The sequence below is a fragment of the Eleutherodactylus coqui genome, chromosome 10 (genome assembly GCF_035609145.1).
Source record: "Eleutherodactylus coqui strain aEleCoq1 chromosome 10, aEleCoq1.hap1, whole genome shotgun sequence".
Lineage (NCBI taxonomy): Eukaryota > Metazoa > Chordata > Amphibia > Anura > Eleutherodactylidae > Eleutherodactylus > Eleutherodactylus coqui.
Genome location: NC_089846.1, coordinates 28,644,952 through 28,705,899, shown reverse-complemented (window position 1 = coordinate 28,705,899; position 60,948 = coordinate 28,644,952). Strand labels below are relative to the sequence as shown.

Genomic DNA, 60,948 nt, shown 5'->3' with positions numbered 1-60,948 from the left:
CCTCTACCCACATTAAAATGCCACATTAAACAGATTACAATCTCCAAGGAGAAATTAAAATAACTGGAGATCGGCATGTGTGATAAGACATAGTAGTGTTTAACCGTCCAGCTTACTTAGCAGGATTCCTAGGAGTTTATTAATAGGTATGTCCTTCATTACTGTCACCTGCTGTACGAGCGGCAAGAACTCAGCCCCGCCTCCTTGGTAAAAGACGAATGACAGAGGAATATATTCCTCAAACAGGAAGGCTTAGGTAGACTTACTTGATGACTTACAGGCTGGAGCCGCCATGGAAGAGAGCTCAGATTCTGCCTTGATTTTTCAGGTATTATATATGCTGAAGGATTAACGAACAAAATCTAGATATGAAGAGAAGGATGCTTAAATCTTTGCTGATTGTATACATAAGCAAAAATCGTGTTTACCGAAGACTTGAGAAAATGAAATTCAGCTTTGGAATGGAAAGTCAAAATAATGCTATTCTTAGTGGCTTCTTAAACTATCGTTTTAGAGAGATTCTACTTAAAATGAGGTGGGCATTTCTAATGTCAGTTGTGGTATGTATTATGTTTTGTGCTAGAGGACCTCTTTTTCTAGAAGGGAAGTTGTTTGCCATTTGCATGTATAATTAATTTGCGGGGGGTGGGGTGGGGGGCAAGATGAAAGAACGCGCTGATTCTGCCATTGTTTTTTGTTATTGTTTTCTAAAGGCGTTCACCATTCGGTATAAAAGACGTGATAAGCTTATTCTGTAGGTTCTTATGTTTACGACAATACCAGTGTATTTACAATATTGCAATTACATGCATTTTTTTAGGTGTTTCTACTTCTAAACTTTAAAAAAAAAAGACCTGCGTTTGGCACTTTTCTGTTCAAAGAGCCATAACTTTTTTTATTCTTCTATCAACAGAGCTGTGGTAGGCATTGTTTGCTGCAGGATGAGCTGCAGTTCTTATTGGTACCATTTTGGGGTATATACAACTTTTTTTTCACTGATGTTGCATTTGTAGGTGAAATGAGCAAAATGCAGGGAAAATGTGGGGAAAATGTGTTCATTTTATTGTATGGATTGTTACAGATGCGGCAATGTCAATTATGTAATTTTACATTTTTTTGCTTACAAAACTAAGGGAAGGGAGCAAGAAAAAGGTTGGATTTTTTTTGCTGCAACTTTTTTTCTACTTTTTTTTATGTCTTGATTGCTGATTTAATACACAGCAATACTTCTGTATTGCTGTGTATTATTTAACTTTTATCTTACATTTGAAAAGTACAGGACAGCCTGCAGGATACTGCGCCCCCTCCCTACCCCACAATTGCATTGTTGCATCACTTTGCAGGAATTACCTTCCACAGCAGAGTAATAGTTCGATGCAGGAAGTAAAGGGGGGTTAATGACTCAACGCAGTCTATTTAAAAAAATTGACTTAAGCCAGTTTCATATCTGCGTTAGAACTTCTGGTTGGAGGTCTGCCACAGATCCAGCTCAAAATACCAGAAGAAAAAGCGCTGCATGCAGCATTTATTCTTCTGTCCAAAAGCTGGGCAGCTGGTAGGGAAAATGTGGTCATGTTATTGTATGGGTTGTTACAGATGCAGTGATGTCAATTATTTATTTTTACATTTTTTGTTTCTAAAACTAAGGGACGGGAGCAAGAAAAAAGTTGGAATATTTCTGCTTTAGCTTTTTTACGTCTTGAAAATGCAATGCTCTGATTGCTGATATAGTACACAGAAATACTTCTGTATTGCAGTGTATTATTTAACTTTTATCTTACATTTCAATTAGTACAGGACAGCCTGGAGGATATACCTCAAAATACTGGAAGAAAAAGCGCTGCATGCAGAATTATTTCTTCCATCCAAAGGCCGAGCAGCTCGGTGGATGGTTCCCATTATAATCACTCCATCTGGCACTGTTCGGCTCTTGACAGAGACACAACTGTTCGGCGCAAGAATTCCCCTTTCCTGCTCTCCAAATGGAGCAGGAAAACGGAACCCCGGACACAGGTGTGAAATCAGCCTTACTTTAATATTTTGACTATTGTAACCTCTAAGGCCGGGCTCACACCTATGCATAAAATGCTGCGTGCGTCCACCTGCTGTAATGCACAGTCCACCTTTTTAAAGGGTTTTTAAAAATATTTCCCACACCGTTGCGTATGGGCGGCGTTGATTACTCGCCCATAGAGAATAAAGGGCTCTATCATCCATAATACACTGCAAAATAGAACATGCTGTATTACGCAATTCCTACACGCAAATGTGAGCAGAACTACGTAAAGCAATGTATTTTATCTCCTTCAAATGACCGTATATCACATGAGCATACAGCGCTCACTTACTACGCGGCAATAATACACTCATGTGAGCCCAGCCTTGGCCGTATTCAGGCCCAAGTGTAAGTTAAGCCTGAGACCCTGAGACTTGCATTAGACCGCACACAGACACCCCATTCGTGTGATGTCCTATGTACGGGGCAGTGGACATTGTATGTCCTACTCTATAAACTCAGACAGAACTGAGAAAAAAAACGCTCCCTTGTGAATAAGTAATAAATGACCGTTTTTGTACTGAAGAGTTTGTCCTACTATTATGTGTAATGAATAATTAATAGGCTAGGTGACAAGGATAACAGGAATGTGACTGCTGGCATCTCTGCCATCCCAAGAATGATTTGGTTCAAGTCCCCTTAACGGAAAGAGAGGAATGCTAAGTATATACAGTCTCTCCCTATCGGTGTTTAAATGATCCTGGCAATAGATCGCTGCATGCTCTATTTCTCTGCATACCACACAGCGTGGGCCCTATACTTTTATATGGGTGCGTATTCAAATGCTGTCCATACACAATACATTGGCCGAGAACATCATGTGAGATTTTTGGGAATGCAAGATACACAAATCTCACACGAATATGAATCCCATTTCTCCGTGAGCAGAAAATCGTAATTGATTTCCACTCATATGCAGGAAAAATTGCTTTTCCATAGCATGCTATGGGTGGTATTTGCTGCGCAATCCGGAGGCGGACGCCCACTTCAGATTCCGCAGTGCGAATCCGCCCGTGTGCAGGCGGCCTTACTCGTACATTTTAAAGTACTGAAAAGTACATTTGAAGTCCACATGACAGGTTTACAGAACGTCACCTGGCTTTTTTGGCCGGCTGACATCCCCTGTCAGATGCTGTGGCACCAGACCGCCAAAACGGCAATCTGGCAACATGGTGAGTATACTTATTTTATATAGTTTTGGCACGGGGACCCAAAACTATATAAAATAAATAACTCGTAAAACATCTTTAATATAGATTGCAACAAGGAAGATTGAAAAAAAACTATTCTTAAAAAATATGTTAAACATAAAAACTAATTTTCTAATGACACCACTTGAGAGTGGACTAGTGTCTGCCTCCAGAAGTAATGGGAGCCATTGTGGCTGAATGGGGTGGCTAAAACAAAAATGGCACCTAAAACCAAAAAAATATGAATGGAAGTACTATGCATTCCACTCGGGGGGGAGGTGGAACACACACACATGCTGACGTGTTCAGGTGACAGGACTGACTCGGTCAGGTGATGATCACGTTTAGGCGTGATGACGTCACAATGACGCACGCGCAGAGCCGTCCCCCCACCATCAGGACAAGCAGAGGACGCCGTGACAAAGGAAAAAAGGTAAGTGACTATATGTACACATATGTTTTATACTACTGTATGGCTTGAAAAAGGGGCATGTAGCATCAAAACGCGTCGTCTTACATTTATGATTGCCGAATAAAGAAAAGGACGTTTATACATCATCCGGGAAAATCGCTTTAGGTGTCTGAAACAGGAGGGGGTTCTGTGGACATTATATCCCACTCCTCTGAAGTAAGTTTCACTCGTTTCACAGAAATACCTATGGAAAAAATCTACTATAAATTGGTGAATCCTATCAGCGAAAGTTTTTTTTAACTAAGTCTATTCTTTTTTATTTTATATATGGGAGGAACCCTCTCTGTGAGGACTCCTGCAACCCCTGCAGCTCTCCCCTGATCCAGTGGATGCCATTGGGCAAAGGAATAGCACACTGGGAATATCCCCATACCAAAGGTGAGGCAGCTCGAACCTTGGGGTACCGAGCTGTCCACACTAGGTGAGACTAAAAAAGAACTTTTTAAAATTTTTTCATTTTTCATTTATCTCTGGCGCTTTTCATTTTTTTTAAAACAGCGCAAAAGAAAGGCTTTCTCACCAATCTGCTGTGCATTATACAGGAAACCACTAAGTTCACACTTTTATATCCAGCAATATTGAAAGTATTCCATACAGATGGCACCAGCCTCACTTTTCACGATCCAGAGAGGGCAGAGAGAGAGCTTCGTTTGACAACTCCCAGAACCTCACCGGACCAACGAGGAAAAACTACCTCCCACACAACACGAGACGGCAGGTGCTGGCAGGACAACATCCTGGGGCCTTGGTGATTTCAGATCATGCCCCCAGTGGCGTTGTCATTATGTGGCAGGACCCCTAGGCATTTTGTTGCCCTCACTGCCCGAAGAACAATGCACACTTTAAAATTCCCCCATATCACAGATAGAAATAAAGGAAACTATCTCAAATTTGAAAAACAATAAGGCCCCGGGTCCAAAGATGGTGGAATTGCGTTTTTTCCATTGCAAGCCGCTTAGAATTTTTAAAAAGTTTCTAGTAGATTATATTGTACATTAAATGCTACCATTGAAAAAATACAACTCTTCTTGCAAAAAATGAGCCCCCTTGTAACTATGGAAATGGAAAAATTAAAAACGCAACGATTTTTTGAAAGTGAGGAGGAAAAACAGAAAATGAAAAAAGGTCATGTCCTTAAGGAGTTAAAGGGGTGAAATTTGGTGCAGATCCAAATCAGAATCCATTGTGGTTGCTTATTTAATGTTGTACCAGAGAATATTCTGCCTGGATTGTGGAGGTGGCAAGGGGTTATGTATTTGAGGGAATTCCCAGGTCTATGGTCCCCTAATCCGCCACTGGGTGGCGCACAAATTGACTCCACATCTCTAGACATAATTAAACATGCAACAAATTTACCAGCATTGTGCAACATTTGATAAATTTGTTGAATCTTTAGGCCTTAGTCAGACGGGCGTTTTTTTGCGCGATTTGCGCATGGGCATGCGTCCGGCGATTTTATAAAACCATTGCTTTGCAATGGTATCGGACACATGAGCGCTTTTTATGCGCTCGTCCGATAAATTATAGAACAGAAATCGCAGATCGCACCTATCTGCGATCTGCGATTCCTGTTCTCTTCTCTATATGCGCTCAATGGGGCCGGCGGCAGCAGCGCCGACCCCATTGAGAACATATAGAAGACAAATCCTTCTTCTCTGCCACAGCTGTAACAGCTGTGGCAGAGAAGAACGATGTTTGCCCATTGAATTCAATGGAGCCGGCAATACAGCCGACTCCATTGAAAGCAATGGGCTGCCGGTGTGCACGGGATGATTTGTCAGGAAGGGCTTAACTATATAAGCCCTTCCCTGCAATTCATCCAGAAAAGTGTTAAAATAAAAAATATATATATACTCACCTGCTCCCGGCAGCCGGAGTTCCATGCGGCCGGCCTGCAGTGGGTGTGAAGGGGGTGTGAGTCAGACCTGCCCCCTGATTGGCTCAGCGCTGAATTGCCGGCTCCATTGAATGCAATGCGCTGGACAGCTCCGGCCTGTTTCTAATGAAACGCGGCTAGGAGCAGATTTTCGGGCGATTTTCGGGCACCGGTCACGCGATTTGCGGATGCGCATCCGTCATGCGATCCGCAAATCGCGCGAAAAAACGCCCGTCTGACTAAGGCCTTAAACTGAAGAAGGCATGAAAAGCTGCCAGAAAACTTTTGTCAAAAATTCCCCCAACAATAAATTCTCCCCATTTTTAAAATTTTTATAATAAATGTGTTTTTTTAGAGAAAAGAAAAGCTATGGTTGTACTCCAGATTCAGTGTATTTGCGAAAAAGGGCACCTCACAGCAAACTGGAAAACAATATAAGCATAGAAACCAAATAATCAGAAATTTTTATTGAAACCAATTACAGAAAATCTTCATTTCCAAAGATATATTGATTTAAAAAAAAAAAAAAAAAAAAGAGTGTGGAGGTGTACATAGCCATTAAAAAAAATTGTTGCATCTGTGAAAGTCCAAATTATTAAAATCTCACATTATTATTCCTGCACAGTGAACGTCATCAGAAATAAGAAATACGCAATGCCAGAAATGAGCTTTTTTTGGTCATCCCGTTTCCAAGAAAAAAATTGAATAAAAAAGGATCAAAAAGTTGTATGTACCCCAAATGGTCTAAATAAAAACTAAAGGTCACACCACAAAAATGAGTCCTCACACTGCTGCAGCAAAAAGGAAAAATGAAAGTTCTGTGGTCAAAAGATGACGACAGAAAGCACATTTTTTAAAAGGCATTTTGTTTTAAGCAGTACTACATTACTAAACAAGTCCCCTGGTGTAAGCACCGAGTCAGGACTGAATCCTAGGGTGACGTCACATCGTGACATTGCAGGGTGGTTTGCCTTTGCCTTCCCCAGTTATATTTTACCACTCTCAGCAAGCCTGGTACTCATTTTACTTGGATAGAACCTGCAACCTTCAGGTCATGAGCGAGAGCTTAGGACTGCATTTCTCCTGCCATACAAGGCTCTCCCTGGGTGGTTCAGGTAGCCGGCTCAAGGTTGACTCAGCCTTCTATCCTTCTGAGGTTGGTAAAGTGAGTACCCAGCTTGCTGGGGGATAAAAGATGACTGGGGAAGGCAATGGCAAACCACCCCGCAAAAACAGTCTGCCAAGAAAACATCACGATGTGATGTCACCCTAGGAGCCGGTCATGACTCGGTGCTTGCTCCAGGGGACTTTACATTACATTAAAAAAACTATATACATTTGGTATTTCTGTAATTGTACTGTCCCGCAGAATGAAGATAACATGTGATTTTTACTGCACCGTAAATGCTGTTAAAACAAAACCACCCACGTTTTTCAGTACGTTATATTGGATGTTAAATTATACCATTGAAAAATACAACTCATCCTGCAAAAAAAAAAAACAAGCCCTTGTGGCTATGGTGACAAAAAATAGAAAAAAGTTATGAATTTTTGAAAGTGGGGAGTAAATAATGCAATTGGGGAAAAAAAGTGGGTCAGCTGGGAGGGGTATAAGCATTTCACACATTGCTTGCTTAGTGTCACTTGATTTGCTGCCCTGTAAGTGTGTGCCCATTATCTATATACTGTTTATCAATTCTATGTCAATGCTAATGGTCCTCTTACAATGGATGAGCAGTTGGGGCAAAGGAAGTCCAACAGCTCGTCCCAGTGATGCTTCCTCCTGTGCTGTTATACAGGAGGAGTATCGTTGGCATCGCTCACAGTGCTACTGGCGTGGAGGTGGAGGGGGCCAGGGAATGTTCTTCCCCCTGCCCGCCTCCATTGACAATAAGCAGACAGTCATTCAAAAGTGAACGACTGCATGCAGAAACTGAATGACTCCCGCTCAGTTGTTTAGTCGCTGCATGCGTTTACATGGAACTATTGCTGTTCGTCTTCCCGGGCGAGCAAGTCTGAACGATTAAGAAAGATAATCGTCACGTGTAGAGATGAGCGAGTATACTCGCTAAGGCTAACTACTTGAGCGAGTAGTGCCTTAGCCGAGTATCCTCCCGCTCATCTGTAAAGATTCGGCTGGCGGCGCGGGTGACAGGTGAGTTGCGTCGGTGAGCAGGGGGGAGCAGGGAGAGAGAGATCTCCCCTCCGTTCCTCCCAGCTCTCCCCCGCCGCTCCCCGCCCGCTGCCAGCACCCGAATCTTTAGACACGAGCGGGAGGATACTCGGCTAAGGCACTACTCGCTCGAGTAGTTAGCCTGAGCGAGTATACTCGCTTATCTCTAGTCACGTGTAAAAGGACCATAAGGGAATAATTCAATCAGTACCGGCAAGGGACAAAAAATCCAGTGAGCATTATGTTTAACTTGTTATCGTGGGCTGTATAAATGCAATATGACACAATTTTAAAAGGTTCACATAAGAAATTTATTAAGGAGATAAATAAAACACTACATTGGGATAGGGGAGGGCAAAGTTGAAGACTGAGACATTCCCATTTTGAGACTTCCTCAATCTTCAGTCATTCGCACTCTTTACTCATCGGTTTCCTTCTACAGTTAAACAATAAAAAAATTATTAAAATAAAATACAGTAGCTTTGGAAAATACACATATATCACAGAAAGCAAGAGATGATGAAATGTTACCTTTCCACCAATGTCACGGCTCTTGGCCCTCATCTTGTTCACTTGGGACTCAGCAATGTCGGCTCTCTCTTCAGCCTCTTCAAGCTCGTGCTGAACCTTCCTGAAGCGGCTCAGGTGGGCATTGGATTGTTCCTCCTGAAAAAGGCGGCGCACAATAATCAGACATAAAATAGTTTTTGTTTTTCTAATCTTAATTTCTACAACTAGATCTTACTTACAGATTCCTCAACCTGTCTCTTGTAGGCCTTGACCTTCAGTTGCAGTTTATCAACCAGATCCTGCAGTCTCAGGATGTTCTTCCTGTCTTCCTCAGTCTGAAAGAAGAACACTAATTATTACAATGTTATTATGATTCAGATGTATAAAGTAAAATCATTGGTCATACCAGAGGCATAACTTAAAGCTTCTGGGCCCCAATGCAAAACCTGTAACAGGGCCCCCAACTATAATGCTTTATTCATAGTACTGGGCTCCCTATATAGAGAAGAGAGGCCTTATGGGCCCCCTAAAGCTCCTGGGCCCAGGTGCAACCGCATCCCCTGCACCCTCTATAGTTACGCCCCTGGGTCATACACATTATACATGATGTACAGGTTTCTTCATATTTTTGTGGGTTTTTTACCTGGTAGGTCAGTTCCTTCACTCTTCTCTCATATTTACGAACACCTTTCTCTGCTTCGACTCCACGCTTCTGCTCATTTTCCAGCTCAGTTTCCAGTTCACGCACCTGTAAAACCGTGAATATAAAGTATAACCTTTTCTTTGCATAATTGTATTAACATCATTCTTTATACTGAAGAACGATGCATACCCTAGCTTCCAGCTTCTGGAGCTGCTTCTTGCCACCCTTCAGTGCTAGCTGTTCAGCTTCATCCAGACGGTTCTGCAGATCCTTCACGGTTTGTTCAAAGTTCTTCTTCATTCTTTCCAAGTGAGCGCTAGTGTCCTGCTCCTTCTTCAGCTCTTCCGCCATCAGAGCAGCCTTAAGAACAATGGAGCAGCAACGAGTTTAGGATAATTTAAAACTAACATACACTAGTAGTATTAAGGAGCAGACTTACATCAGTGATGGCCTTCTTGGCTTTCTCTTCAGCATTTCTTGCTTCCTGAACAGCTTCTTCAACTTCGTTCTGGAGCTGGGAAGTTTCACTTTCAAGTTTCTTCTTGCTGTTGATCAGGCTGGTGTTCTAATAGAGAAAATATTATTTTAATATTGCACATGGTCTATATGATTTCTTTTTATGTTCTTGCACCTTAGGAGAAGACCTTACCTGAGAGTGCAGGAGCTGAAGACGTTCACTAGAATCTAGAAGTTCCTGTTCTGCAATCTTGCGAGATCTATCAGTCTGTTCCAGAGCAGCCCTGAACTCCTCAATTTCGGACTGTTGTAAAAAGTTTCTGCGTTCAACGACAGCAATCTGTTCCTTGAGATCCTCCTGTCCTCTCACGGCATCATCTAGTTGCAATTGAGCATCCTGTTTAAAAAGTACCAATGTTATTGACTTGCGTAACTACTAGAGAGGAGCGAACATGCTCGTCCGAGCTTGATGCTCGTTCGAGTATTAGCATACTCGATGGTGCTCATTACTCGAGCGAGTACCACGCCGAGTTCGAAAACAATTTATGGCCCCTCCTCGCTTTACTACTTCCTGCTGTGACGTGCAAAGCGTGCGCACGTCTACAGCAGTGTCTGGCTGGGGGAAGAGAGGGAGAGCGAGAAGGAGATTGAGAGAGAGAGAGAGAGAGAACAGAGCTCTCAAACATTACAAAAAGCTCGGGTCGAATAATGAGCACCCAAGCATTTTGGTACTCGCTCATCTCTAGTAATTACTCTTTCACTTGTACGGAGTGTGTGGAGACACATAAATTAGTAGTCTAATTTTTTTCAATTGTTAATGCGGGTACTTATACTTGAACTTGGCATTATAGATAACCTATAATTAAGTAGAGATAGGTGTTGGCAACTGTGGTTTGCGAACCTTCAGTTGTATTTGCACATTTCTGAGTTGTTTTTGTGCCTCTGCAGCCTGACGGTTGGAATGGCTGAGTTGGATCTCCATTTCATTCAAGTCTCCTTCCATCTTCTTCTTCACTCTCAGAGCATCGTTTCTGCTTCTGATTTCAGAGTCCAATGTGCTTTGCATAGTGTCAATAGCCCTCTGGCTGTTTTTCTTTAGCTGCTCAATTTCCTCATCCTTCTCTGCAATCTTCTTGTCTACTTCTGATTTAATCTGGTTAAGTTCAAGCTGGACACGCACGACCTTTGATTCCTCATGTTCCAATGACCCCTTTAAAAAATAAATGTAAAAAAATTAAATGTAGTTAAATACGAATTATATATTATGTGTCATTAGTATATCTTTAGATTAAGACTAGAGATGAGCGAGTATACTCCCTAAGGCTTACTACTTGAGCGAGTAGTGCCTTAGCTGAGTATCCTCCCGCTCGTCTGTAAAGATTCGGCTGTCGCCGTGGGTGACAGGTGAGTTGCGGCGGTGAGCAGGGGGGAGCAGATGGGGGAGAGGGAGAGAGAGATCTCCCCTCCGTTCCTCCCCGCTCTCCCCCGCCGTTCCCCGCCGCCGGCCCCCGAATCTTTAGAGACGAGCGGGAGGATACTCGGCTAAGGCACTACTCGCTCGAGTAGTTAGCCTTAGCGAGTATACTCGATCATCTCTAATTAAGACCCATTGTGAGGTGCAGAAATAGTAGAAATGTATACAGTACCTCAGCTTCTTCCAGAGCAGCCTGCAGATCACTCTTGTCCTGCTCAATCTGTTTCTTGGCCTTTTCTAATTCATTAGAAGTTTTTGTAATGTCACCAATCTGTTCAGACAGATCGGAGATTTCCTCTAAAATAGAGAAGCAAAAGTAAATGTGAGCATTACAAAATATGAATGCGCAGGGTTGAATATAAAAGTTCGAACTTTGATAAAACATCGCTACGTCTTTGTGTCAAACAATGTAATATCTGATTTTAGGTCAACTCTTCAGAAACGAAACGAGGAAACGGATAAAGAAAAATTAAACATACGTTGTAGGTTCTTATTTTCACGTTTCAAGGTCTCAACTTGGTCCAGTGCCTCTTCATAGGCATTCTTCATCTTGAAGATTTCGGTGCTCAAATTGCGGGCTTCTTTCTGAGCAGCCTCAAGTTCAGCCTGACCCTCTTCATACTTCTGTTTCCATTCAATCAGGATCTTAAAAACAAACATGCCATAAAATACAATTAATCTGCCCAGTGATCAGCTGAGTTGCAATATTTTCATAGTGGCGAGCTAAGAAATGTACCTTATCAAAGTTCCTCTGCTTCTTGTCAAGAGCAGCTGCTGCATTGTTTGCTCTTTCTACATCAATCATAAGGTCCTCCACCTCAGACTGCAGCCTCTGCTTGGTCTTTTCCAAGGAGGCGCACTTGGAGTTCACAGCCTCAACCTGCTCTTCAGCATCCTGCAGGCGTAGAGCTAGCTTCTTCCTGTTAAGTACATTGAATATATAGTAGAAGTTACAGTTTTTATTTTAAATATGTCTTTTAATTGTATTTAGTGGTCAGTTTTATGGTCTTTGAACTTACTTGGCCTCTTCCAGCTCCTCTGTGCGCTGAATGGCATCAGTTTCATATTTGGTCCTCCACTGGGCAACTTCACTATTAGCTTTGGACAAAGCACGCTGGAGTTCAGCCTTGGCTTCTTGTTCCTCTTCATATTGCTCACGGAGCAAGTCGTTGTCATGACGTGACGAATGAAGACCATGGGCAAGGGCATTCTTTGCCTAAAATATACACAGAGATTTTGCTTGTTAAAACTTTGAAAGAATCATCCCAAACTTTACCTTGGTATACCTTGTCTGAATAGGTTATCTGAATACCTTTGTTTCCTCCTCAAGTTGTCTCTTAAGCTCTTCCACCTGCTGGGTGAATCCCTGCTTTCCTCTGGAGAACTGAGTAATCAGAGCTTCCTTCTCCTCAAGTTGACGAGACAACTCACCTAGTATTAAGAAAAGAGCAGTTTAAGAATATTTTGTTTCAAAGCACAGTGATCTATTTATTAAGCTGATGTGTGGCATTTTATGCCATGAAGTTGTTATTCATTTACCATTCTCAGTCAGGAAACGAGCTTTTTGAGTTGTGAGGTCATTAATCACCCGCTGATGCTCATCATCTTGTGTCTTCACTTCACTGAGTTGGTCCTCAATTACACGATTGATCTTTTCAAGGTTGGCCTACAAAAACAAATATCAATAAAAGTCTTCACAATTTAAAGCATACCTAAAATATAACATTTTCTCCTTACCCGCTCATTTTCTGCTGTTTGCACCCTGTTTTATGTCTATAAGTTCTGATTTTCAGGTGATCTTCCCTAATTTTCTGTTGCACTGCTGTTTGCAATCCACTTCATGCAGGGGGCACTTATGAAGCCTAGCATTCTGCCAATAGTTCACTGTCCTGCATTTCCTTGCCCTGACTTCCCATGCTGCATTGCAGTCTATGGTCCAAACAGCAGTGGGGTAGTATCTGAATGCCTACCTCTCTGCTGCCCAAGGATGATTCAGGCATTCTGGCTAAATAGTGAGTAAACCCAGTCTAATGTGTGTACATTATATACACCCCCCTAGGGGGACAAAGATTGTAGAGATTGTTATCACAATGTCTGCAGATCTGTCAGCCCGCAGCCTCTGAATGTACGGGAGCGCCCCTTTGAAGATAGCAATGGAGGGAGGAGCTTAGGAAACATCTCATGTCCTTGTTACTACAGAAGCTCTGTACCGAATGACAGACAGTGGATTGCAGAGAAGCTGAAAGGGAGACCCCTAGGGACAGTCACTTCAAACACGATTTACAGGGGTAAATCAAAAAATCTTTTAATGCAAGTATATTAAATGATGAGACTAACACAAGTTAGTAAATGAGCATAAATGGTCTGAAAAGTAAGTGCCCCTTTAAGGAGAGCCACAGAAAGAATCTAGGACATGACATTACCTTAGCTTTAGAAACACTTTCTAGGTTGGAGGCAAGATCATCAACTTCCATCTTCAGTTCACTCTTTTCTTTCTCCAGTTTTTGCTTCACACGCTGCAAATTATCAATTTGTTCACCAAGTTCAGTAACACTGTCAGCATGCTTCTTGCGCAGAGCAGCAGCTGTAGCTTCATGCTGAAGGGTGGCTTCCTCCAAATCATGTTTCACTTTGTGGAACTCAGCTTCACGCTTCTTATTTAACTCTATCTGGGTGGATGTTGCACCTCCAGCTTCTTCAAGTCTTTCACTGATCTCTTCAAGTTCTCTAGAAAGATCAGCTCTCTGCTTTTCAGCCTTGGCTCGAGCTGTGCGCTCAGCTTCAATTTCTTCATCAAGTTGTTCAATACGAGCCTGAAAAGCAGCAGTTGATGGTTACATTTCATATAATCTTTGATTTACGTCATTATGACATGATCTTGTCTACCGGGGCTCTACCTGAAATTCTTTGATCTTCTTCTGCAGTTGTAATCCCAGGGTTTGTTCATCCTCTATCTTTCCTTGTAGCTGGCTTAGTTCAAAGTCTTTCCTATGAAAATTATATAATGTGCATGATAAATATCTGCTCTACGTACAAATTTTCATAGAAATTAGAATTTTAAATACACACTTTTTAAGTTTTTCCTCATTTTGTTGCTTATCATTTTCAAGATCCATGATTGTTTCCTGAGACATTTTGAAGTCACCTTCAAACTTCCTCTTAGCTCTCTCAAGGTCAAAACGGAGCTTCTTCTCTTGTTCAAGAGAACCTTCCAGCTAGATGGACAGGAAACATGTAATTTATTTCTTCAAAAATGAGATTCATCCAAAATGTGGAATGATACCAATGAAATAGTTTACAAATACTCACATCATCTAATTGTTGTTCCAGTTTCATCTTGGCTTTTGACAAAGCGCTGCTTTTGTCTTCCTCGCCCTGAAGGTCATCAAGAGCTTGTTGGTGAGCTTCTTGTAGAGCCTTCTTCTCCCTGGTGATTTTGGTGACATTTTCCTCAACAGCTGCCAGTTCTTCAGTGAGGTTTTTAACCTATAATGAATTAACAGTCATGAGCTTAAAAACACATTGTGGGGTGTATTGGAAAGCAAATGTGTTCTCATTGCTGACTGTACCTTGTTTTCGGTGGCATGCCTTTCCTTTTCAACTTTAGCCAGGGAGAGTTCCAAGTCATCAATGTCTTTCTTCAGCTCGGTGCATTCATCCTCTAATTTTCTTTTTTTGGTAGTCAGCTCGGCATTAGTTTCTTCTTCATCTTCAAGTCTTTCATTGAATTCCTTCACCTTGGACTCCAACTGAATCTTACTCTTGATAAGGCCTTCACATCTTTCCTCCGCATCAGTCAGAGTCTCAGATTCCTACAGAAATGAAAATGAATAGTAGCCTGATTTGTGATTTGCACCGAACTGATATAGTGATATTTTAATTTAGGCAAATGTGTTTACCGATTGGACTTGGAGAAGTAATTCATTCTTTTCTTGAACAAGGGTAACCACTTTTTCTTCAAGCTCCTTCTTCTTGGCTTCTGACTTAACCAAAGCTTCTTGTGTTTTCCCAAACTCTTCCTTAAGAGATGCCATCTCTTTTTCTGTCTCAGCACTCTTCAGTAGCGGCTTGATCTTGAAGTACAGCTTCATCCATGGCCAGTGTTTGACACTCATGAAGGATCTGATATTGTACTGGATGATATATATGGACTCCCTTTATGGAGAAGTAGATTTCATTTTAGGTTTTGCAGCCATACAAATAGTAACATTCAACGGTGTCATTGAAAAGAAAAATACCTTCTTTCCATCATCTTCTTCATCTCAGTTCTCATCAAGAAACTTCTGCAAAGAGCCTGAGTACGAGTGATCAGTTGTGACAACTTGTCATCTCTCATCTCTTCCAAGGTACCCAGGAGACCAGCTTTGAAGAACACCTTCAAGCATAACAAAATGAGCACTGAAAGAGGTTGTCCCATCTCAGGGTTCCTGGCTGAGATGAAAAACCCATGGTTGGTTTCCCGTTCACCTCACTGGGTCGTATGGAAACAGCCAAGGTGGCAGCCTTATGCTGTTTCTGTAACTCCCGTTGAAGTAAATAGGTGTTACAAAAACAGAGTAGCACTATGCGCTATGTTGTTTCTGTAACTCCCAGAGTTATGAAAACTGCATAATGCTGTCACATCTGCTGTTTCCATAATGCCCAGTGATGTTGTCAGAAAACCTGCCATGGGTTTCTCAACTCAGCCAGGTAATGCTGAGATGGGAATAGCCCTTTAAGTTCAGAGATGTACAGTGGCCAAATTTATTCAGATAGCTGAAAACTACGAACTATATACCTTAGTGTTTCCAAATTTATAATCAGTAGGGTCAATTTCAATTGAGCCCAAGATGATCTCAGCTGCTTTCTTGCTGTCAATAAACTGCCCATGAGGAACTCCACTGACGTTCAGCACCTTGTATCTAACAAACAAAAGTAATGGAAACAGAGGTCAAACTTAATTGTTTGGTTATTTTAATTGGCAATACCTTATGTTAGTTATAAGTGAACTTTTATAACACACATGTGTATTGATTTTTGCCAGTCACAATTTCTTACATAGTAACATAGTATGTAAGGCCGAATGAAGACAATGTCAATCTAGTCCAGCCTACTACAGAGATAAAAAATAAGGTAAACTAAATTGTAGAAGTAAAGCTGTTTTGGCATTAAAAAAAAAAAATTACCGCTGCTTAAAATCAGCATAGAGGATTCTGCTTGGGTATCCCTTTCTGCAAATTCTGATACCTTCCAATACACCGTTACATCTCAGCTGGTGGATGATCAAGTGATTGTCCATGATACCTGAAAGACAACCAATGATTTGATTGCACCCCTTATAAGCTATGCCATTGATTATTATTGTTCCCTGTTTCAAACAACTAAGCAGAAATACAGTATATAAGTCAATACCCGGGGTCTTGGTCTCATTAGGGATCAGACAACGCACAAAGTGAGGTTTGGTGCTTTTCAAGTTGGTCATCAGCTTGCCCAAGTTTTCCTGAAGCAAATACAAAATAATATATGTTTAATTACATTGAAAATCGTGCTGAACACCCTATATTACAGTAAATCATGAACACATGGAGTGATAAATGCATTTAATATTAAAAGAGAGATTGGTAATACTAACCCTGAAGAGAGCAGACACAGTCTGGAAGGAGGATCCCTTCTTTTTCTTTGCACCTTTGCCACCCTCACCTGAATGAGTGAAGTAAAGAAAAATAAAGGATAAAGAGAGATTAAGAGTAACGGAAATTATTAACCCTTTGCAATCCAATTTTGGATTCAGGGTTTCATAGGGGGCTTTCTCTTTATGCCATTATACAATGGTTTGCTGGCTAGAGCCAGTACTGTGGTATGGGACATGCTGGAGAGGCCCTCGACAACAGAGTAGCCAGTAATATACAGTAAGAATACCCTGCTGGACGTCTTCTGACATCGGAGCTGTACAATCTTCAATCAGAATGTCTTCAGACGTCAGACAGTGGATTGGAAAGGGTTAACCCTTTCCAATCCAATTTGTATCCTGATTTTCCTAGGGGGCTTACACTTTTTCTGCTGTTATACAACGGCGCTACATGCTGGCTAAAGCCAGTACTGCATGAGGTGACACATTAGATAGGCTCCGACAGCAGAGAGGCTAGCAACATACAGTAAGAAAACCCCCGATGGACGTCTTCCAACATCGGAGCTGTACAACCTTAAATCATAATGTCTTTAGACGTCAGACAGTGGATTGAAAAGGGTTAAAGGAGTTGTATGAAAATCTAAAGTTATCCCCTATCCACAGGATTCGGAATAATATTATAATCAGTGGGGGGTCCAACTGCAGGAACAAGGGTCATGATGGCCCTGGCATGAATAAAGCAGTGATCACATATGTGTGCCGCTGCTCCATACATTTCAATGACTGTGCCAGAGATTTCCATGTGCTTGAACTCTGCAATTTCCAGCACTGTCATTGAAATGAATGGAGTGGCAGCACATATGTGCAACTGCTGCTTCACTCACGCGGGGACCATTGGGACCCCTATTATCTGGATTGTCAGGGGACCCAGCAGTCAGACCCGAATCAAAAAGGTATCCTCTATCCTGTGGATAGAGGATAACTTTAGATTTTGGTACAACCTCTTTAACTCCTTAATGCCACCGGACGTAAGTTTACATTTTAACAGGGTGGTGGTTAACACAACAGGATGTAAACTTACTTCCTGTGGATGGCACGGGTTTAGAAGTGAGCCCATGCCATCCTGCAACAGGATCTGGCTGTAAAAATAGCAATCCCCATTGTTAACCCCTTAGATGTCACCATCAATGTAGAGCGCTCCGTCTGTGACGTCCTTGACCCTCTGCTATGTAATTGCGGAGAGCCATGGGTTGCCATGGCAACCAGATGTCAGACACTGGTGATCACTATTGTGATAATGCATTGCAGAAGTAATGCAGTGCATTATAACAGTGACCAGAGGTTTTCTGGTTCAACTCCATTACGGGAATATAAAAATTAAAAAAAATAAAAATAGTGTAAAAAAGACATGTAATTAAAAAAAAACACCTTTTTTCACACATTCCTCTCTGTGTAAAAAAAATTAAAAATTGCTACAAGAAACCCACATATTTGGTATCATTGTATTCATAACAACCTGTACAATAAATTGAACACACTATTTAGTCTGCAAGAAAAAAACACACAAAAAATTAAGTAAAACTAAAAGACAGAGGGAAATTGCTTATTTTGGTTATTTTGCCTCCCCAAAAAACTGCAATAAAAGTGATCAAAAAAAGCCATATGTACCCCAAAATGCTACCAATAACAGCTACAGCTTGTCATGCAAGAAATAAGCTGGCACAGAGCTCTGTACATGGAAAAATTAAAAAGTCATTGAATGCAGTGATGTAAAAAAAAAATAATTAAAAATAGGGGTTTTATTGCACTAAAGTGAAAAATCCTAAAGAAAATAATCAGGGTATTCTCGTAAACATACCGACCAAAAGAAAAAAATTATTCTGTAATTTATGCTGCATGGTTAATACTGTAAAACAAGAAACAATGGCAGATTTGATGTGTTTTCTCTCCCTTCTCTCCAAATAAAATTTATAAAAATTTCACTATATATGTACCCAAAAATGGTACCAATAAAAACTACAGTTTGCCATGCGAAAACAAGCCCTCGTACGGCATGTCAAACGAAAAAATAAAAAAAAGTTATGGCTTTTGAAAAAATGTTCCCATCCTAATGGCCAAAATAGGTAGGGTTAAGAGTACAGATGAGCGAGCGTACTCACTAAGGCAAACTACTCGAGCGAGTAGTGCCTTATGCGAGTACCTGCCCGCTCGTCTCTAAAGATTTGGGTGTCGGCGGGGGAGAGCGGGGAGGAACGGAGGGGAGATCTCTCTCTCACTCTCTCCTCCCCGCTCCCACCTGCTCGCTCCCGCAACTCACCGCTCTCCCCCGCTGGCACCCGAATCTTTTGAGACAAGCGGGCAGGTACTCGCATAAGGCAATACTCGCTCGAGTAGTTTGCCTTAGCGAGTACGCTCGCTCATCTCTAGTTAAGGACCATCTTTATTCATGCAAACATATTAAAATCTGTCAATATGAAAAATATAGTAATGGGTAAAAATCACTTACCTTCAACATTATTATACGAAGCATACAAAAAAGCCAGCAATTTGACGGAAGACTTCTGGTAGAGTTGGATAACTGTTTCGTTCAACGGATCCTTATTCTTATCGAGCCAGCCAGTAATGTTGTAATCCACAATACCAGCATAATGCGCCAAGGAGAAGTGAGCTTCAGCCTTCCCTTTAGCAGGCTTAGGCTTGTCAAAGTTCTTGCACTTGCCAAGATGCTGTTCATAAAGCTTGTTCTTGAAGGATGTGTCAGTAGCCTTGGGGAACATGCACTCTTCTTCAAGGATTGAGAAAATGCCCATTGGCTGAAAGCACATGGCAAAATGCGTTCAGTTGCTGAACAACAAGTAGATGTTTAATAAAGATTAAAAGAAATCAGTTGGGAGCTTACCTTTTCAATAAGCTCAATGCAGGAAGCCAAGTCCATGCCAAAGTCAATGAACTCCCATTCAATACCTTCCTTCTTGTATTCCTCCTGTTCCAGGACGAACATGTGGTGGTTGAAGAACTGCTGCAGCTTCTCATTAGTGAAGTTGATGCAGAGCTGTTCCAAACTGTTGTACTGTAATTGATAGACATCATATGAGAAGATATAGCATGGCTGTCTCTGGAAACTTGCAAGGCTAGAATAAGTTAAGTGCTTACATCAAAGATCTCAAATCCTGCAATGTCCAGCACACCAATGAAGTACTGTCTGGGCTGCTTGGTGTCCAACTGCTGGTTAATACGAGCAACCATCCAAAAGAAGAGTTTCTCAAAGACGGACTTGCTGAGGGCACTAACAGAGTTGTACACCTGAGGCAGAAAATAGTGTTCAACACCAAGTGATTTATCAAACTGGTCCAGTTCTTTCTTACATTAGTTTTTCTTAATATACCTGTTGCACAGTTTGTCCCTTGGTGACAAATTCATTACCAACTTTTACTCTTGGGTAGCACAAAGCTTTTAGCAAGTCAGCGGAGTTCAGGCCCATCAAATAGCCAACTTTGTCAGCCTCTGTATTTAAAACATATGGCCCCATATTATTGTAAGTGGATAGTAAAAGGTAACAATTCATAGTTATCTTATTGCTATTGAAAATAAGTGCCGACCTTCAGTGCCGTCTGGTTCACCCTGTTCTTCCCTCTGCTTTTGCTTGAATTTCATGTTGCCATTGTGCATAACAGCACCAGTCATTTTGTAGATGCCCATCTTCTCTTCTTGACTAAATCCCAGGATATCAATAGCGGTCTGTCAGAAAGTAATACAATGCTAGAATGTCACTCATTAACCTTTATTAATGATATAGCAATGACATTTTCTTTAAACTACTCCACACTTACATCTGTTGCTAACAATTCCTCCTCGTCATTGATACTCTTCACAACAATTTCACCCTGGCTGATCCAAGGGTAGTCGTATGGGTTAGTGGTGACAAGAAGCATCTCTAAGTTCAAGAAGAACATAATCCATTTAGTGACTAAAGCACAATATTTGTTATATGCATCTTCCTTGTTAGTAATCGGTGTAGTAGATACATCTCAAAAACTAAACTTACCAACAATTTCTGGCTTCTTGTTTGTCAAGATCTGGTAGAAGATGTGGTAGCTTCTTTCAGCGGAGAGCTGGAATGTGACTCTGGACTTTTCCAGCAGATCTGTAGTTGGATACAGATTGGGACATTTAAGTACACTTTAGTAACCACAATAGGTAAGAGACACACAAGGAATTTTATTCTTACATGCTTCAATATCAGCAGAAGACAGTTTTCCACCAGTTCCAAAATGGATTCTAATAAATTTACCCTAAACAAGATAGAGGTCCGAGTTTAATGCTTATTCATTATTTTTCTACTAATGCATCGACTGTGTTCTTCTATTTGTACTGATAATACTTACAAAGCGAGAGGAGTTATCATTTCTCACAGTTTTGGCATTACCAAAGGCTTCCAGCAGAGGGTTAGCCTGGATGATTTGATCTTCCAGTGTTCCCTTAAGGGTGTAAAAATACAATGATTAAGTTCTGTCATCACTACGGTCAGTAAAGGATAAAACCCCAAAACAGCTGTCTGTGTATGGATTCTGGCTTGGTTTACAATTCCCAATCATTGCTCTACAACCGTGCATACAGGGTCAAGAATTGATTAAAAGGAATGCTGCATTCCAATAACTGCTGCTGCAGAGGTATTGTTTCATCTTCCTTATTTGCATATTACCCAGAGGAGCATGGATGGCCTTAAAAGTCTCCTCACTCACCTTCTTAGTGCTTTGTCCGTAACGAGTGATGTTATCACTCCCGACCCACGTCACAGGCCTCTCAGTAGCCAAGCCAAGATCCTACTGCATACTGATGAAGGGTAAAAACCCTGAAACAGCTGTCTGCGTATGGATTCTGGCTTGGTTTTCAATTCCTAATCATTGCTCTACAGACCCTATAAAGGGTCAAGCACTGATTTGAAGAAATGCTGCCATCCAATATGCGGCACTACAGAGGTATTGTTTCATCTTCCTTATTACTGAGTAGCAAAAGACTACTTGCAGCGTCATCATAACTGTCAGTGTCTGTGGAGAAGCAGCTCTAATATTCTTCTCTCTGTTCTCTCTTCTTTGTGGTGGTTTTCTTTTCCAGTTGACTTTATTGACATTTGTAACTGCTTCTGTCTTATCTTTTTTTGGCTACATAGTGCTCAATGAGTGCTACGTAGTGAATAGAGAAAGAAGTGCTGCTTCTGCTATTCGACCTGGCGATCATGTGATCGTCGAGTGCCCCCTAACATATCAGAGCTGCAGGGTCTTAGCAGGCCCAGATCAGCTCTGCCAATGGCTATTGTCACTACAGGGGGATGTTTTTCCCTATAACTGTGACTTCTATGGATGCCCCGTTACATTAAAAAAGTGTGAAATAGGGAAAAAATGACATCGTGAATGTCCCCCAGAGGTCTTATGTGATGTCATGGAGATAATAGGTGTTATAAACAAACTGTTACAAAAATAAGTAAAACAAATTACAGAATAAGATATATATATATATATACTTCTTATATATACATATACATATATATATATAAGGCAAAAAGAAAACAAACTATTGACGACACCAACCAAAAACCATCACCTTATCCGTCCTGTAATCCAAGACTATACAAATTATATATCAAAACGTCCAAAACAAAATGAGGAACTCATTTCTGTACTTTATTTTAGCATAAATATACTAATTTTAAAAATAAACTATACATTTTAAAAAATTATATTTTTGAGCTTTTACCCATAATAAAACAATAAAGCTAAAAAAATATTCACTGGGAAAAAACACAGGAAAAATTAATTTGGGTAGCTGAAAAAAAAATAGGGTATTAAAACCACCACATTGGTAAAATCCCTAAAAAGTATCTGGCCCTTTAGGACTGATACAACCTGGTCCTTAGTTATTACTCATTTTGTGTATGTTTCCCCCGATTTCCAAAGCGCTGCGGAATATGTTGGCGCTATACAAATAAAGATTATTATTAAAGTCAATTGGAAAAAAAAACACCACACTAGAGATGAGCGAGCATACTCGCTAAGGGCAATTACTCGATCGAGCATTGCCCTTAGCGTGTACCTGCCCGCTCGGAAGAAAAGGTTCGGCTGCCAGCGGGGAGCGGCGGGGGAGAGCGGGGAGGAACAGAGGGGAGATCTCTCTCTCCCTTTCTTCCCCCCGCTACCCCCTGTTCACTACCGCAACTTACCTCTCACCCGTGCCGGCACCCGAACCTTTTCTTCCGAGTGGGGAGATACTCGCTAAGGGCAATGCTCGATCGAGTAATTGTCCTTAGCGAGTATGCTCGCTCATCTCTACACCACACAGAGAAAACAGGGAGAAGAATGTAAGAGCTGCTTCTCCACAAATACTGACAGACATGATGAAACTGCAGGTAGTAATACTGTGTCAGTTCTACTCCTCTGTAACCTGCTATTCACCTGTTGGATACCAGATCAGGGAGTCGAACACCAGGGGGTCACATGACATGTTTGATAGGTCACAAAGCCATTACTATGGACAGTCTAATCCATGGACTATACCATTCTACTGTTCAGATAGGGGCAATTGTACTTGTATAAGAAAGGGATGTGAGCAGAATTTTAAATATATGTATATTAGAAAGTTGTATGACTTCCTATTCTAGAACTAAATAAATAAACTGTAAAAAGCACTAGAAAGCGTACAACCTCTTTAACCCATTAGTGACCAAGCTTGTTTGTGCCTTCATGAGCAAGCCAAATTTTGGAAATCTGCCATGTGTCACTTTAACATGGAATAACACCGTAAAGGTTTTGCATATTCAAGTGATTCTGACATTGTTTTTTTTTGCCACAGATTGTATTTCATTTAGGTGGAAAAAATAGAACAATAGGATTTGTGTATATTTCTCAAAAGCGCCAAAATTGGGAAAATTTTGAAAAAATCGTCATTTTTTTCACATTTCCAACTGCAATTTCTCAAATATGTGTAAACATAATATAGAAATTTTTGATAAGATATATATTTCCATCTGTTTACTTTATTTTGGGCGCACATTGGAAAAACCTTCGTTTTTTTAACCATTTAGGAGACGTACAAATTTTACATTCATTATTAACATTTTGAGTAACACTTTGTTTTCCTACACCAAGCCAAGATTGAAAGGGTGTCAGAATGATAGATACCCCCACAAATGACCCCATTTTAAAAACTGCACCCCTTAATGTATTCACTGAGGGGGGTCAGGAGTATTTTGACCCCACAGTTTCTCTTCAGGAATTAATGCAATTCAGATGAGAAAAAATATAATTTCATATTTTTTGCAAATATTTAATTTTAAACACAGGATTTGTTTCTATAATGCACATAAAAATGAGGATTTGCACCCCAAAATGGATACCCCCGTTTGTCCTGTGTTCAGAAATATACCTATTGTGGCCCTAATCGTCTGTTCGTATGCACAACGGGGCCCAAACCGAAAGGAGCAGCCGGTGGCTTTCAGATCAGACATTTTGCTTGAAGGCGTTTAGACCCCATTGCTCACTTGTAGACCCCTTGTGCGGCCAAAAAGACAGAGGACCACCACAAATGACCCCATTTTGGAAACTAGACCCCTTAACCAATTCATCTAGTGGTGTACTGTATATTTTGACCCCACAGTTTTTGAATGAATCTAAGGAAAGCAGGAGAAAAAAAAATTACAATTTTTATTTTTTTAGTAATTGTGCCATTTAAAAAAGAGTTTTTTTTGTACAGCAGATACATGAATGAAGACTTTCAGCCCAAACTGGATACCCCTGTTTGTCCTGTGTTCAGAAACATACCCGTTGTGGCCCTAATCTTATTTCCATATGCACAACGGGGCCCAAACCAACAGGATCAGCGGGTGGTTTTCAGAACAGACATTTTGCTTGAAGGTGTTTTAGGCCCCATTGCCCACTTGTAGAGCCCATGAGCGGCCAAAATGATATAGAACCCCCACAAATGACCCCACCGTTTTTGAATGAATCGAAGCAAAGCAGAAGGAAAAGAATTGCGATTTTCGTTTTTTTGGCAATTGTATCATTTTAAAAATAGTTTTTTTTGTACAGCATACATAGGAATGAAGACTTTCACTCCAAAATGGATACCCCCATTTGTCCCTTGTTCAGAAACATACCCATTGTTTCCCTAATCTTCTGTCTGGATGCACAACGGGGCCCAAACTGAATGGAGCATCAAACTTTAACTGTCTTTTAATTTTTACATGATCGCCATTATCCATTGGATAATGGTGATCACATGACCAAGGACCACTCACCGCGGCCCCCCATGACATCTCCAAGCTCTCGGTTACTTTCAGTAGCCAGGAGCTAGGAGATTTTAAATTTCCCCTTACCCTTCCCAGCTTCTGCGCTTGTGTCCACCATTTCGGCGACGGGCACATGCTCCACAGCTGGGGAAAGGTCCACGGATAAGGATCCCATTGGGGGACATCGCCGGTGGCCTTAGTTAAGTAATTTCCCCTCCCCTCACGGATCAGATCCGTGACGGGAAGTGAAACTTCAGCTTTCTTTAACTTTTATGTGATCACCGTTATCCTTTTGCGCCTGCGTCCGCCTTTTTGGCGATGGGCGCGTGCGCAGAAGCCGTGGTAAGGTCTGTGGATAAATCCAAGGGCCTTAGGTACCTAATTTCATCTCCCCTTACGGATATGATCCATGAGGGGAGAAGAAACAAATTGTTTTTCTTTTTACACTTTTTAAAAACTTTTTAAACTTTTACAAGATCGCTGTTATCCCCTGGATAGCAGCGATCATGTGACCAGGAACCGCATACGGCGGCTCCCGGTGACAGCTCCCTGCTCTCGGCTACTCATTCTAGCCAGATGCCAGACACCGCGGAGGACAGGGGGTGAGTATCCTCAGCTCCCCTTACGGATCCGATCCATAAGGGGAGCTGAAACTTAAACTTTTACTTGTTTTACATTGACTTTAACAAAATTGCCGCTATCCGGTGAATATCGGCGATCGTGTGACCGGGAGTGGGGTCCCGCAGCCCGGCATGACAGCTCCAGCATGTCCGCTACCTATGGTAACCGACAGCATGGAGCTGTCATGTCCAGAGCCTGCAGGGCTTTCATTCCCAGAGGAAGCATGTTTTCACGTCCTCACGTCCCAGCAGGCCAGGACGTAAAAAGGCAATGGGCCGGTCACTAAGGGGTTAAGTGTAATATTTACCTGTATGCCGCTGGTAGATTCCTTCTTTTTCCCACCATCTCCAATAGCTGCAACAGTTGCAAAGTACTGGATGACTCGCTTGGTGTTTACAGTCTTTCCAGCACCGGATTCTCCACTGGAGATAAATGGAAAATTAAATACATTATAAATATATAGAATTGAAAAACATTCCATATCTGAGATACATATAGTTGACATTACTCACGTGATCAGGACAGACTGATTTTCACGATCTGCCAAGAAAGAAGATAATAGGTTATCAAATATCCTGTGGCACTATTAATCGGTGAGTGTTTGCAAGAAGAGCCTGTACCTGTTAACATGAACTGATAGGCATTATCAGAGATGGAGAAGATGTGTGGTGGGGCTTCAATGCGCTTTTTGCCTCTGTAGCCGGCCACCACCTCAGGGTTGTACACTGGCAGCCACTTGTAGGGGTTGACAGTGACACAAAAAAGCCCAGAGTAGGTCTGTAATAGATATAAGCACATAAGTACTTGGGCAAAAACTTTTCACACCATATGAACTAAATATTTTGAGTAGGACTGAATAGTTGTCATGTAGAAGATGATGCATTTTGTAGGTCCACCAGTAAGAGACCCAGAGTAAGACCGGTATATTATTATATAGATTAATCTTCACTCAAAGGCATTTGGTAATATTCGGTAATGAAATGCATTGAAAGCCATTCAAAACCAAGCATAGTATTCTCCATACTTCGTACTCATCAAAATATTACTATAGGAGGCTTAGGCCCTCCAGGATGTCGGGCGATTCCCCCCCCCCCCCTCCTTTCCAACTCCTATTATGTATTGTTATAGAGTAAGGCCCATTGTGCACGGGTGGAACCCACGCTGGAGATCCGCAAATCAAGCTGCCCATAGGGATGCATTAGCGTCCACAAAAGCATGCAGATGTCATTTTTTCCCGGCATGCGGATCGTACACGCAGCAAAAAATTGCAGCATGCTCCATTTTCTGCGGATTCCCGCACGGGCGGCTTCCATTGGAGTCAATGGATCCACGGCACACCCACAGCTGGCACTGTGGGAAAGTAGGAGATCTGAAAAAAAATAAAGTGCACTGCGCATGCACGCGGCATGCCAGCCGGAACACCCATAGCATTCGCCGTGCAGAAGAAAGAAGATCCGGCTGGAATGGAGAAGACCCGCACTGCAGCCAGCCAGGTAAGAAAATTTCATTTTAATGTCCATAGGTGGAATCTGCTGCGGGATTCCACACTTGGAATCCATGCATGCCGTGGACATGAGGCCTTAAGGTCTGGATGTGCCTGGCCACGAGCACAGGCCTATTTTTGTTCGTGCTTAATAAAACAGAAGAATATAGGTTGAGTCTAATAAGGAATTGTATCATTCAATTGTTGTTGCATGTAATGAAAGTAACTCATTCCTTTCTGCACCATGCAAATTCTTCAATAAAATACCTTCGAACCATAAAGCAATACATAGTTAGCGTTTAAGGTCTGTGCTTTACAGCTAACCAAATGGACAGCGACCGCTCATACTCCACACATGTGTTTGGACGTTATAACTAGAGATGAGCGAGCATACTCGCTAAGGACAATTACTTGATCGAGCATTGCCCCTAGCGAGTACCTCCCCGCTCGGAAAAAAAGGTTCAGCTGCCGACGCGGGTGAGAGGTGAGTTGCGGCAGTGAGCAGGGGGGAGCGGGGGGGAGAGAGAGAGAGATCTCCCCTCCGTTCCTGCCCGCTCTCCCCCGCTGCTCCCCGCCCGCTGCTGGCAGCCGAACCTTTTCTTCCGAGCGGGCATGTACTCGCTAAGGGCAATGCTCGATCGAATAATTAGCCTGAGTGAGTATGCTCGCTCATTTCTAGTTATAACGCATGGATGAAAAAAGTGTCTATTCTGGTGTTTTGATGTTTGATATTATGTTTCAGAAAATATAGTGTCATTTATATAAAAAGAGACGTCATCCAAAGATTGACAGATCAGAACCTTCCAGACTTACGTAGATCATCCAGGCTGCATAACGCTCTTTGAGGTTATACAGCACCGCAGCCTCATTCAGGTGGGTCATCATGGCCATGTCTTCAATTTTGTCATACTTTGGAGGATTTTGAGGGTAAATTTGGTTTTCCTTTACAGTTAGAGTCTGGAAAGAAGGGATTAAGCTTAGTGATGCATCAAAAAAAAAATACTTAATATGGTATCTGCTTTATAAGTGTTGTACATTTTAATAATTACCTTCCCATCATCAGTGGTCACGGTGGCTTTTCCTTCTTCCCGAGAGTTGACTAAACATTTCACGTAGAGTTCTTTTGGATCATCTACGTAGCAGGTCGTCTTCGCATCAAAGGCTCTGCCCTGAGCCTCCAACCTCTCTGCCTCCGACTTACGGAGATACTGGGCGGCTTCACCAAAACAGGCCATATCACTGTCACCCATGGCTGCCGGTTTCTGCATGAAATAATTCACACATCTCAGTATCTTACAGTACATTCATACATAAAACACAAGCCAAACTACATAAATACCCCAAACACAAAGACAAGCCATTCAGATATACCCTACTTCATTTTCAAAAGTCTGCATAATATATTTTTCCTAATAATGCATTTTACAAATCGAAGCAGTAATTTAATGACTAATATGATAATTTCTTGTTAATGAGGTTAAGGAAAGACAGATATCTCATCATCAGTAATAGTTAGTGAGACATCTGTCCAGCCTCAGACATACAGAAGAGGTCATTGAACCTAGTTTGTATTTTACTTTAATTTTCACACATACGTCCATATTTTTGTTCCCAAAAGGTTCTATTCACACCCATTTTGGGCACTTCATTAAATGTTTATGGGTCTAAAAAATGCCCCAGACTTGCAGTGCCCATAGTCTTCTATAGGGGAAAACCTATGCCAAAATTAAGTGTTTTTGGCATACAATACATTTGGCCGGTTTAGGTCTGACTATTTTTTTTATTATACTGCAACACTATGTTATATTATGTTATTTTATAATGGTAGCCAATGTCTGATATATCATAACGTTTGGGTATACATCCGCACAATATGTGGATATATGTCTGTAGAGCATTTGGATTTGTTTTAAAGAAAAAGCAAAAAGAAAAACTTCATTTCCCTTTCAGAAGAGCACAAACATGGTGTGAACCTAGCCTAATCGTGGTATGTCAAATATGAGACTCATGTATGCCCACCCTAAAGTAATTAACAGACATCAAATATGATTGGGACTTTAATTAGAATAAAATTCAATGGACACAATGCATATGCAATTATGCATGTGTTACCAACCCAGGGTATTGCAATGTGCGCAGAGTTGTTTGCCTCCTACTTCGAACATACTGTCAAGCAGCCCGGAAAACAGCAGATCTGCAGCGGCAGAGCTCCGTCGATCAACTATTGAAGACTTATCCTAAGGATAGGTCATCAATAGTGAATAGGCAGGCTACCCCTTTAATACCATATCCACTATATTGGATATTTATATGTTTAATAGTACAGTGACGACCAATCCACTAAACTGACCAGACAAAGCAACAGAAAAACATAAAGACTCACCTTTTATTAACGAAGAGGGTGGGAAAAAACGGTGATCCCCCTCTGCAGGAAAGACGTAAACACATTAGAATAAATCATGTGAAAAGCCATTATTAAAAATAGAAATATTCTAAAAGCAAATATCTTCCAGCTTCATATAAAAGACATTGAAACCACTAGAGTTGGACTAGAGTAATACTGAGATGATCTGGTATACGACCCTGTATCTATAGCTCAATGAGATTATTGGCCAAATACACAGGAGGTAGCAAACACTTTCCCCTCCGCTAGTAATACTTCCATTAACTGGATTCCTTTTTCTCAAGAACATCCCATTGCATAGAAAAATACATCGTGCGCAGTACTCACCACCAACACAAAAGTGACAAATGGAGGATTCTCAAGCCCACTTATATAGAGCAGCCCACTTGCCTACTCAGCTCACTACAAGAAAGGGAATGTCTTCAGATTTCCTTAAGTGTGCAATACAGTAAGTCCAAATTGTCAGTGCATCACAAATAAAAATAACCCACATAATGCAGTAAGAGGTCTGGAGACCCTGCACCTGCCCTCTTCTAAATTAGATAACTGGAATCATACAATCCAGTAATAGTTGATATACCGTAAATACTCAGATAGGCATATACAAGTTAGGACCCATCTGATGCACAATTCTGGGTAGTAAAATTCCACTTCTGATTCCTTCTGATATGTTCTAGAAAGTTTAATTTTCATTATCTATTTATGGGATCTTCTTACATTTCCCTACAGTGTCATTTTCAGACAGGTTCGTTCCTTGAAATTCAACTTTCTTTGCCTTTCTTACAACTAATGTAATTTAATTTTATGAAATTACAGTTCCTTAAAGGGTACCTGTAGGGTATTTTATGCTGCACTCACATAAAGTAGTGATAGACATGCTGATTCCAGCGGTCTGTCACTTATGGGGCAATGTATAGTGATTTTTAAGAACTTACATGTTGCTCCAGCAGCAATAAAAAAATGGTGCTCAGACAGTGTCCTTTTGTATGTAAGATTACCATCAGTCTTTTCCAGTGTCTCTGCTGCTGCACAGTTCCTGATGAAAGAGGAGTCTAGTTTATTCATGATACTTCTAACACACCCACCTGCTGAGATTGTCAGTTTTCTTACCATTAGACTACATGCTGATAAGATGATCAACCACAATGGATGGGCAGAGCTAGTGGTGCATTATGGATAAATTGGACTCATCTCGTGCTGAAAGCTGCCGAGGAGCAAAGATATGGCCAAAAACTGACATTTGATTGATTGTTAGAAAAATAGCTAAGTCGAGAGAGTGGTCCAAAAGTTAGGAGAAGGGAACAGTGCCTTGAATGAGGAAAAGGAGTGTAAAGTAATCAACACAGCAGAGGACAAAATACTATTGTGAAAGGATCTGCATAAGTTGGAGCCTTGGACAGAAAAGTGGTAAAATGAGGTTTAACACTGATAAATGTAAGGTTATGTACATGGGTAGGGAAATAAATGTTACCATTACACATTACATGGGAAACCACTGGGAACACTGACATGGAAAAGGACTTGGGAGTTTAGTCAACTGTAAGTTTAACTGGAGCAACCAGTGTCAGGCAGCTGCTGCCAAGGCAAGTAGGATCATGGGGAGCATCAAGAGAAATATAGGGGCACATGATGAGAACATTGTTCTTCCTCTTTACAAGTCACTGGTCAGACCACACATTGGATACTGTGGACAGATTGGTACTCAAGAGGGACATATAAGAGCTTGAGCGAGTTCAAAGATGGGCAACTAAAGTAATAAATGGAATGGGTGGACTACAATATCCAGAGAGGTTATCAAAATTGTGTTTATTTGGTTTACAAAAAAAAAAAACAGCAGAGGGGGAACCTAATAACTATGTATAAATATATCAGGGAACAATACAGAGATCTCTCCTATCATATATATTTATACCCAGGACTGTGACTGTAACAAGGGGGCGCCCTCTGCACCAACATAGACCAACATAGAAGGGGGTTCTTTACTGTAAGAGCAGTGAAACTATGGAACTCTCTGCCTGAGGACGTGGTGATGGCAAAGTCACTGAAGAGTTCAAGAGGTGTTGAATGCCTTTCTTGAGTGTAACAGTATTGCCTGTTATGGTTGCTAGCTTACTTCAAAAGGGTCAGTGATCCAGAGATTATTCTGATTGCCAGGTTTGAAGTCAGGAAGGAATTTTTTTCCCCTCAAATGATGAAATTTGGCTTCTAACTCATGAGGGTCTTTTTGCCTTTCTCTGGATCAACAGTGTAGGATAATAGGCTGAACTGGATAGACACATCTTTTTTCAGTCTTACATACTATGTTACTATGATACAAAAACGTAGCAAAGGAACTTAATGTTCCTAGAGGTACAGTTGGAAGCATATATTGCAAGTTAAAGACACACTGACTACACTACCTGGACGTGGCGGTAAGAGGAAGCTATCACTGTCTGCCATAAGATTCCTGAGGGGGCAGGTGGTCAAAAACCCTCAAGTGACAGCAAAAGGCCTATAACAAGAATTGCACAGTAAGGCCTTAGTCAGATGGGCGTTTTTTCGCCCGATTTGCACATGCGCATGCGTCTGTCGATTTTTTAAAACCATTGCTTTGCAATGGTATCAGACACATGAGCGCTTTTTATGCGCTCGTCCGATAAATTATAGAACAGAAATCGCAGATCGCACCTATCTGCGATCTGCGATTCCTGTTCTCTTCTCTATATGCGCTCAATGGGGCCGGCGGCAGCAGCGCCGACCCCATTGAGAACATATAGAAGACAAATCATTCTTCGCTGCCACAGCCGTAACAGCTGTGGCAGAGAAGAACGATGTTTGCCCATTGAATTCAATGGAGCTGGCAATACAGCCAGCTCCATTGAAAGCAATGGGCTGCCGGCGTGCGCGGGATGAATTGTCGGGAAGGGCTTAAATATATAAGCCCTTCCCTGCAATTCATCCAGAAATGTGTTAAAATAAAAAATATATATATACTCACCTTGTCCCAGCAGCTGGAGTTCAGCGCGGCCGGCCTGCAGTGGGTGTGAATTCATGAATGGGTGTGAGTGAGACCTGCCTCTGATTGGCTCAGCGCTGAGCCAATCAGGGGCAGGTCTGACTCACACCCCCTTCACACCCACTGCAGGCCGGCCGCGCTGAACTCCGGCTGCCAGGACAAGGTGAGTATATATATTTTTTTTATTTTAACACATTTCTGGATGAATTGCAGGGAAGGGCTTATATATTTAAGCCCTTCCCAAAAATTCATCCCGCGAACGCCTGCAGCGCATTGCTTTCAATGGAGCCGGCTGTATTGCCGGCTCCATTGAATGCAATGCGCTGGACAGCTCCGGCCCGTTTCTAATGAAACGCGGCTAGGAGCAGATTTTCAGGCGATTTTCGGGCCCCGGTCACACGATTTGCGGATGCGCATCCGTCATGGGATCCGCAAATCGCGCGAAAAAACGCCCGTCTGACTAAGGCCTAAGGGTGCTTTCACACGGCCGTTTCTATCACACAAGTTTTGTGCGAGGCACGAAAATATCACTCATTATTTACAATGCGTATATTTATATTAACGATTGTTCTCTCACAGCGGTGCTGCGAGATAGAAAAGTCGCAGCACATGCTATTTTTGGGGGCATTTTCTCTCATTATTTTCTATGGGACCACAAAAAAATTGCATCGCACTTGCGTGCAGATGCGATTTTAATGTAAATGCGATGCATTTATTTAAAAAAGTTCCTATTGCAATAGCATGTGATTTTCATGTGTGTGAAAAATGTCCATGAAAATCGCATGTAGAGTGATGCATTTTTCTTGCAAAACGTGTTACACTCACATAGATTGTTGCATGTTTAAGAATGTGATATCGGTCCAAGTTTCTCGGACTGATATTGCACTTGCCCATGTAAATACAGTCTAATGGCTCAGTCACAGGGTGACGATCCGCCCGTGTTACTGCACGACAAGACGGACGCACCGCATGTCAACGACTCTCTGCATGACCGGCTTCATTGCCGGCCATGTGTTCTTTCTGCCCGCCGCTGCGGAGAGTTGCCCGTGTGACTGAGCCCTAAGACCTGGGCTCACAGGACTGTATCATAATACACTGCATACAAATCGTTGTGTTTTATCTGAGTAGGGAATTGCGTATCCTTGTATATCGTCACATATGTACAACGTATTGTATGAACACAAAAGTGAACGCAAGCAGGTAATGATCCGCTGCTCTCTGTACATCTGGGATGCCAGCTCATCCCATGCCCTGTCTTTTGGCATTCCTCTACCGGAAATCTGAGCAATGAGTCTGCTCATATCTATTTATAAGGGTTTGTATATAATGGCTTCCAATCTCCACAGACAACAGGTTGGATTGGCCGGTGGTCCCCAGATGTTGTCCTGCACTGTCGGCCTACAATTATCTGGTTTCTTTTTTTCTTTTAACTTCCTTCTTATGTCTTCTAGCAACAGACGTAAAAAACGTTGCACATATGCAATGTCATTGTGTATTCACTGCCTTACAAAAGCACCCGTAGAGAACAGTAGGGCTCTTACTCGCGTAATACGCGGAAAAACAGAACATGCACTCTTTTTTATGCACGTAACATACACAATAAATATATGCAAGTGTGAGTGGAACAATGAGAATCAATATATTTTTGTTGACCCCATTTACTGTGTATAATACGTGCGTACATTCCGATTGTAATGCGCATTACAAATACGTTCCTGTGAGCCCAGCCGAAAGCAAATACTAAACTATGCAGGCCTTCATGCCCAAACGCCATGACATACACCATTACTGACCCAAAAGCGGAAGAAAATTCAGGTCCAATATGCTCAAAGCCATATAAATAAGTTACAGGAGTTTTGGGATTCTGTTCTGTAGAGCTGTGAAAAAAAATTGAACTTTTAAGTCCTATGGATCAGCGGTATGTCTGGAGGAGGAAGGATGAGGCAGACGCTGATAAGAACCTGTAGATATGGAGGAGGGCTTCAACCATTAAAAATAATAACGTTATTGATTAAAACGCATACATCTAACAGGTAAACGCTGAACGCATTTCGGCCAGACAGTGGCCTTTGTATGCGTAGATGTATGCGTTTTAATCAATAAAGTTATTATTCTTAATGGTTGAAGCCCTCCTCCATATCTACAGTTTCTCTCATGAAGTTTAGCCAATTGCCAATGGCCATCTAAGGACGGAGCTCCCTCTGGGAGGCACTGCTGGTGAGGTGAGCCCCTATTCATTTTTTTTTTCCTTTTTTGCTGAAAAGAACCCCCTGTCTACAGTGAAGCATGACCATGTCTTGGTGATGCTCTTGTGCTGCTCTGCTTCCTCCGGAACTGGAAACCTACAGTGTGTGGAGGGCAAGATGGATTCAGTCAAGTATCAGGAAATACTAGGAAAAACATAGGGCCTTTGGTGATGAAGCTGAAGCTTGGGCGTCACCTTCCAACAGAACAATGATCCCAAGCAGACCCCAAAGTTCACCAAGGCTTGGCTGTCACAGGCACCTGACTTGAACCCCATCAAAAAAACTTTGGTTGGATTTGAAGGAGGAAGGTGCAGCCCACAAACTCAAGAATATTAGTGAAGTAGAGGCTATTCCCCATGAAGAATGAGCTAAGACTCCTCAGGAACGCAGTCAAAAGCTAATGTCCAGCATCACACTTGCAACAGGTGATAACAGCAAAAGGTGCTCCACTAAGTGCTAAAAACACTTGGCATGAAGGGGGTGAATAATTCTGAGAATGCTGTAGTCATTACAAGTGGCATTAGGTTTCTTTCACACGGGCGACAGCGATATAGCTGCTATGTACACAGAATTTTGTACCGTCAGTGATGCCTTTTTCTTGGGCAAAATGTAGCATCGCGTCGCTGCTCCCCTTGATCTTCTTGCATGATAAAATCATGCGATTTTATAGTGAGAACGTTAATAGGACTTTCTAATGTTAAAATCACATGGCACAAAAATCGCAAGTTTGTACTATGCGATGCGATAAACAAGGAGGCTGCATACTACAAACTACAAGCGCGTATTACGATGCCATTTTAACATTACAGAGTCCCATTGACTTGTGTGATAAGAAATCGTGCAATTTTATCGCGGGCGGCAGCGATGCGATGCAAGATTGTTCTAAAAAAAAAGCTCTTCTGACGCTCAAAAATCGCAGTGAACGAAAATGTGATTTTGCAGCGATTTTCTCGCGGCAAAATCGCAATCGCCTTATATATCAGAAATATTTTTTTTAGGGGGTCAGATGCATTCTTTGCGCAGGAGCCCTCAGTACTCCACCCCTGGTATGGACACAGAATGAGTTTAGAAAATGGAAAAATCTTACTTTCCTTCATGTTTACAAAAGCATAGGCTCCTCCATAAGTAGTACATGGTATTTTCCAGAAATAGATCCCCTCTACAAGCTAATTAAGTGGTTATTGAATGTCCTCGTCTGTAAACATCTTGCTTTCAAATTGAGGATTAGTACCTTATAATCAGGAGATATTCCATATCATGTAAGTATCTCGATGACAGCTCTAACAGATCTATGTTCATCATTTAGACATTTTTGGAATGGATTACATTTTTTGCACAAAACGGATGCTAAATTCAGTTACAGTACTTGAAGCTTTTAACCATTTCACATCTGGAGCTTAAGGGTTAATGGAAAGCAATTGAAGCTTTATTCATTTCACATCTGCAGCTCAAGGGTTAATGGGAGGCAACTCCTGGTTTACTCATTATCAGTGTGTCACAGGATTGAACAAATGTACTTCTGAGTCAGGAATACTCCAAGCCGCTACAAGTGGACATCCATCAAATGACTTGTCTTCCTAACTAGGAGAGAGCGCATGATTAAGGCACGTCTTCTGAAAAAACCTCGTAAGTTGCCATTTTGCCTTTGCACATGTATTCATTTCTTATACATCTTATTGTATATCACAAATCACCTATAGAAATTTCATGATATCATCTGATAGAACAATTGGAACAGTATGTTGTTGTTGTGGACAGTGTCAAGTAGTGGGACTTTAATATTTTGGAGCTTCGAATGAGCTAGGACCTTAATCGGTGTGTATACTTCTTCCTAATTAAATGGGGTTGTCTCATGAGGGCATCTTTTTTATATAGAAACCGACAAAAGTCGTAATTTTGGTGTAAACCAAAATTTTGACTTTGTATGCCAGAAAAACTGTTGTACAATCAGTAATGAATATGCCCCAACATTTCCAAATCAAAAAATGTATAGAGGCCCTATAGTCAAACAATTAAATATATTGTGTAGATAAACATATAAATGGCCACAATTCTTTTCCACCCTTTATTGACATTTACTGTAAGGCTCAGCCCTGAGGATAGCAGAAGTATATGGACATCTGGAAAACATGACAAGCTGAGACTGAGCAAATGTAGCAGAGCATGATGCAAAAAAAGTAACTGGTGCCAAAATTCTTACTGCTTGGGTTGTTCACACTGTGACACCTTTAAGTTTGTAATATGATAGAGTTTTCAAAATGCCAGAAAACCACTGGGACCCCCTACTCTTTCGAGTCAGATTGACTTTAGAGTTAGCATATGCCAATTTCAATGAAGTGATGATTACTTGATAATCAAGGTTTCTTTCGTCACAGCGTTATTGGGTGTTCAAGCTCCTATAGGCCATTTATATGATTTTCCATCTATTAATAAAGTTCACTTTTGGTGTTGTTTTATCGATGACATTATCCTTATTTGGCAAGGCTCACCGGTTGAATTCTGCCTATTCATGGAGTCTCTTAACAAGAATGATCTAAACATCAAACTTACCTATAAATTTAGGGGTGTGGAAATGGAGTTCTTGGACATTTTATTTTGAATTGATTCCACAGGTGCAATACAATCAGTTGTTTTTTTGCAAAAAGACTGCTGTTAATTCCTTTCTTCCATCCATAAGGTTTATCAATGGGCTAAGAATACAAATCGACAACAACTTTAACATCCTCATGTATGAAACGATCTACAGGTAAGCTTTGTTACACCCTCCAATCCTAGAAGTAATGAAGTAATGAGATGTATTTCCCTGAGATAAAGCCCTTATGAAGTACTGGGATATCTTAATGACTGATCAAAGTCTCAAACCATACTTACCGGCTAAGCCCTCTATTACTTTTCAGAGATCTAAGAACTTGAGGAACTTGATTGTGAGAAGCTACCATCCTGGACGATCATTAACACAGAGGCTCTTGGGGTCCAGGGTGGGGCAGTCAAGCATATGGTAAATGTGTGGCTTGTCCAAATATGGAGATGACTAGAGTCTTTTCAGACTCATTAAATACTAAAGAATATGTTATCACTTAGTGCTTAGCCTCTTGTCCCTGTAACCTCAAATATTTCAGATTGACGTCAAGAGAGTTATGTAGATGTCCCGTATGGCTCATGGTAAAAATATCCTGCCTGAATTAAAGGGGTTGTCCCGCGCCGAAACGGGTTTTTTTTTTTTCAACCCCCCCGTTCGGCGTGAGACAACCCCGATGCAGGGGTTAAAAAAGATCACCGGAGAGTGCTTACCTGAATCCCCGCGCTCCGGTGACTTCTTACTTACCTGATGAAGATGGCCGCGGGGATCTTCTCACTCGGTGGACCGCAGGGCTTCTGTGCGGTCCATTGCCGATTCCAGCCTCCTGATTGGCTGGAATCGGCACGTGACGGGGCGGAGCTACACGGAGCCGGCATCCAGCACGAGCAGCCCCATTGAAAAAAGAAGAAGACCGGGACTGCGCAAGCGCGGCTAATTTGGCCATTAGACGGCGAAAATTAGTCGGCTCCATGGGAACGAGGACGCCAGCAACGGAGCAGGTAAGTGAAAAACTTCTTATAACTTCTGTATGGCTCATAATTAATGCACAATGTACATTACAAAGTGCATTAATATGGCCATACAGAAGTGTATAGACCCACTTGCTGCCGCGGGACACCCCCTTTAACTCTTTTGTGACATTTTTTTAAAAACATTAACGCATCATTTTAAACAGTGCCATGCTTGTGATAGTAGTTTCTTGAAAGTTCAAGGAATTGATTGCGAACTCATCAATTCAAGAGGGCATGACTGAAAACTGTTGTAGAGTCCAATGATACCCAGGCTGTTTCTTCAGAAAGCATAGACACTTTACTGTAGCGGTACATATGTGCTCAGTGGAATCGTTTCCCAAGACTGAACCAACAGCAAAAAGAAACATACTCTCTTATACAATCCACACTAAGACATTCCTTCATTATCTAAAAACAAACTGATTGGTTACATTTCACTAGAGTATTACTCAGGCCCTTAAATAGGCATACTTCCGCTCTCCACTTTGTAACACCCACCATCTTTCTTGCATAAACTCTTTCACCTCCAAATCCCAGCTACCACATTCCCCCCTTTGATGCTCAGATTACCTACAGAGTATCATCATTTTGATCTAGGGATTTATATTTCCATAATGTCATAGCATGAGCAGCAGTTTTCCTTTCCACCATACTACCAAAAAGGAATACCAGGGCTACTAAGGTCTAATAACCTTCCCTTCATCATCAATGTGGAGACAACAATTTGTAAGGTTAAATTTTCCACATACACCTCCTTCAGAATGAAACACATTATGGAAGTTACTTTTACAGTGATGATCTTAAAAGATATCATGGTCGTGGGGTCTAACCCCGTTCCCTAGATAAGTATCCCCATCTTTTATTCCCCTGTGCCCACGGAGGAATTAAAAATTATGAAATTAAGAGGGTTACAATTCCCTTGGGTACAACCTGAGCAGGCCATTAGTGCTTCAATTTTAGCTTTTCCATCATGTTCTCCAACAGGGAACCCTAACTGTCACCTTTGCCATGAGGATGCCTATGGCACCATCCTGTCCCTATCTCCTGTATTATCCCTTCCTACAGTTAGCCGAAATTCAGGACAAAGAAAATGCATCACAACACAGTACATTCCCCTAAGATAAATTTGGATAACTGTTTGGAGAAGTGTATCTTGTAGTTTGTTGTGGAATACTTTCCCTGTCTGTCCATACGTACATACTTGTAAGGCTTATGTGTGATTGTTCTCAGTGAGAAAAAACATGTAAGATTGTAGATATGATACCTTTCAATGGCTAACAAAAATACATAATGTTACAGCAAGCTTTCGGGTTCTTCTATCGGCCCTTCATCAGGCTAAACTGAAACTGGTTTGGATGGGGCACATATATAACATAGAAAGCTTATGGAACACAGTACAACAGTAGTTTAAAACCTAAATAGCAATATTTGGAGGATAACCTGTATTATACCCATAATCCATTCTCCTATTGACCTGAACCAATTTGCTAGATTAAACATGGAAATTTGTTACTCCATTTCTTTAACAACTTGTAAAGTAGGTCATACCTGCATACTGTCCTCTGGATCTATATAATGATAGCAGGTGAGCCTTATTATTTGACACATTCCACACTGGGCAGCTGTAAGGTAATCTAGCACTATTGTATATTGGTTAATAATAGCAATCAAGCTTGAATTGCGTTAGTTTGATTAATGAGACCCAACACTGTAAAAATTTGATAATCTAGATAGTCTGTAGTAGAGATGAGCAAACGTACTCGTTTCGAGTACTTACGCACCCGAGTACCGCCATTTTCGAGTACTTCAGTACTTGGGTGAAAAGATTCGGGGGGAGCCGGGGGGCGGGGAGAGGCGTGGCGGTGCGGGGGGTAGCAGCGGGGAACAGGGGGGAGCCCTCTCTCTCTCCCTCTCCCCCCCACTCCCCACTGCTACCCCCCGTGCCGCCACGGCGCCCCCCGAATTTTTTCGCCCGAGTACGGAAGTACTGGGAAATCGCGGTATTCGGGCGAAAAAGGGGCGTGGCTGAGCACGTTCGCTCATCTCTAGTCTGTAGCTTTCACTAACTAATCACCAGTCATAGTATGAGTAGGCAAATAAAGCCTCTTGTTAGCCATGCCCATAGACATTACATGAGGCTTACCATTTGGCCTTAGCCAATTATCTGTAACTCTATTGAAGAGTGTGTGTTCAGGACTTACAGTTTATAACAGACCATCATATGGTAACACAAAAGTGGCATCCAACTGTCATCCAAAGCCCAGGATATCCTACATCCTAGCCCATTTTTTTACCGTTTTATGTTATCCCACACATATAATATGTGTGATACACTAAGGTCCTGGCGTTCACCTGCCCTCAGCGAGTATTCATGATACATATGTCACACCCCATCCCTTTTACCCATCCTTTTTCACATTGTACAGTGTTAATAATAGGAAGATAATCCTCATTTTTCTGCCGTACATAGACTAGTCAACCTCTGGAGTAACTGGAGAAGGACTGAAGTTCTGTCTCTTCCACCCCTGCAGATCCTCAAGCTTCAGCTGTGTGGCAAGCTTCCAGAAAGGTGGTCACAGTAGGGCAGTCATCTCGTTGACTGTGGTCCCCTACCATCGCATGGTGGGTAAGGTTGAAGGTCTCATGTCTGGCACTTGGATTACGTATGACGTGAAGTCACTCCTAATATCAAGCACTCAAGCAGAAAGTGAGGTTTTTATGCTAGGACTGAAGAAAGTATAGGCCTGTTACGGGACCTTAAAAAAAAAAACTTCATAGGGACTCATCTTAGTCTTACGATTAGGCACAGTTCTGACTAAGTGGAGCCGTCCGATCTGCAGCCCTTCTGCAATCACATTGGGGAAAGGTTGTGAATTATGCATCATCGCTAGGCGATCACGCGGTTAAAGCAGTAGTTTAAAAAAAAATCTTTACTGTGCATGTCTGATGGTGAGCCATGCAGACCATCCGCAATACAGAAGAAAAAGAAACTAACCAGGTACACGCGGACGCCGCTGTTGGCAGAGCTGAATTATCCAGCTGGACCAATACAGGTGGGACTGGAAGCTTCCAAATATCTGTCTTCTTAGTTGTCCATAGTGTCTGTGGGAACATTGGATTATACTTCTTCTAAATTAGCCTCTTTTTACAATACCGCTAATAAATGTTGGAGATGCCCATCAGTAACGGAGAATTGGGTCTATACATTTGATATGTCTCTTTTATTGTCTCTATTCTTATATATTTCCTAGTCCATACAGAAGGCTAAATTATTCACTTTAGTTATAAATTGCTACATGATATTTTAACATGTCTATAAATTTGTTGAGAACTATGTTGATTGCATGGAATTTGAAGTTATTACCTTAATAACATAGTTCAATGCATTAATATGTATAATCTGTGATTTTTTTTCTTTTGTTACTCCTGTTATATTTGGAAAAACTTTTCAATGAAAAGAAATATAATAATAAAAATAGCCATAGCCGACTTGTAAGTTAGCTAGCAGGCCTGCTGTACTGTAGCAAGTACTTGGACATTAGTGATTTACACCGTTGTGATATTTCCGGGGCTCTAACATTTAGTGTAAAGGAGCCTAAGGCCAGATTCACATGAGCATATGCATATGTGACGGTGCATTAGCGCATCATTTTTGCAGGATGAACATTGCTTTTTTGCATATTTTACTGTACTTTTTGCATGAAGTGCATGTGCATTTCGCGCGGTAAAAAGAAAAAAGTGGCGATGCCCCCAGCTATTGAAGTAGCTAATTAGTCAAAAGAGTTCAAGATGTGTTTTTTTCCTGTACAATTTAGCAGTGTTAGACGCATCTCCTAGCGTATTGCACACGCCTTTGCGCATTCCCGTTGACTTCTATGGGGACTTTTGGTGCGCAAATGCACAGGACAATAGAGTATGCTATGTTTTTGGGGGGTTTTTATGACGGAAATGCGCAGTAAAAATACATGCATGTGAATGAACCCATTGAAATCAATGTGTTCTATTCATTGCGTATGGAGAGCAAAAATACGGCCATGTGAAGCCGGCCTTACTGTCTTCTGCATCTTATCCTGAAACCTGCGTCGCACAGTGTAATTATCAGCAGATCCTACCAACGTCAACAGGATCCAACAATCTAATGGGTACGGAGACAGCCTCAGCCCCAGTGTGCTCTGATGTCTGCTGCATAGAAAATGTTGGATTTAAACATAAATACTTGGTACAGCCAAGAGATGAATGGAACCAAAGGTATTTGGCAGCTGCTTATTCCCCTAGCCCTAAAAATGTACGTTTGACTTTCAGGTTTCTTCTAATGAGCAGTGCAGGTAAATGTGTCATCCAAGCTCCAAGCAAGGAAACCAGAGTTTTTAGTAAACCTTAGAAATGAATATTATGTTTAATATGTCTTTATTAAAACTTTTGCGCAATTTTACACATAAACAGAAGACAAGGAACAAAATATGGCAGGTCTCGCAGGAACACAATAATAGCTTATAAATTGAGAAAAAGGGATATTGTACCAAGAAATACTACGTTAGCCTCAGCTATATATCTTTGCTACACTCCAATATAATTTGTTTATGCATGATAAAACAATGTGGCGGCAGGCCCATGGAACCAGCAATTACTCTGGAAATTGTATTATTTTATAACACCTGCAGCCATATAGAAAAAAAAAAGTAAATAAACATTTTGAGGGTAAACAAGAGTAAAATTAGTAACTCCTTGGGAGAAGGAGAGAGAAAGAGAAAAAAGAAAAATAAAAGGAAAAAAAAGGGGAAACCCTCTAGTAATGACAAGTATATGGCTGATAGAGACCTCGCTATTAGAGATGAGCGAACGTACTCGTTTCGAGTAATTACTCGATCGAGCACCGCGATTTTCGAGTACTTCCGTACTCGGGTGAAAAGATTCAGGGGGCGCCGGGGGGAGGGGGGAGGCGTGGCGGAGCGGGGGGTAGCAGCGGGGAACAGGGGGGAGCCCTCTCTCCCTCTCCCCCCCACTCCCCGCTGCAACCCCCCACTCACCCACGGCACCCCTCAAATCTTTTCGCCCGAGTACGGAAGTACTCGAAAATCACGGCGCTCAGGCGAAAAAGGGGCATGGCCGAGTAGGTTCGCTCATCTCTACTCGCTATGCTTCATCAAGATAAGGGCCCCAATCCAGAGCCTCCTCGTGAACCCTTCGAGACCCATCTCTCTACCATCCTGTTATATTTTTAAACTCGGGTGAGTCACAGATGCGTTCCATAGTACCCAGGCACGTCCATTTGAGCATGCTGCCTCAGTGCCCTCATCAACCAGTTCTTCTATATACATTAATTGATTCAGCTCCTGGACAAATTCCAGGATCGAGGGGGTGACACTACTCCGCCAATGGCGTGGGATTGCAGCCCTGGCTGCAATGATGAAATGGCGTAACAGACCTTTTTTAATCATGGCATAAGGACCAGGAATGACAGAGAGCAGTGTCAGCTGCGGGGATGCCTCCCCATGCAGATCGAAGACCTTTTCCCAGAAAGGTTGAATGAGTGGACATTCCCACCAGATATGTAGCATGGTACCAAGCTCAGACCCGCATCTCCAACATGCATTGGAAACCAAGGGAAATATGCAGTTAATCAGGTCTGGGCATCTGTACCACCTAGAGAGAAGCTTAAAATTTTTCTCCTGCGCCACACAGGCCAGAGGTAGTTTGTGCGCAAACGTGAAAGCCCTCTCCCAATCAGAGTCCTGCAACTTCAAGGGCAAGTCTCTCTCCCAACCCCTGATGTATTGTGGAAGACCCTGTGTGAGCCTCCCAAAGAATGATTCCGTAGATCTTAGAGAGGACCCGGACCAGTGAATCGGCTCACAAAAATAATTCTTTAATGGGTTCAGGTGGTCTCCAGAGTGAGCACGACCCCAACCAGGCCCTCCAGAATGTAGACAACTGGAGATACTCCATCCACATCAGTTTCTGATCTGTTTGAGACGCCTGTAGCTCATTAAATGATGGAAGACTCACGGAACATGCCATCTAGCAGCAACGTGTATCCTCCTCCTCCCACTAGCAGAGGAATCTCTGTCTCTCCTGCCCCAGAGGGATCATGGGGTTGTGAAAAAGGGGGGGGTCAAGGCTCCCTTATGAATCACGATGTCCCTTCTGGTGGTCAGCCTATCCCACAAGTCCAGGCAGTTTGAGGTCAGTGGGGTGTGAGGTATAACTGATGGACTATCTTCAACGGGGATCCACGGCAATAGGCACAAATGGGGTCAAATCAAAGCTGATTCCAAATCCACCCACTGTTTCAAGGCTGTATGATAGTGCCAGTCCACTAACCTAGTAAGAACTACGGCCGAATAGTAAATTTTGAGGTCCGGGAGTCCCACTTCCCCCCTTGATTTTGTGCGTGGCATGGTCTGGTAACTCATACGGCTATATCTCCACCCCCACACAAATCTGTGAAACACCTGTTGAATCTATTTAAAATAATGTGCAGGCAGCCTAATTGGCAGGGTCTGGAAAAGGTATAGAAATTTGACGGCCACATTCATTTTTAAGACATTTACTCGCCCGAACCAGCTCAGCTGTTTAACAGCATAGCCGTTCAGCTCACGTGTCACTTTTTCTAGCAGGGGAATATAATTAAGATGATATAGAGAGGAAACATCTGCTGCCATGTGCACCCCCAGATATTGGATGGAGGTTGAACTCCATTTAAAATCAAATTGGTCTGCTAGGTGGGCTACCCAGGGGGAAGAGACATATTCATGGCCTCTGATTTATGCAAATTAACTTTGAAATTGCTCAAGTGCCCAAAATTGGAAAATTCACGAAGCACTGCTGGCAATGAAATGCGTGGCTAGAAGATATACAGAAGAAGGTCGTCCGCATATAAGGCCGTCTTGCATGTCTGAGTCCCAATCTGCAAGCCCCACACATCTGGATTGTTCTGCAGTGCCACAGCCAACTGCTCCATAACAATGGTGTAGAAAAGGCGGGACAGAGGGCAGCCCTGTCGAGTCCCATTCCTAATAGGTACCGGGTCAGACAGAAGGCCATTCACCTGAATCTGTGCCAATGGGTTCCCATACAATGCCATGATCCAGTTAAAAAACTTAGGCCCCAGACCAAAATGCATCAGCTAGGACCTTAGAAAGCCCCACTAACGCAGTCAAAGGCCTTCTCCGCATCCACCGAGAGGAGGTAAAATGGCTGCGATAACTGCTGGGCTTAACTAACAATCAGGAGGGTCTTGTTGGTATTATCTTTTACTTCCCACACTTTTATAAATCCCACTTGATCATTGTGTATACGGGCCAGCAGAATGGGAGCCAGCCTGCTCGCTAGAGCCTTAGAGAATAACTTGACATCTAAACTGATGAGCCAAATGGGACAGTAACTGGGGCATAGCTCTGGATCTTTCTCTGGCTTGGGGAGCACCGTAATATGGGCCATGCGCGACTGAGAAGGGAATAGGGGGATAAAGATATTTGGTTGAACATCTCTTTCAAAATAGGAGTAAGGATTTCCCGGAAGTGTTTGAAAAAACATAAAGTAAACCCATCCAGGCCAGGGGCTTTCCCCATCTGTGAAGCCTTAATGGCCTCACCAATCTCCTCTGACATGAAGTCCATCTCCAAATCCTAGCTAGTTTCTCCGGGGATACTCTGGAGGACCATTTTCAGAATATAGTCATCAATCTTAGCTTTCTGATTGACAGGGAACATATCAGCCAGCTGGCCCTGTATGTTGTATAGTCCATAATAGTAAGCCCTGAATATCTCTGCGATCTCTTTGGGGTCCTGGAAAAATAAATTAAATTATAAAAAACCCTGCGCTCATAGGATTCACCAATTCATATTAGACATGTCCATAGATGTTTCTGCCAAGTAATTAAAACTAACTTCGGAGGAGGGGGATATGATGTCCACAGAACCCCCTCCTGTTGCAGATACCTCAAGTGATTTTCCAATCAGCCAAAGTACTGCTTCTCTTGCCACGGTGTCCTCCGCTTGTCCCGGTGGATAGGGGATGGCCTCATTAGGGTCATGTCTCTTATGGCCTGAATTGTGCACTATGTGAGGTACATATGTGAGGTTAGCCCTATTGCGCACCAGTGAGCATCCGCATTTATTGACGTGCTCGTAGAGTAGCGCTTCAGGCTGTCCATAAACCGCAAATATTTTTGGTCCAGAATGTGCCTCAACTCTTCCCTAGTAATCATTAGAAATAAATATCAGCAAGAACTGCACATTCACCATTTCTGCCACATATTAACCCTCTCTAATCCACTGTCTGACGTCTAAAGACATTCTGATTGAAGGCTGTACAGCTCCAATGTCGGAAGACGTCCGGCAGGGTATTCTTACTGTAGATTACTGGCCGCCCTGTTGTCAGGGGCCTCTCCAGCATGTCCCATACCACAGTACCGGCTCTAGCCAGCAGATGGCGCCATTGTATAATGGCAGAAAGAGAAAACCCCCTAGGAAACCCTGAATCCAAAATTGGATTGCAAAGGGTTCAAGTTTTAGAATCTTCACGTTTTTACAAACTTCCTTGTTCCTGTGTCTGGAAGGGCCGGCACTTATAATCTGACACTTGTTCGATTACCTTCCCCTGTCAGAATTCTTTTTTCTCCTAACAAGGCTGAGATCTACGTCTTTCTCCGTCCGTCCACTGTATATGATCCTAGCACTAAAGGAAGGCGGAGGATCTAGCTGCTAGACAGAATTGGCAGGTTGTCCTCTTGTTGATGCAGCTGCACTTGTCTCTCAGTGTCACCGGAAGAGCTGTTCATGACATTCCCATGTCTGTTTAAGTTGTCTTGACTGCTTGTGAATTCTTGAATTATCACACTTGGGGTTTATTCACACGAGCGATATTCTTGCACAAGTTTTGTTCGCATCGAACAAAGCTCATGTGAATATGAAATCCATTCTTTAGAATTAACTTATTCACATGAGTGATTTTTTTTGTATTGATTTTTCCGCGCAGCATTGTTGAATGTTTTATCTTTGGGCATTCTGGCAGAACACCTCACCCATTGGTTTCAATGGGACCTTAAAAGACATTGCATGGCGTTCGTATGCCGTGTGATGTAATGTTTCCTTTTGAAATCAATGGTAAACACTTGCGATCATTTGAAGCACGTGAAACCCGTGCCTGAGGAGCACAATGTCCACAGAAGTGTATTAAAAAATGCCTTGCATCGGCGTGAAAAATGCACACTGGCAACCACCATATTGCGCTTGCCCGTGTGAACGTAGCCTTAGGCATCATTCAGACGAGCGTGTATTTGTGCACGCGTTTGTGTGCACATAACCACGCGTCTATTACAACCATTGGTTTACTATGGTATATTCACATGTCCATCTTTTACAGGCATTCAAATTCATGCAACTGCAAAAGATAGGACATCCGCATGCCAGGAAGATCCATGCTGCGTGTAAATATTCCCTGTGGGGAATCCCCTCATCACTGAACACAGTGACAGCACTATCACAGTGTTCAGTAATGATGGCACTCCTCGTGGGGAGTAAAGAATCCCCTGCCACAGCTGTAACAACTGTGGCAGAGGATCGCGATGTTCTCCCATTGCTTTCAATGGTGCCGTCGCTAAATTCAATGAATTGCTGAGCGCTGCCTGTGATTTGCTGAGTGCTCAGCCAATCAGACACAGCCCTTTCAGGAAGCGGGGATTTTAAATCCCCATCTGCTGAAAGACCTTCATAGCAGTGTCGGGGAGACAAGCGGCTAGACGCGCCGATCCCTGACAGCCGCGGAGGGGTGAGTATATCTGTTTTTTATTTTTACACAAGCTAGGAATGATTTTAAGGGAAGGGCTTATTTCAAGCCCTTCCGCAAAAATCACTGCGGTTGGTGCCGGCAACCCATTGCTTTCAATGGGGCCGCCGGCAACAGCGACGGCCTCATTGAAAGCAATGGTCACGGAGCTTCGTTCACGCATTTTTTTGCACATCTGTGCAGCGCTGCTTTTTATGCAGCACAGATGCGTGCAAAACAACACTCATGTGAATGAGGCCTTAGAAAGTGAAATCAAGGTATTATCTACATAGAGTGTCCATTGGTTTGTCAACTATGAGCAGATTTCAATTTATAAATCTGAAATCTACAGCACAATCTTTCACAAAACTGCATGCAAATTTTGTTTCACATTCATTGCGGATTGGTGACGAGATCCATGGCGGAATCTTTTTGCCGAATGTATCGGTAAAACATTGCAGGTCTCCCCCGCAGCATTTTACTGATGTTTTTCTTTCCAATTATTTTTATTGGTATTCTCAATGCCACAACATACAGGTGTTATTATGGTTGTGGACATCAGTATTAATTACAAAGGATATACTATACATTCTTATACAGCATATGGTCCGAGTATGCAGATTTTTTACATACATTTACCTGTAGCCTGTAATGCTCGGATTCTTTTATTAATAACATTGTTAACATTTGAACCAAGAAATAACACTTAACCAATGTGTGCCATTTTGATAGTTATTGAGCCTTGGAGTACTAATGGATAGGGGTATGAGGGGAGGGGTTGAATGTTTAGATTAACGGAGGATAATGGGTAAGCCATATGTTCCATTTGTCATTAAAGGCATCTGGTTCCTACCTTGGACTGCCAGCATTTTTCCATATAAGCAGTTGTTTAAAACTATCAGTATGATATCATCTATGGAAGATATTCTATTGTTTTTCCAGTTTTGTGCTAGCATAAGACGGCAAGTGTAAAGAACATGGCATGTGATAGTTCTGAAATTCAGCGGGAGGATGTCAATGCTGAGCAGCAAAGGGCCAGGCCCGGACTACTTTTAATTTGAGGTGAAGGGGAGAGAAATTAAAGAGACGGAACACCAAACCCATAGACTAGAAATAAGTGGGCAGCTCCAAAAGATACGTAAAAGTGTGCCCCTACTCCTGCAGCCTCCCCAGCATAGAGCCGAGGTGTCAGTAAAGATATGTGCAAGTCTGTCCAGGGTGTAGTACCACCTTACTAGTCATTTAAAATATTGTTCGTGGTGGGAAGCGCATGCTGTGGATTTAATAGCCCAGTTTTTTTTGTGTATGTTACCTGCGTTTGTGATCCGCCTGTATTAGGAACCAATTCTTTTCAATGGCAGCGGTCATATGCCCGATATTTACCTGCGTACAAAAATGCGCAGCAGTAAATATAGGGCAGCAGATTTCAAAACGCAAGTAACTGCAGCATCTCTCTTCTTTGGATGTCAAACACCTGGATGCTGTCGCATCCAGGGGTTTCACCTTGTGCTCACTGGGGCCTGCGGCAGCAGCGCCGACCCCATTGAGAACATACAGTGAAGATCGCGATCCTCTGGCACAGCTGTGACACAGGAGCGCGATGTTCTCCCATTGAATTCAATGGAGCTGGCGCTACAGCCGGTTCCATTGAAAGCATTGGGCTGCCGGCAAGCCCTGCAGTGATTTGCGGGCAAGGGCTTTAAATATAAGCCCTTCCCTGAAAATCATCCCTAAAATGTGTAAAAAAAGAATATATATATATATATGTATACATTCACCTCTCTGAAGCTGCCGTGGCTTAGGCGCATCCAGCCAGGTCTTCTCCCTGCACTGCTTTGAAGTGCTTTCGGCACCTGTTGAGAGGGCTGCCTCTGATTGGCTGAGCACTGTGACAAATCAGGGGCAGCACTCAGCTAATGAATGACATGCGCACCGCTGAACAGAATCCGCCGGACAGGTATGCATGGGTCACCGGCCGGGCACAGGGTCGAACTCCGCTGCGGGAATCCCGCATGTGGGGTCCGCCCCCCTGTTGTGCAGGAGGCCTTAAGAACAGAATCCATGATGTTAGTGTGAACAGCATCTCATATGAACAATTTATCAGCCTAAGGTGGCTATTACACATTGTCTGAAAACCGCTTCCATAAGTTTTTCGCCACAACACAATTGCAAAAGAGTCACACTGTAATAGAAAAACTTATAAAATCTTTCATGGTTATAACTATGCCCCACTGTCACAGAACATTAAAGGGGTTGTCCCGCGGCAGCAAGTGGGGGTATACACTTCTGTATGGCCATATTAATGCACTTTGTAATGTACATTGTGCATTAAATATGAGCCATACAGAAGTTATAAGAAGTTTTTCACTTACCTGTTCCGTTGCTGGCGTCCTCGTTTCCATGGAGCCCGTCTAATTTTCGGCGTCTAATGGCCAAATTAGATGCGCTTGCGCAGTCCGGGTCTTCTTCGTTTCTCAATGGGGCCGCTCGTGCAGGATGCCGGCTCCGTGTAGCTCCGCCCCGTCACGTGCCGATTTCAGCCAATCAGGAGGCTGGAATCGGCAATGGACCGCACAGAAGCCCTGCGGTCCACCGAGGGAGAAGATCCTGGCGGCCATCTTCAACCGGTAAGTAAGAAGTCACCGGAGCGCGGGGATTCAGGTAAGCGCTGTGCGTTTTTTTTTTTAAGTCCCTGCATCGGGGTTGTCTCGCGCCGAACGGGGGGGGGGGTTGAAAAAAAAACAAAAACGTTTCGGCGCGGGACAACCCCTTTAACATTCACTTTTATTGTTCTGGGGCTGAAGATAAAAGAAGTATGTCATTTTCCTTTTCTTCTTCCCTTTCTCTTCTCACATTCCTCCTCTTTTCTTTTGTTTAAGTTTAACCCCTTCCTGCCCCAGGACATACATTTACGTCCTGGAGCGACCTCTCTTCATACAGCGTGGGCGTCAGCTGTTTATTACAGCTGACACCCGCGGGCAATACCCTTTAAAAGCCCCGCACGCCCCCGCCCCCGCGGTGAGATCGGGGGAGCCGTGCAGGTGTCATGGCAGCCGGGGGCCTTCTGAAAGGCCCCAGGGCTGCCTTGAGAGACTGCCTATCAAGCCATCCCCGTGGCTGCCTGTGAAATTGCAGTATGACGTGATGCTGTAGCATTACGTCATAGTGCAAGAGCGATCAAAGCATCGCTGGTTGTAGTCCCTCAGGGGGACTTGAATGTAAAGTAAAAGAAAAAAGATCAATAAAGTTTTTTTTGTTGTAAAAGAAAAAGAAGTAATAAAAGTTCATATCCCCCCCCCCCTTTTACCATATCTATAATTAAAAATCTAAATAATAAAATAAAAATCCATATTTGGTATCGCCACGTTCGTAAATGTCCGATCTATCAAAGTAGTGCATTATTTTTCCCTCACGGTGAACGTCATCTGAAAAATAAAATAAAGAACGCCAGAAATGCACTTTTTTAGTTACCCTGTCCCCCAGAAAAAACGCAATAAAAAGCGATCAAAAAGTCATATGTATTCCGAATTGGTACTAACGGAAACTTCAGGACATCCCGCAAAAAATGAGCCCTCGTGAAGTACGTTGACGGAAAAATTTAAAAGTTATTGCGCGCACAAAATGACGACAGAAAATAATTGAAAAAAAAAGTGTAGTATAGTAAAAGAAAACTCTACAAGTTTGGTATCGTAGCAGTCGACTGACCCATAGAATAAAGTTATCATGACGTTTTTGTTGCAGTTTGTGCGCCGTAGAAACAAGACGCACTGAAAGATGGTGGAATGTTGTGGTTTTTTTTCATTTTACTCCACTTAGAATTTTTTAAAAGTTTCTCAGTACATTATATGGTACTTTAAATAGCACCATTGAAAACTACCACTCATCCCACAAAAAACAAGCCCTCATACAGTTACATCCATGGATAAATAAAGGAGTTATGATTTTTTTAAAGGGGGAGAAAAAAACGAAAATGGAAAAAAAAGGGGCCGCGTCATGAAGGGGTTAAAAGAAGAATAATGTAATTTTAGGCTTTTTGAAAATACCTCAGGCCGGGCTTCCACAATCGGATTTGAATTGCAGATTGCGCGCTCGTCCGGGCGGACGATTCACAGTAAAACGTTGGCGTTGAAAAGCACGTACTTTAGATTTTTTCTTCACACTCTTGATATGAATTGCGTATCCTGCGAGCGGGAAAATAAATCGCAGTACACTTTATTTTGCTGCAGATCGGCACAGACGGTCTCCATTGAAGTCAATGTAGGCCTCCAACCCGCAGCCTATATACAATTAACATTGTGAGTGGGCTGCGGGTACCTGCGTTATCGCAAAGCGACAGTGCAGGAAATACAGCCATAGAAAAAAACCTGTACTGCGCATGACCTCCTGTGAGCTGCCATGGTCGTCCGCAATACATGTTAGTGCCGTATGAAGGGTCAGCAGCTGGACTCACAGCCGGAATCTGCTGCGGGCCTCCAACCCGTTCGTATGAGCCCGGCCCAACTCAGGATACACCCTCTCACAAAGCTAATCTGTGGTGGTGTGGATCCGCAGCAAACTTCGCCCCTTCAGTTGTAATTTTTTTTTGTGCGTTTATGAACCGCAGTTAAGAACTGTATAAAAAAAAAAATGTTTTTTTTTATGTTTTCTTTTTCTGTGGTTCAGAAATACACAAAAAATGCAAAGTGTGAACACAGCCTGAAGGAGCTCTCACACCTGGTTGCTAATTAACCTCATTAGCACCAACACAGAGAAAAACCCTTTCCCTGTCAAACATTCCTCCTTATTCTGGCCGCCTAGTGGCATAAATCTGCTACTACAGTAGTCACTATGCTGCACACTTTATTGTGACTTCACTGTTTATTCTCTGCATTGTGATATTGCTATATTTATTAACCCTGCACTGACAGCACTGTTTAATATAAATGCACTGTAACATCCCTGAAATTAGTATCTCTGTATTGCATCACTGTGTTTATTATAGTCTACTTGTACTATGACAGCCCTGTTTCTATCCCTGTACTGGGATGTTACATAGGTTATGTGATACAACTGGTGATTAAAGGGAACATGCCATCGCCTGTGAGCACCATAAACTTATATACTTATACTTATCCGGCTCCCCATTCCTGTGCTTTCTCCCATGGAAGTTGGCGCATGGACAGTGCAGTAGACCTATGTTTTCAGGCTCTGCACACATACTCCCATTCTTCTTTGATGAATGAGTCCACTACATGGTCCACATGCCAACTTCCATGGGTGACTGCGCAGGAACGGAGAGCCGGATAAGTATAAAAAGTACACCTCTAGGCTGCATGGGACCTGCCCTATGAGCATCGTAACTTAGTTTATGATGCTCATAGGTGGTGACAGGTTGCCTTTAAGGTGGCTCAGTGGTTCTCCTGTTAGGGTTCTTTAAAGGGACTATCTGAGGATTTAAATTTCTGACCGGCACCTAATGCAGTGATAGAAAGAGGGGCTTGCTTAATTATTATAATGAGCTGACAGACCATCCCTCACCTTTGACATCACCGACACTGGAGGTCAGCAATACAATGTGACTGCTTGTCGGAACGCAGCTGAAGGTGCTTGTTCTGACTCAGCAGGTGCTGGTAAGGCATAGTCTTTTCCTTGATGTCCACAGCAGCACCAATTGTGATTTCATCCTCCTGGAAACCAAAACAGATGGCACCCTGTATAGCATGTCAGCTAGGTAGCCACATTAAGGCTTATTTACTATTCAAAATATGAGTTTTTGGGTGCAAATTACACTAGAAACTGCCCTACCTGCTTGTGCCACTTTTATCATGTGTTTTTTTTAAACACTTTTGGACAGTTTATTTGACTTGTACAAAAAAGGGCATGCCTAAACAGTACCAAAAATTGCTCCAAATGTTTAGGAATTGCACCGAAATCTTGGCACAATTTTGGCATAAACTAAAGCCCCACTTACACACAAAGACAATCTTTAAAACAATTGAAAGATTGACAGTTTAAGGCAGTGATCATTTTGCATAAAGTGCTAATGGACCCTAATGTCCATTAGCACTTTATCAGCTTCATTTGAGTGTAAACGGGCTTCTGGGAGCTAATTGCAGAACTTAGCAGGTGGTCTGAGCTCTGCACACAGCTCCTTTATTCTCGCACACCTGTCGGCAGAATACAATGTAATGTCCAACAGACTGTGCAGAACACAGCGTGCTGTCTGTGTTATCTCTCTCCGACTGAACGTTGGATTTTAAACTCACCTTAAAATCATCGTTCAGCCTAAGAGAGAACAATGGCAGAGTTTACACGCAATGATTATCGCTCAAATACCATAGTTTGAACGAATTGTAGCTCTGTGCAGCGGGGTATCCCCAACAGACGTCCAAAGATGTTTCACCTACACTCTGGCACCAAACACTCTGGAGATATGTAAGTGAGGTGGGGCCTCAGAAAAAAACAACAACATATGTACACAGATAGTGACTTAAGCGCAGATAAATATACGCAAGTTCAAGCAATATACATATTCATCTGCCAGTTGTTGGCAAGATATTGGACAACATTTGCGTTACTTTTGGATTGAGTGCCGGTGACCGCCGCTATTGGGGTAGAAACGTTCAGTGGGATTACCAGGTGTTTTATCATTGAGGTGTATTGCTTATTTATGTGAGTTATAAAAGATTGTTATGGGCTCTGCACTTCCTGATTCGCCTTAATTTTTTTTTAATGGTCCCCATAGATACATGCGTTAAAAACAGATAGCACCCGCATTATGCAAGTATAATCCTGTTTTTTTGTAATGCACTCATTGACTTGAATGGGTGATTTTTGTCTGAAAATCAGATATAAATAGAATATGCTACATTTTTTCTTTTTTTACTCAGACTGTCTGTCCAAGTAGAAAAAAAACACCCCTGCAATATCCTTATCCAAATCAATGCGTTCTGTTTCTAAATGATTTTGGCCTACTTTTTTGTGTCTGAAAACCCCACAGAAAAATCACCATTGGGAATAGAGCCTTAGGCCAGTTTCAGATGAACGTCTTGTAACACGGATCTGCATTACAGACGTGTTAGGCTGGCTTTACACGGACGCTAAAATCATGCAATATTTGTGCGTTACGAGATGCATAAATACACTAATATGAACCCCGTTCTTCTGAATGGGGTCATACATGAGAGATGCTTCCCTGCATGGACCACAATGCGATGCTATGCCGGAAACAAATCGCAGCATGTTCTATCATGCTGCGTGCTCTGGAATCACAGCCCCATTGTCTTCAATGGGGCTGGTGGCAGCATCACGCCATGTGCTAGGTGCGTGTAACACGATGCGAGATCTCCCATTGAGAACAACGGGTAAAACTCAGTGATCCTCTGCCGCAGCTGTGACAGCCTTGCCAGAGGATCCCTGCCTCCCCGAAGTAATGCAAGGCTGTTTTACCATGAAAACGCCTCACATCCTCAGGGATTTGACATGGATGGCGAGTGCGATATGGGGGCGGAATTCACGGCCTAACCGATGACGTTATAACCATCCATCATTAGTATTGCATCCATATTTCATCAGTATTTGCCTCCATATATTTTATTCTCTACTGGACAAATATTGATTCGTATTTACCCAATAAAAAAGTAATAGCACCACAGAGGCAAAAACACACAAAATAGGTCACTGCATAAAAAAAAGTCATGAAAAACATGGCCATTTTAATAGATATATAGATATGTATTATCTCCCTATTAAGGTCCGCAAACATGGACCAAATATGGAGCTAAAATGCACTTTTTCAGAAAGCTGCTTTAAAGGGAACCTACCAGGTTAAAATTTATGCTGTTCTCACTGAAGGCAGCATAAAGCAGTGACAGGTATGCTGATTTCAGCAGTCTGTCACTAAGGCTAATTTCACACAGGCAAGTGCGATATCGGACCGTGAAACTCGTCCCGATATCGCTCCTGCCAACAATGTCCTCGCGGATCTGAAGCAGTTTTGTGTTAAAACTGCCTTGTATCACTTCAGCAAAGTAATAGCGAATCATCGCCGAACGTTTCCCATTGTTTTCAATGGATAAGCATCACACTCGGGTGCACCTATTATGCCGTGTGATGCTGTGTCAGCCCCATTGAAAACAATGGGTGATGCGATGCGTTCTGAGGGAATGCCCAAAAAATAGGACTTGTCACGATTTTTTACAGAAACATGCTGTAAGTTCTTAAAAAAACACTGCACATTATCCCGTAAGTGACAGACTGCTGAATCAGCATGTAAAGGCCCATTTAGACACAACGATTATCGCTCAAAATTCGCTCCTAAGCCGTCTTTTGAGCAATAATCGTGTGTAACTGCTCTGACATCGTGCAGTTTTCGTTAAGCCGTCGCTCATCGTTGTCTTTCAGTGTGCTGAAAGACAAGGATGAGCCTTATCAGGGATTCACAGCGGGATACAGCTGATACTATTGTTTCAGCTGTATACCGCTCCCTGATAACAGGCTGGGTATGAAGAACAGAGCAGTCCAGCTCTGTTCCCCATACCTGGCACGGAGCACTCGGCTGTATGCAGAAGACAGGTGGGGACACCCCGCTAGTCTTCTGCATCCTCTGCCATGAGCGCCTGGCTGTATAACAGCGGGGCGCTCGGAGCGGGGAACAGCTGGATGCAGAAGACAAGTGGCGACAGCCCCGCTTGTCTTTTGCATCCTCCGCTCCGAGCGCTCAGCTGTGTAACAGCCGGGCGCTCGGAGCAAGGAACAGCTGGATGCAGAAGACAAGCAGGGACACCCCGCTTGTCTTCTGCATCCTCCACTGTCAGCGCAAGGTGATCGCTCATCTTGAGCGATCATCTTGCGCTGCAAATAACACAACGATTATCGCTCAAAAGTCGATTAAGCAACATCTTTTGAGCGATAATCGTTGTGTCTAAATGGGCCTTTAGGCACTACTTTGAGCTGACGGCATAAAGGACATGATGATAGGTTCCTTTGAAAAAATTCAGGTTTCACCTCTTCTTCAAAACATACAGAGATACTAAAGAACAAAGCTCTTTATTAGCTGTAAATAAACGGATTGTCTATAAATTTAATTTCTCTCTTTTAGGCTGGATTAGTTTAGGGGGATTATTTTGACCATCAGCATTTTACATTTCACGCTGCTGATGTGTTCATACTAGTAATTGAGCTAGAGCCTTTGGTTATTTATAATCTATCATTCATTTTTGTTTTTACAGAACTTTTTGTGCATGGCTATAGTGCCCTCATCAGGTGCAAGTGGGTACTACACAACAAAAATGGGATTTCACCAGGGAGAATATGGAGATGCCTCATTATTGATTGTAGTCCATGTAAAAGTTTTAAGGATTAGCTAGCTGACTTTATCTCCTTAATAGGTACAGATGGAGTTTTTTTTTTTTTTTACTAAACTAGTTTGGTACAACTTTCTGAGATTGCCAACGTAGGCCATTGTTGTGGCAACCTTCAACTGAACGAGAGCAAGAAATGAACCGTAAATACCTCTGACATCTAAGAGACAGTAGAATGGTCTGAAATCCCAGAAGACGGATCACGAGGAAGGATTCTTGAGGAATCTGTACTGGAGCATTTGAAAGAAACTGCCATAATCGCCTTGGCAAGGAAATGAACCCTATTGGAGAGTTATCACTTCAGGAGAATCACAAGCCCAAAAAGTAAGTCCTACTGTGGACAGACCTAGTAGGACAGTGTGTTCAAGAATCTGCACCTCAAGACATGATGACTCCCATAGGAGGAGAGCAAGGATCGGGAGAATTGTCATCTCTATAGGAGACCATTTTCCAGTTTGCAAGATCTCAATGGGATTTTCTCATTGTGCACGAAGACAAATGCACATGGGTTTGCCACTAAACTAGTGCCAGGCAGCTCGTTCTTAGGCACTGAGGTATTATAAAATGGACTCTTCCTAGAAGTCAAATGAACATTTGCAAGGTCTAGACTCTGCATAACTGCCACATTAACCCTTTCAAATCCAATTTGTATCCTGGTTTTCCTAGGGGGCTTACTCTTTTTCTGCCGTTATACAATGGCGCTATATGCTGGCTAAAGCCAGTACTGCATGAGGTGACACGTTGGATAGGCTCTGACAGCAGAGAGGCTGGCAATATACAGTAAGAGAACCCCGACGGACGTCTTCCAATATCGGAGCTGTACAGCCTCAAATCATATTGTCTTTAGACATCAGACAGTGGATTAGGAAGGGTTAACAATTGCACCCAGCAGAAACAATAGGGCAAAACAGAGTAATAACTGCTCATGAGGATACATGAAAAAGTGGTCCCTTTGAACATACGCAAGGTTGCAGGAACAAGCAGGATCTGTTAGCCAAGGAGGATCCTACAGTACAAGACAATTAGGCACTATAGCAGCAGCCTTGGCAGAAATGGAAGGCAGCAATGTGCCACCTTATGCCTATTGAGAAGGCTTACGAATGAGAACAAAGCAGGGTGACTAGCCAATGCTCCAAAATGTGTAAGCTTATCCGTTATAGTGGATAGAATAGACAACTACTCCCCTTGATGGAATTGTGAGTAACTAATCAAGTGACTGCTGAGCATGATCAGTTACACTATGTAAAAAAAAGGAGGGCGAACACTCACCGAGCAAACGGACCTACAGAAGGATTGCTATTATTAACCAGTTAAGTCTAAATAAGCATTATGCAGAGGGCACCTTCCTAGAGGTACAATATTGTTAGCAACTGTTTGCTTGGACTTAAAAAGGAGTTTACCTGTTGACCTTTATCTGGTCAAACAAATCCAGGCATATCCAACAGTCTACCTATATGCGCCTCGAAGTGCGAGAGGCCTGGGGTCCCTAATATAAAATATTACCACTCAGCTCAACTAACCTCCATTTTCTCCCATCATGATAAACCTCACTGGGTATCGATTGAGGCACAGGCAGTTACCCCCTAATCACTGGAAGATATATTTTGGCGTAGAGCGGAATACAAAAAAGCAATCATGAACCCTACTTAGTCTTCCTCCTTGGCCCTCTGGGATAGACTCTCGAAAAGTTATAGCCTGATATCTAAACACCTACCCATATCTGGTATATTTGGTAATCCTGCCTTCCCTCCTGGTATGAGCAAAACCAACCTTGGATGGTGGATAGCCAGAGATCTCACCGGAATAATTGATTTTGTGGATAGATTAGACAATGAGTTCTTTCGTACTGTCTAGAGTTGAGCGAACATACTCTGCCGAGCTTGATGCTCGTTCGAGTATTAGCGTACTCGATGGTGCTCGTTACTCAAACGAGCATGAAGCCCTGTTTGACCCCCACCCAGTTTTTGGCTCCTCCCCGCTGTGACATGCCTGTTTGGGCCCCTCCCTGCCGGAGCGTGCGTCAATGGTAAATTTGTCTGGCAGGCAGGGGGAGCGCGAGGAACCTAGAAGGGAAAAAAAAAAAAGCTCGGCACCCGGCGGCCCACATGCAAAATGCTCGAGTCTCCCATTGTAGTCAATGGGGTTCGTTATTCGAGTAGAGCTCTCGAATTTTATGAGAAGCTCGACTCGAATAACGTGGACCTGAGCATTTGGGTGCTCGCTCCTCTCTAGTGCTGTCCACTCCTTTCCAAATGTGGAGAGCCCTAGGATTTGTATGTTCTGGATTCAGGTACATCCTTATATTTTCCATTTCTATGTTACAAACATGGATATCTTATTGCTTCCTAGCTGCACGTATGGCAGTGGCTCGCTCCTGGAGGAAAACAGTTAATTTTGTTTTAATCAAATCAATGCCATCATGGGTTATGGTCAAGGAGAAACTGGCAGCCATCATTTCAGACTGTGAAACGGTATATGAGAAAACCTGGTCATGATGGCACCAATAGACGCTCACTAAGTGTCTTTAGACCCCAACAGCCAGATCATCGTCCCTTCCAGTGGAATCTCACAATAATTGCGCATAGATGTTGGATATACAACCTGTGAAAAGAGGGGCACCTGCAAATGCTTCACTACATCACTCTGGAAGAGAGTAATATGGCAAAAGTTTGTATAGAGCGTTTTGTGATATACAGAGATTAACCGCAGGCTGGTAGTTGGGTTACTGGAGTAATTAAATCAATGTAGTGACAGTCAAACATGGTCTTAGAGGAAACAGAACAGCTGTCTGACACTGCAAAAACTGAGCAATTGTGGGAGACTGATACATCACAATGGATGCAGGCCAATGCAAATACTCTTCCGTAGGAGAGCAAGGGAGAGGTTGTTTGCAAACATAGCCTTAACTGCATTGAAAGCAAAGTTTACCTACATATAAAAACTTTGTCCATGCAAGAAAGCGATATGGGCAGATGCTTGTCCGAATTAATTAGCCAGGAGCCGTTATTATGGCTGATGCTTGTAAATCGCTGCATAATTCAGTCAGTGTCTAGCAGAGATACAAGTACTCCTTTTCAGAGCGATGACTGCCTAATGCTTGATATTACATGATCATGTCCAGTAGAGTCTGGCAGCAATATCAGTCCTCTATGAAGGGTGTAGAGAGGCTGCCTGACCGAGTCCCTCAGAACAGTTTTCAGTGGGATAGTCAAACACATCGCACGCTGCGAGGTTTTTCCATTGAAATCAATTGGAAACACTTGAGAATCCTCCGACATGCAAGAAAGCCAGCAAATTGCAGGTGACTCCCCATGGCTGGCAGGAGGTAGAACACATGCATTTTCATATGAATGTTAACTTAGGCATTAGCGTTGTGAAGACACCCAGGACTGGAAGTAGCCATTGACATTAGACAGAAGATTGATGGTTGAGAGAGAACACACACACACACACACACACACACACACACACACACACACACCACACACACACCACACCTTTGGTCCATACTGGCTGTTGTAGTTCAAGCCAGCCACACACATTCAGTATCTCCAAGTGATTGTTCCCAGAATGAAATTCCCATCTCGAAGAAATCAGACGAGAGACCAAGCACAGCCAACCTCTTTCCAGAAGGTGGTCTGTCCTTAGTTATCTAAAGCCCTATTTACACGATTGTTTGCATTTCTATTCGTAAAGTTAATTCACTCTGAGTATTTAAATGTACAGATAGTCCTGTGAAATACTCTCCATTTCCCTCATT

General features: G+C 42.5%; 1 protein-coding gene and 1 long non-coding RNA gene across 2 annotated transcripts; one reads left to right on the top strand and one right to left on the bottom strand.

Annotated features, from left to right (window-relative positions):
• The first annotated feature begins 208 nt into the window (after positions 1-208).
• On the top strand, positions 209-10,310 carry LOC136580292 (uncharacterized). The gene is made up of 3 exons (XR_010786946.1): positions 209-328; positions 3,993-4,096; positions 9,557-10,310. It is a non-coding gene; the product is annotated as an uncharacterized lncRNA (long non-coding RNA).
• Positions 8,121-28,093, bottom strand: LOC136580291 (myosin-4-like). The gene is made up of 39 exons (XM_066580738.1): positions 27,893-28,093; positions 27,657-27,800; positions 25,981-26,137; positions 25,873-25,900; positions 25,668-25,782; positions 20,844-20,936; positions 20,687-20,750; positions 20,504-20,602; positions 20,289-20,392; positions 20,058-20,196; positions 19,844-19,962; positions 19,612-19,761; positions 19,358-19,528; positions 18,965-19,271; positions 16,462-16,529; positions 16,242-16,329; positions 16,016-16,133; positions 15,628-15,751; positions 15,089-15,225; positions 14,750-15,005; positions 14,420-14,662; positions 14,160-14,336; positions 13,920-14,065; positions 13,748-13,838; positions 13,274-13,663; positions 12,390-12,516; positions 12,163-12,281; positions 11,870-12,066; positions 11,587-11,770; positions 11,330-11,495; positions 11,023-11,147; positions 10,278-10,586; positions 9,570-9,773; positions 9,360-9,485; positions 9,110-9,280; positions 8,921-9,025; positions 8,517-8,612; positions 8,299-8,433; positions 8,121-8,203 (listed from the first exon to the last, which is right to left on the bottom strand). Exons 1-39 carry the CDS (start codon positions 28,091-28,093, stop codon positions 8,186-8,188), a joined length of 5,811 nt encoding a protein of 1,936 aa, XP_066436835.1. The 3' UTR covers positions 8,121-8,185.
• Positions 28,094-60,948: the final 32,855 nt, after the last annotated feature.

Excerpts from the sequence above, each read along its gene's own strand:
- LOC136580291 (XM_066580738.1), bottom strand. The coding sequence starts at position 28,093 with ATGGGTGACAGTGATATGGCCTGTTTTGGTGAAGCCGCCCAGTATCTC. Across the intron at positions 11,771-11,869 it reads GAGGAGCTGGAAGAGGCCAA|GAAGAAGCTAGCTCTACGCC; the intron begins GTAAGTTCAAAG and ends TGTACTTAACAG. Across the intron at positions 9,486-9,569 it reads TTCAGCTCCTGCACTCTCAG|AACACCAGCCTGATCAACAG; the intron begins GTAAGGTCTTCT and ends TTTCTCTATTAG.